Genomic DNA, 72,089 nt, shown 5'->3' on the forward strand with positions numbered 1-72,089 from the left:
TACCAGCCTCTGCCATTTTAAGTCAGACTGGGGTGCAGGACAAGAAAATAAATCTACTGTGGCCTCCCGTGGCCCCCCAACTAGACCCCCTAGACTACTGTCACCTTCCAGAGTTCAGCACACACACAGATAATATTGCCTATGAACTTCTCATGCTGAAACATGTCTATTCACCAGCTCCACCTTTAATCTACTTTCCTTCTTCCTTTCCCAGCAAATATTACCCTCTTTGTATTATTTCTATACCTAGTACATAAGTATCAATCCCTATTCCATTTGTTCAGTTGTTAATTTGTTTTTACCTCGTTGTTCTTGAACCAGGACAAGATATTCCCTAGCTGTCAGGATCACACCTCTTGGTTCCCTCAAAATCCTGATATCCTGATATAGTAAATTACATATGGAATATATAGAAGTACAGACAACTCCTAAAACAAGCATATCAATTTAAGGATCGCAGACATAGGTTTAGGGAATTTTACCTTTTTGAATATTTATCTTCTTAACCCTATCTGGCTTAAAATAAAATTCCTAAGTGTTTTGTATCACAGCAATTTACTATGAAGTTAGATGGCTTAGAAGTGTTATTAAGGAGTTTCAACATGCTAGTTTTGATTTTAAATTATTCCTTGAGTGACTCTCTTATTCTCCCACCTATCCTAGCCCCCTTTGCATACTGTAGTATAAAATAGTTGACCAGTCTTCCCTTCCATGGAAGATATTCTATGTCAAGTCACCCAATCACCATCCTAACCTCTTTATAGCTTGGCTTCTTGTACTATTAAATGTGGAGAACTAAATATATATGTGTGTGTGTATATATATATATATATATATAAGAGCTAGAAATGGCTATGTAGTGTATAAGGCTAATTCTTTGTCTCTCCTGGAGATCTAGTCATTTATCTAATGATCTTTAATATATTCCTTTTTGCTAAATTGAGTCAATTTTAAAGTGTCTACAAGTAAAACCCTAAATTATATAGCTTAAACTTCCTACCCCAACCACAGTCACTATATCTACTTGAAAATATATTAGGTTAATGATGTGGGGCACAGAAGACTTCCTTGCACTCATTTAAAAAAGCTGTTTTGGCATTCAGTCTACAGAGTTCCTGGTCTTGAGTACATCCGGTCAGGTCTTTCCCACAGGTATGAAATAGGTGAAAGACAAATACATATCTTATTTAGAAAGAGAAGGTGGTGGACAGAGATTATTTGGGTTACAGTATAAAGTACTGAACCAAAGTTGAGAGATTAGATTCTAGTCTTAGATTTTCTACTTCCTAGCTATGAGAACATGCACAAGTCCCTTACCCACTCTGGGCCTTAGTTTCCTTCACTGAAAAAAAAAAATGAAATGAGTGATTTTTATGATTTTTGGGGCCATGGACTCTCAAAACGCTTATAAAATCTATGGGGCCTTTTCCAAATAAAATACACTCTCTCTCTCTCTCTCTCTCTCTCTCTCTCTCTCTCTCTCGCGCGCGCGCGCGCGCGCGCGCGCACACACACACACACACACACACACACACACATGCACACTAAAAATTTTTCATACAATTTCAGAGATTCTTTAGACTGAAGTACCTAAGCTTTATTCAATATTTCCTTTCCCTTTGCCACCTCTCCCCTTCTGTTATTACTCAGAGATGAGAATACCAGCTTAACCCATAAGTTTACATACCTAGTATACTGAGCACCTTTTTTTCCACCCACAGTGACTCTTACAAAGGAAATATTAAGGGGAACAGAGGTTGGGAGATATTATTTTTCATTAAACCCAGAATAATTTCCACTGAGATCATCCTGATTATACTGTATTGGACAAGATTTGTAAATATCTTGGCTTCAGTTTCCTCACCTGTAAAATGAGGAAGTTGGGCAGATCAGTGGTTTGTAACCATTTGGGGGGTTACTATCTGAAAACCTTCAATCAGTAGGCTCTTCCTGCCAGCTTGCACTTCCTGAGAGCAAATGGTCTGAGGTAGCCTCTGTCCCCTTCAAAAATCAGGTTAAAATAATGGACTTTCTTCCCCAAAGTGCACATGTGATTGCATGAAAAAACATTATAAATGTTTTCAGAGATTCTAGGACTTAAGTCCGTGCATGACTCACTAGTAGAAATTGATGTAAAGAAAGATGTTTAAGAATTATTTTGTTTCCAATATTTTGTGAGTCTCATGTGATTAGCATGTTTGGCCCAGGCAAAATTATGCGGTGGATACTTCTCTACAGCCTTCCCATTCCTCTTCAGCATTCCTTTCCGGTTGATTGTCTTGAAACTGCCATGGTCTCTACTGAGAGTAGATTTACTTGATAAACTTACACTAAGGAAGGGATTTGAGGCTATACATGTTACTCTACTCAACAGAGTTTGTTTTTACAAAAAGGACACAGAAGGGGAAGAAGAAAAACAAACAAAGAAAACACTTTGGAAATGCTGACTTTTCGAACCTGGTGGCAAGTATGTAAGTGAAATTTAGGGGGCTATAACATTTGTGCTGTGTATAATATTGTGTTAGATAATTGACTTTCTAATCTGTTTATGGATAAGGGTGTTTGTTTCTCCCTCTAGTGAATTGTCCAAATGTGTATATCTGAAGCTGTAAAAAGTGACATTTGTGGGATTAAGCTGAATACCCTATTACCAAAGGTCTAGTAAAATAGATAACCTCCTTATTTATGCTAATTATAAGGGCACAATAAGTAAAAATATAGTTACTCTTGCCTTGGATTCTGGTCTGGGCATGTAGAATCTTGGCTCTATTCACTTGAGGGCTATTTTTGATAGGGAAATCCAATGCTCATTTGCACTTACATGATGACTTTTAGTATAATGTTCTTAGACATTTTCGAAAAAACAAAATGGGCTCCCTTCAAGCCCCAAACATGCCCTAATTCATAATAACCATTATTTATTATCTTAACACTGTGTTCTGGGCCATTTATCTATATTTTCTAGATAAATAATAAAAATTCAATAAACAAATTAAACTTTACTATGTTGGTTGTGTAAATGAGTATGGTATTGAGTAAACTGTCTCTTTGTCCACTGGACTATTTTTTTCTGGAATAGAAACAACCTTCCTCTAATTCCTGTCTACTTTCTTCCTGGGTTCAGTAACTTCTTGTAAAGTGAATTATGTTTTCTCACCTTCTTTCATGATCAAGTCAGAGATTCTGCCCCAAGGAAAAATAAAGATACAGCTATAAGATATAAGTGAAAACTGTCAAAGAAAGGAGTTAAGTAGGTAGTCTACCTTGGGACTGCTTGAAAGGTTGGCATTGAGAGATATATCGAATTCCATTTAGGGCTATGTGGCTGTTCCTTAAATATGGAAATTTTCCTGTGCCTTAACCCCATAAACCCAAAACTATTAGAATTTCTCTTTTGGCCCTGAGCATTTCCTGAATATCCATTTATAAGTTCTTCTTTTACAGTCTGTATATTTACAATGATCAATAGATTTAGTTAAATAGTATATTTTACCAATAGGTACCACTATATCCTGAGAATCAATAATGATGTTCTCCACCTTGAAAAATTTTAATTTCTAAACTCCAAATCAATCCTCAGTATTTCTCGACCACTATCAAAGCTTGTAAATTGGGTAAAGTTACTTAACATCTCTGAGCCAGTCTTCTTCAGTTGTAAAGTGGGGACAAATAGTACCCAAAACATAGGGTTGTTTTGATGACTAAATATACTATGAATGTAAAATAAGTAGCACAATACCTGGAGGATTGCCAACTCTCAGGTCATGAAATACCCTCCCCTTGCACACCAAAAAGTGCTTTACTTAAACTAGGAGTGAGTATAATTAGTACTTTTGACAGGGATGGAGTAAGATAGTTACATAGATAGTTGTAGAGGTCCCAGTAAGGGACCATAGATAGAGAGAGAATCCTAGGGAATTTGGGGAGACCACTGTAAGTTAAGAATCACTCAAGAAAACCATTAGAACAAGGCAGGCTTGATTGCCTAGTGGAGGTGCTGCATGAGATAAGCCTTAGGTCATTGGATGGCGAATAGGCTGAGGCCCACATTCAGGTTCAGACCAAGGGCAAGATTTTAAGGACCACTCTTCTGCTGATTTGCATAAGCACTATGATAGTCCTAGTTTGAACATATAGGGTCAAATGCTCTCTTACTGGATATGAAGGAGGAGATATAACTTGAAAAAAGAAGAAGTGGTCTTTTCCCACCCCCACTCCACTTGGATTATAAAACTGTATCCCAACTGATTTTAGGGGCAGAGCCTCCTTGCCTGTCACTTGCCTCTTTCACAAGGGTCTTATCTTAATAAATCTATTTCTTGCCTATCGCTGCATCTTTCACTGAATTCCTTCTGTGGTGAGGTACAAAGAATCTGAAGCTCAGTTAGTCCAGACACTGGGTGAGTGATTCTAATTTAAAAACCATGGGTTAAAATCCCAATCTGGGTTTAGGCTGGTTTCGAGTCCCAGTATGTGGTTTCAAGTCCCAGTCTGGGTTCTGGCTCTATTCAAGTCATAAGTGCTCTCAGTCTCACTTTAGCTGGTAAATCCCTAAAGAAATCAATATAGGCAAGCAATGCAATGTATTTAAATCTGTTAATTGCAGCACTCTGATATTTTTAAAATGATGATGTGTTAATTCTATACAATTACATAAAAATGCACAAAGCATTTTGGAGATTATAGAATGCTAAGCAAATGCTAGTCATGATTAAATCACAACCAAAAAGAGTTAGGGCTATATCAAATTTTTGGAAAGGCAGAATCCCTTGTATTTAAAATTGCAAGCCTGATGTTATAAACATGTTTAGAAAAGTTATAATAATGATAATCTATATTATACCATGTAATATTTTATGTACAACACAACAAATAAGTTGAAACCTAGTAATTTTGGAATCTTGAGGCAAATCTTAGATGATAAAACATTTATTAAAATGAAAATTATCTCCTCAAATTAATAAGAGCTCAAACATTTCCTTAATTTCTACTTTAATATATTTTATATTTAAGAATTAAACTTTAGAGAAAAGATTAAGACTAATATTGATCTGTAGATCTGTATCCTTAAATTGAATGGGATTGACCTTTTTTTTAAGTAGATCTGAATTAAGTCAAATGCTAACAGCCATAAAGGGAGAAATAGAGAGTAACACCATAACAGTGGGGGACTTTTAACACCCCACTTACATCAATGGACAGATCATACAGATAGAAAAATGCAGACCTTAAATTACACCCTGGACCAGATAGATTTAATTGATATTTATAGAAAATTCTATCCCAAAGAAGCTGAATATACATTCTTTTCTAGTGCTCTTGGAACATTCTCCAGGATAGATAACATCTTGGATCACAGATCAAGCCTTAGTAAACTTCAAAAAGTTGAAATTATATGAAGCATTTTTTTTCTGACCATAAAACTTTGAAGCTAGAAATCAATTACAAGGAAAAAAAAAAAAGCAGAAAACAACAACTCCTGGAAACTAAACAGTATGCTACTAAACAACTAATGGATCACTGAAAAAATCAAAGGAGAAATCAAAAATTAGAGACAAATGACAATGAAGATAAGATAATCTAAATACCTATAGGATTCCTTTTTCTCCGCACCCTATCCAGCACTTATTGTTTGTAGACTTTTTGATGATGGCTGTTCTGGCTGGTGTAAGGTGCTACCTCATAGTGGTTTTGATTTGCATTTCTCTAATAATGAGTGATGTTGAACATCTTTTCATGTGTTTTTGGCCATCCATATGTCTTCTCTGGAGAACTGTCTGTTTAGATCTTCTGCCCATTTGTTGATGGGTTTTTTTTTTTTTTTTTTGGTATTGAGTGGTAGGAAGTATTTAGCAATTTTGGAGATTAATCCCTTGTCAGTCTCTTCATTTGCAAAGATTTTCTCCCATTCTGTGGGTTTTCTTTTCGTTTTGTTTAGGGTTTCCTTTGATGTGCAGAAACTTTTAAGTTTAATTAGGTCCCATTCGTTTATTTTTGTTTTTACTGTCATTACTCTAAGAGGTGGATCTGAGAAGATGTTGCTGTTGTTTATGTCAGAGAGTGTTTGGCCTATGTTTTCCTCTAAGTGTTTCATAGTATCTGGTCTTATATCTAGGTCTTTAATCCATTTGGAGTTTATTTTTGTGTATGGTATTAGGGAGTGTTCTAATTTCTTTCTTTTCCATGTGGCTGTCCAATTTTCCCAGCACCACTTATTGAACAGGCTGTCTTTTCTCCATTGTATATTCTTGCCTCCTTTATCATAGATGAGTTGGCTGTAGATGCAAGGGGTTAATTCTGGGCTTTCTATCCTGTTCCACTGATCTATATTTCTGCCTTTGTGCCAGTACCACATGGTTTTGATGACTGTTGCTTTGTCATACAGTCTGAAGTCGGGGAGCCTGATTCCTCCAGCTCCATTTTTCTTTCTCAGGATGTCTTTGGCTATCCTGGGACTTTTGTGTTTCCAAACAAACTTTAACATATTTTGTTCGTGTTCTGGGGAAAATGTCCTTGGTACCTTGATAGGGATTGCATTGAATGTGTAGATTGCCTTGGGTAGTATAGTCATTTTGATAATATTGACTCTTCCGATCCATGAGCATGGTATGCCTTTCCATCTGTTTGTGTCTTCTTTGATTTTTTTCATCAGTGTCTTATAGTTTTCAGAGTAGAGTTCTTTTGTCTCTCTAGGTAGGTGTACTCCTAGGTATTTTATTCTTTTGGATGCAGTGATAAATGGGATTGCTTCCCTAATTTCTCTTTCTGATCTTTCATTACTAGTGTGTAGAAATGCCATCGATTTCTGTGTATTAATTTTGTATCCTGTGACTTTGCCAAATTCATGGATGAGCTCTAACAGTTTTCTGGTAGAGTCTTTAGGATTCTCTAGGTGTAGTATGATGTCATCTGCAAATAGTGATAGTTTTACTTCTTCCTTTCCAATTTGGATTCCTTTTATTTCTTTCACTTCTCTGCTTGCTGTGGCTAGGACTTCCAGAAATATGTTGAATAATAATGGTAAGAGCAGACATCCTTGTCTTGTTCCTGATCTCAGTGGGAACTCTTTCAGTTTTTCACCATTGAGAATGATGTTCGCTGTGGGTTTGTCAGATATGGCCTTTATGGTGTTGAGGTAGGTTCCCTCTATGCCCACTTTTTGAAGGGTTTTTAATCAGAAATGGATGTTGGATTTTGTCAAAGGCTTTTTCTGCATCTATTGAGAGGATCATATGGTTTTTATTCTTCAGTTTATTAATGTGGTGTATCACACTGATGGATTTGTGGAATTTGAAGAATCCTTGCATCCCTGGGATAAATCCCACTTGATCAATATGTACAATCCTTTTAAGGTATTGTTGGATTTGGCTTGCTAGTATTTTGGTGAGGATTTTTGCATCAATGTTCGTCAGTGAAATTGGCCTGTAATTTTCTTTTTTTACTGTTGGTGGGATTGTAAATTGGTGCAGCCACTGTGGAAAACAGTATGGAGTGTCCTCAGAAAACTAAAATTAGAACTACTATTTGATCTAGCAATCCCACTCCTGGGTATCTATCCAGAGAAAACCATGACTCAAAAAGACACATGTACTCCAATGTTCATTGCAGCACTATTTTTAATAGCCAAGACACGGAAACAACCTAAATTCCCATCAATGAGGAGTGTATCAAGAAGATGTGGTACATATACACAATGGAATATGACTCAGCCATTAAAAGGAATGAAATACCAACATTTTTAGCAACATTTATGGACCTAGAAATTATCATGCTAAGTGAAGTCAGTCAGACAACAAGACACCAACATCAAATGTTATCACTGACATGTGGAATCTGAAAAAATGGGCACAATGAACTTTGCAGAACAGATACTGACTCACAGACTTTGAAAAATTTATGGTTTCCAAACAAGACAGTTTTGGAGTGGGGGTATGTGCTTGGGTTTGGGATGGAAATCCTATAAAATTGGATTGTGATGATCATTGTACAACTAGAAATGTAATAAATTCATTGAGTAATAAAAAAACCTATAGGATGCAGCAAAAGGAGTTCAGAGAGGGAAGTTTATAGCAATAAAAACTTACCTCAGGAAACAAGATGAAGTGCAAATAAACAACATACCTTACACCTAAAGCAACTAGAGAAAGAACAAAGCCCAAAGTTAGTAGAAGGAAGAAATCATAAAGATTAGAGCAGAAATCAATGAAAGAGAGACAAAGAAAACAATAGAGAATATCAATGAAACCAAAAGTTGTTTCTTTGAAAAGATCAACAAAATGGATAAACCTCTAGCCAGACCCATCAAGAAAAAAATTGGGAGAGGAACCAAATCAATAAAATTAGAAATGAAAAAGAGAAAGTTATAACTGACACCACAGAAATATAAAGGATCAAAAGAGACTACTAAAAATAATTATATGCCAGTAAAATGAATAACCCAGAAGAAATGGACATAATCTTACAAAGGTAGCAACTACAATGACTGAACCAGGAAAAAATAGAAAATATTAATAGACCAATCACAAGTACAGAAATTGAAAATGTCATTAAAAAAACTTCAAAATAACAAAAGTCCAGGACATGATGACTTCACAGGGGAATTATACCCACTATTCAGAGAAGAGTTAACATTTATTCTTCTGAAACTCCTCCAAAAACAAACAACCCAATCAAACAAAAAAAGGAGGAGAAGATATAAATAGATATTTCTCCAAAGAAGCCAGATGGCCAAAAAACACATGAAAAGATGCTCAACATCTACAATTATTAGAGAAATGCAAATCAAAACTACAATGAAGTATCAACTCATACCAGTGTAGAGAAAAAGGAACCCTCCTACACTGTTGGTGGAAATATAAATTGGTGCAGCCACTATGGAGGACAGTATGGACATTCCTTAAAAAAAAACTAAATATAGAAATTCCCTATGATCCAGCAATTCCACTCCTAAGCATCTATCTGGAGAAAAAACATAATATGAAAAGATACATGCACCCCCCATGTTCATTGCAGCACTATTTACTTTTTTTTTTCTTTGCTTTTTAGAGCCACAACTGCAGCATATGGAAGTTCCCAGGCTAGGGGTCTAATCAGAGCTACAGCTGCCAGCCTGCACCACAGCCACACTGGATCAGAGCTGCCTCTGCAACCTACAACACAGCTCACAGCAACACTGGATCCTTAACCCACTGAGTGAGACCAGGGATCGAACCCACAACCTCATGATTCCTAGTCGGATTTGTTTCTGCTGTGCCATGATGGGAACACTATTGCAGCACTATTTACAATAGCCAAGACATGGACTCAACCTAAGTGTCCTTCAACAGAGGAATGGATAAAGAAGGTGTGGTATACATATATACCACACACACACACACACACACACACACACACACTATTACTCAGCCATATAAAGGAATGAAATGTCATTTGCAGCAACATAGATAGACTTTGATATTTTCACACTGAGTGAAGTCAGAGAAAGACACATATATGATATTACTTACACATGGAATCTAATAAATAAGATACAAAAGAATTTTTTTTTAAATAGAAACAAATTCACAGGTTCAAAACCAATATTATGGTTCCCATAAGTTGAAACTGTTGGTGGGAGGAAAGAATTGGGAAGGTGGGAATAACATATACACACTACTGTATAAAATAGGTGATTAACGAGAACCCATTGTATAGCACAGGAAAATCTACTCAATAGTTTGCAATAACCTATATGGGAAAAATAGTGGATATTTTTATATGTATGACAGATTCACTTTGTTGTATACCTGAAACTTATACAAGTTTTTCAATCAACTACACTTCAATAAAATTAATTAAATAATAAAAATAAAGTAGATCTGGGTCAAATATTCACCCCTTTTATATATAAAAACAGAGTCATAAAACTAATTTTTTACTCTATTTCATATTTGACCTTTCTTCTGTAATTAAATAAAACTAAGTCTTGCCACAGATGACATAACTGCAGATATATCAACCATTTCACAGATGACACTAGACATTTCATAGATAGAAATGACTTGGTTAGTACATTATCTTAAAATTCAAATAACCCAGGCTTAGGCTCCAGCTTTATCATTAATTCACTGTGAGACATGGATTGAGTTTCTTCTTTCTTACTATCCTCATATTTAAAATGAGAGCTCAGACTAAAGTATCACTCATTTCTCTTTTAGCTCTGATATCTTATTATTGTTCGACCAATTTGGGGTGGAATTTAATAATGTTCCTATAGGGAGTATTCTTTTGATTCTAATCAGCTTTAAGTTCCTTGACCTAAATAGTAAAAGTGCAGTCTAGCTCAGGAAATCTCAGCACAAGTTGTTTTATTTCAAAATGAAGATTAGCTGCTATGAATTCTGAGGCATCAGGCTGAAAACTCAAGGTGACCAATATGTCTGCACCTAGAGCTTATTTGGTTGAAGTAGACAGGAGGAAAATAACGATACTGAAAGGTGAGCCTGTAGAGCACAGCAAAATGTATGGGTTTTTAGAAATCCAAATAATATCTTTCTTATTGAAATCCTTCCACTCTTAACAGGCCCAGCCCAAACTCTCCTTATCCTGGAATACATGCCTGACTTCCACCCTGAAATTCCAGACCTCCAGAATCCCTGACTTCTGCTATGAAATCTTATAACACCAGATATGACATTCTTAAGCCCTTATCACATATGTATTGCTTTATATTTGAGGCAATTGCATAGTGTCTTATCTGGTTAACTAGATTGTAAAAATATGCTGGGAGGTAGCACCTTTCCCTTTACTATCTGTCCCCTCCCACACTTTCACCCTCATTCTCTCCTCCTCAGCTCTATTTGATCCACTGGTCTTCATTTAGCTGTTATTTAATAGATGCTCGCTGAATGGAGTATGAAGGGAGAGACCATAATGTAAACTCTAGTGAAACCAAAGCAAGTAGGAAATTTTTCTTTAAATAAACTAAGCATTATTCCCATATTTTGCCAGACCTTGGAGAACAGAATAAGAAAACAAAGCAGGGGTGATGCATTTTGATCTGCTGCCAATGTACCCAATAATGCAATTTAGATTACTTTACTCTTTGCCCCCTTATATTTTCCCCAGCTTGCACAGGATTATTCTCACCATAGCTATCCTAGTACAAAATCATTAAAGATTGCTTTTGGCAGCTCGGTTTTCCCACGCTGGGTTCTTTTTAGTTTTCCTTTATGACCAGCTCTCACCATCTACTCCCATCTTTCCAATTCTAATCAACTCATTCACACCAAGTTTGCAAGTAAGTGTATTTTTAGGGGAGCGTCAGGATTTAAAAATCAAGACTTCAGGAAGAATGGAATGCTTACCGCCAAAGGAACTGGAGTTTTAGGCATTAGTAAAGGAAGCATTTTGTAGCAGAAAGCCCTACAGGTGCTCTCTATAATACATCATTCAGGTATTTCCTGGTGTGAAGTTGTACCTGCATACTTCTTTTTCCCAGGGCCTATGTGAAAAATTCCCTCACTCTGATGTAAAGATACTATTCAAGTCTTGGGAATTGCCTTCATCAGCCTCTTATTCATCTTCCAGTGGTGCTGATGGTGATAGTGGTAGTAGTAGTGGGGTGTTGAGTGTAATGCTGGGCTCTGGGACCTCAAGACATCTTGGAACACCATCTTCAGTAGGCTGTGGCTGAGTCTGGGCTATAGAAAACCAGCCTCTTTTCACCCAATCCTCCCTAAATACTGAAAGGAAATGGGTGCTTACCTCCATTTCCTGGTCACAAGGACTCTGAAGGGAATGTGGAGTGGGTGGACAGGATATGGTGGGTTAAGTATTTCCAAATTCCCCTTAAGGAGTAGGGTATTTATTTCAATGCAAGGAGTTGGGGAGTTTAAGCTGAAAGAAATATCCTAGGCAGAAGTTATCCCCACCTTGACCTCCCCTATTGGCAGCCATCTAAGGAATCCTTCCATAGGGTGTGCCCACTTTGGTACACAATAACTAAGCTCTGTGAGAAAGGATAACAGCGAAGATTGCATTGACACACTATCTATGGATGGGACTAGAGAGCACCTAATTTCAGCAAAGGGCTCTATAAACAAATAGGCTGTGTATTACCACAAACTCAAAGCTGGGTGCAACCACAGGATTGAAGACAATTCACTGTTGCCCTATAAATAGAAAAGAGAATTTCTTTGATAAGTGTGAAGATTTGCAGGCTGTATGTACAGCTCAAAGAAGCAAAGCGGTAGCCCTGCATCATTAATCAGAGAGAGAGAGAGAGCAAGAGAGAGAGCAAGAGCAAGATCAAGCTGCCCCCTAGAAAACGGAAATGTTCAGTGTTCACAGAGCGGCTGGCATATTTAACTCTGACATTACACTACCATGTTTTCCAACATGGTAGTAGTTAGGTAATGCTGAAAATTTTATTTTTTTATTTTTCTGCTTCCTTAATTTTTTTTTTGTTTTCTTTTTACTCTTTCCTCCAAACCTCTTTCCCTCCTTGCTTCTTTCTGTCTTTCTTCCTTTCTTTCTTTTTTGCTTTCTTTCCTTCTTTCCTTTTTTTCAGGTGGGTAGTGAAGGGGGACTGGATATGTTGTTCTCAGAACAGGGAGCTGGAATTGATGCATAGATCAGTAGTGTCCTTGTTGGAGTGCATGTTGTGTAAATACTTTGGAGCTCTCTGGAGAAAACCTAAAAGGATTGAAACGGTAAGCACCAGTTTTTAAATGCATATTAGCTATTATCTATGCCTTTCACTTCTGATATCTTGAATTGATCTCTTCACAACAGATTCTGGGTAACCTGTCAAATCTAAGGGTGGTGTTGTGGATATAACAAACCTGGATCATCTTCATATGTCACTTCCTTGGTATTTGCACAAACAAAAATAATTATATGGCTGGCTGCCTGAGGTGGGAGGGGGAAGTCACTTTTGAACTTGGAGAAATGTTAAGTTTGACATGGAGAGGTTTTTCATAATATGTTTCCATCAATTGATAGTGAATAAAATAGCTTTTTGAGTATTCATGATTTAAGCAACTCTGTATTAAGTAGAGTTATTTACATGAATGTGTAGAACACTTTTTATTTACTTTTTTTCTATAACCTCTTTAGATATGATATTTTTATCTGCCAAAAGATTAAAATGGTTGATTTTTTGGTTATTTTCAGAATGGAACTATAATAAAATATATGAGGGTTATGTCTCAGGACCCTTACAAATGTGAATGTGTGCTCCTATTGGACTTTGTTATATATTTTCACTTTAAAATGAATAATAATTAATGTTAGCTATAGAGAGTCTGCTTTCAAAGAAGGCACTATAGAAAGGAAAAAAAAACATGTTTTTAATGAGACAGGAAATAAGAAAGATAATATACACAGTTGTTCATAGATAAGCTGCATCTATCAGAATAATCAGTACATTTTTAAAAAATCAATAATGGATAAAATAACTTTGAATTAAATTCACATTTTTAGATATTCATAACTGACAACTTATTTTGACAAAATGCAAGTGAAATTGTTTTATGGTTTGCATGTTGTTTTCATTCGTGTTCAAAGAGGAAAAATGTTAAGGAAGCGGCCTTCTAACTTTAACCGATGAGGCTATCAATAGCATATAACTACTAAGAACTCTATTCAAAGATTAAAAGAAAGGAAATGATGGATTTCCATGGTGCAACATGACCCAAGATTAAATCTCAAATAACTTTCCCACTCCTTTCTCTACTGTCAACAGTGGTGTGCATGGATTTCACATTATGCTATCATAATCTTTCCAGGCCAAAAAAAGTTATAATTTCATTCAACTAGCAGAGCCACATTTGTTAAAGAGCTTTGTGTCATTCAGCAAAGAGTATATCTGTCTGAATATTTTAGCTGCTTTAAATCTCAGATATGGTGACAAAGAACTAACCTTATATATGGGATTCAAATTTTTCAGCCCAGGGAAAGACTCCACCAGCCACACTAGCAAATATTTGGAATACTTAAATGCATTCCTCCAAGAAGTCTGTGCCAGGGAGTTTTTTTTTTAATTAAAAATTTTCTTTGCACTTGTGAACACATGTGCTACTCTACCTTGCTAATGTTTACAGTAATATTTCTGTGAGACAGGATCCATCTATTGCATCTAGTCTATTGAGGCCTCCATAATATAGTACAGAATATTGTAAAGGTGAATAAATACAAGTGGGACATTGACTTTGCAGGAAAGCTTACTGAATTTTTACCTAGGGATCCCCCTTTTTCTTGGGTAACTGAATGAAAATGAGAAAGAAGCATCCTTTCTGTTATCCTCTGATAGACACTTTTGGCACCAATCACATGCCCAGAACAAAAAAGGGAATTTAACTCCTTTATCTGAAACTCACCTAATCCTGAGAGGGGCCACAGATAGTCCTGTGCCCCTTGCCCATAAAAGTGACCTCCCCAAAGCCTATCTCTTGTGCCGTAAGTCACAAGAATCAGTCACCAGAACCCTTGTCAGAGAACAAGAAATTATGAGAGACAGCTTTGAATCTTGTCATTCACAGGAGCAATGGTGAACATCTGAGACCCTTTTATGCTTTGGGAAGTGATACAGATTATCAGTTTGCATTTTACAATGGGAAAACACACCGAGGCCCAGAGAGTTGAAGTGAATGAGTTAAGCACTTCTGTGAATTTGTGACATAATAAAGGCTAGAATCTAGTGACTCTGTCCAATGCCCATTTCACTTTACTGCTTAACAAGTCTTGTATTGTTGTTGTTGTTAATATTTTTTTCCCCTTCATCCTAATATTTTTTTTAACTCTGAAAGTACAGCAGACTTCTCTCTTTTCTGAGGATGCTAGCTGTAAAACTAGGTGGTAGTGATTTTTAATACTTCACAAAATTAATTAAGTGTAATAAAGGAAAAATTCAGTCATTTGACTTAGCATTAATCTCTCTGAGGAAGAGCTATTGATGATAGAAATATCTGGTTATCAAAATTAGGCAAAGTCCCTGAGAAGACATCTAGCACAGCAATGTCTTTCCCTATGGAAGTCTAAGACCTCCATATTTTATCAGGACTAAAAATAAGTGATTTGTATTAATTTCACTTCAATGGATATAATAAATTCACCTTAGTGATGATCTACCCAGCTGAAGCACAATATGAATATGACAGATGATGAAGTTTCCTGTATAGATAATCAATATAAGTTAATTGGGGAAAGTAGGTTTGAGGTCTGAGTCATCCAGAATGAGTGATCATCCATTGGATTTTGGGCTTCTCAGCTTTGCTCTGGCCACTTGCTGAAAGGTCGTTTGGGTCACAAAAGATAGAGTAAATTTTATTTAATTTTGGACCATGAAATTTGATTAAGCAAAGCTCTGTAAAGATATTTTTTGATCTGCAGAGACAACAATGCTGTTTTTTCCAATTCACTGAGTATGACCTGGATCATATTTGGCATAAAATTACTTGTTAATAACCATCTTGATTCAAAGTTACAGTTGTAATAATTGAAATTTGAGAAATGTCATCTGTGTGTCTGTTTGAGTCTTTTCTAGGGGGAAAAAAATCACTCAGGAAATTTAAAGCTGCCGACCTCTGGGAGTTAGTAAATTTGAAAATCCCTGTGACATCAGTTCAATAGGGAAGAGATATTAAGGTTGATTACCCTAGGTTTTAAGTTGCTCACTGCTGGGACTTAGGCTAAACAAATATAACCAGAATAAAAACCTAGGCTAAACTGGTATCTGGAAAATATTGACGTGATGGGTAATCATGCTGGCTTCTACCCAAACACTGTGGGTTCTCCAATATGCAAGATGCTTTAATATACTGGATAGATATACAGTCTTTTACCCAGGCTTTTCACTTAGTGACACATTTGGAAACTTGTAGGAAATATTTTGGATACTGTAAAATGAAAATTGATGGTGAACCACCCTAATATACCCCCCCACATCCAATACTGTATGTTGCTTTGGAAATTTTAAGTCCAATCTAGTAATGCATTCACACATTAACCCCCTTGTCAAATGGGCCCAACAAATATGAAATATTTTTAAGTAGCAATGATCAATTCATCATCTTTTCCCATAAAATTTTAGCAAATTTATTAAAAAGATGGAATTAATTTTTATGTCTAAAATATGTTTTAAAAATAAAGTTTTAGTTTGCCATACCCTTTTGTGGGTATGGAATTATTTTAGGTTTGAAAAAATCATTTTGGAATATAAATTACTTTTGAATATTTCAGTGTCAATCCTAATCATGTTGGCTTAATTTTCCTATGGAGAATTCTGAGTCCTTGGCCTTGTTCTGTCTCACAACTTTGGGTAACCAGTCCAGTTTTTATAGGGAAGGGAAAATAATCAGAATGTGATTTACAGGTTTAGATCTACATTTAGTGGTTCCATAATCCTCCTCTAAGCTCAATATGTGAACTTCAAGGCAGGGCCAAAATCCTCACCATGGACTAAAGGTCAGCATATATTCAAGCCATCACTGAGCTGTTTTCTCCCCAAAGAACTGATGCCCTAGTAGAAATCAAGATTATTCCTAGTAATGACTCCAGAAAAAGCTATTAAATATCTAAGAACCTACCTTTTAGTCTAGGATTTACCAAGTTTCAGAGCTTATCTACTATAAGCGCTAACTTTGGTTTTGGATTCTCTACTATAAAAAATAATCATGATTATTAATTATTGTGTACTTAATGATGTACTAAGCATTGGTCAAGATCTCCTGCTTCTTGACGATAGCTCTATTATTTTCCATGTTTTATAGGTGAAGAAAAATGTTAAAGAATTTCGATAACTGTTCTAAAATTTTACAACTGTCTTGTCTGAGTTTCAAACCCAATTCTGTTGGCTGCCATAACCTTTTCCATTATGTTATCCTATCTCTATATGATAAAATCACATCTTATTTTTTGGCCCCGTGTGTGTGTGTGTGTGTGTGTGTGTGTGTGCGTGCCAGTGTGTTTTATTTTGGTTTGGGTTTTCTGGCTGTGCCTACAGCATGCAGAAATTCCTGGGCTAGGGATTGAACTGCACCACAGAAGTGACCTGAACCAGATCAGTGACAGTGCCTGATTTTAACCCATTGGGCCACCAGGGAACTCAATACTTTTCACCTTTCTATTTGAAAATCAAGGGAGTTTATAATAGAGGGAATCAACATATTATACCAATTTCAAAATAGGTTGTTCTTTTATTAGGTTTGGGCTGGGTGAAAGAAATAGGGGGATTAAAACACATAAAATGAGGAATAAAATTGGGGATCATAAAATATAGATGAAGTATTTTAATTATCTGTAATGAATCTTTATGGTCTGATTACTATTTTTCCAATGTAATATGGGTAATAATAGGATTCATATAAGATAAAGTCTCTACCCTCATGGAGCTTATATATTTGAGTAAGATAAAGTAAAACTGACTTAGAAGAAGATATTTGGCTCCATATAAATTTTACCAAAAACAGATAATCACCATCCCCATTCACATTTAAGCTCATGTGACACAAAAAGGAAATAATATTAAAGATTTAACAAAAGATTTGCTTTTCTGTCCCTCACCTAATCTGTCATGCTAAGGTCAGAGCAAAGGTTCTGAAATCCAGGGATAAGGCCATATCAGAGAATAGGACAGAATATGCAAGTTAAAGTGAAAGCAAGGAAAGGGCTCAAACAAAAATTTACATAGAGACTCTCCTAAACAGGCCTGGGGAATAAATTTACTTATGTGTATAATTGTTTCCTAACTTCCTATTACAGTTCCTATTGCCTATGGGACATCAGTATTGAAGGGAAAAATATGAGATCACTCATTTTAAAAATTGAAATTATATGCCCACTAACAGAAGAGAAAGTAGGGCTATATTTATATTTGTGTATTTTTTTATTTCCTTGAGACCAAGGTCTTGGATGCCTGTCCCAGTTTCAGAGCACAATCTATGTCTATATTACAGAAAGAATTAACTGGTATCTAACTCACAGACTTAAGTTTAGGAGTTCAGTGTTTTAAACATCTGACTCACCTAGTTATAGAAGTCTGGGTGAAAAACCAAACAAACAGGAGTTCCCATTGTGGCTCAGTGGGTTAAGAACCCAACTGGCATCCATGAGGATGCAAGCTGGATCCCTTGCCTCACTCAGAGGGTTAAGGATCTGTCATTGAAGCAAGCTGTAGTATAGGTCACAGATGCAACTCACACCTGGCATTGCCGTGGCCATGGCATAGGCCAGCAGCTACTGTTCTGATTTGATCTCTAGCCCATTTGATCTATTAAAAACTATTGTGGGTCTGTACTCTAAATGTACTCATAACTTCCATATGAGCCTGGGAACTTCCATATGCCGCAGGTGCAGCCCTAAACAGGTAAAAAAAATAAAATGAAAAGAAAAACTAAACAAACACAAGAACATGAAGTTCCTTGGTGGCCTAGTGAATAAAGGATCTTCCATTGTCACTGCTCTGGCTGGGGTCTCTGCTGTGGGATAGGTTTGGTCCCTGGCCTGGGAAATTCCACATGCTTTAGGCATGGTCCAAAACAAGCAAACAAAACACACACACATGTACACACACAGGAACAGGTTTTAAGACAGTCCATTTCCTGATAAAATTGGCTATTCTCCCATGTTTTCCTGCTCTCTGCAATGTCCCCACCACCACCACCCCATTCACATCTGTGCTTCTTATCCAAGAGGAGACAGAGGAATAAACTTGGGATATCCATCCCAAGTAAGTATGATATAGAAAAGAGTTCAAAATACTTTCAGCAGGCACCAAGTACAGGCTTGAGTTTCAAGTCGTGTTCCTTTGAGACTGGCTTTGGGTATAAACATAAGCAAGGCAGCATCTTTTCTCATTTTTCAGTTTCTCTATTTGTGAAAACAGTGTAATTGAGGGCACCTCTTTCTAAATCTCATGGATCATCATGCTAATGTGTAATAGGTACTTTGCATTTCTTTAGTCAGAGTTCCCCTGTACAATTTGGAAAATGCCACGTGTAGTTGGATTAAAATCACACTGGGAAAATTAAGTTGCACCTGTCTTTCACCTGCCAGATTTCCTTCAGCACATGGGATCATTATGCTTGGTCAGGCTTGCAACTTGAAATGCTTATAAGGAGGGTAATAGTTATAATGCTTGCAGCAGGATAAATGTGAAAGAGAAGTATGAGTTTTATGGATCAGTGAAATCGCTGCTTTTAGAAATGCTTTATGGAATGCCCTAACCACATTAAAAACTATTGTGCGTTTGTACTCTGAATATATGGCAGATTTCTACAGAGCTCGGCATTTGAATTTATCAATTTAGCAGTTAACTTAATCATTTCTCTCTTGTTTTGTCTATTGTGTCACTGCTACCAGTCTACAATTTTTCCAGGAGAGAAGTAATGCCTCCTTTATTTTTATCTATTGTGACATGTAGCATGGTGAGTTGATTTACAACACAGTATTGCTCATCATTTCATCCCTTTGTCCTAGACTGATAATTTACTAAATTGTAGCTGTAGGAAAAAGTACATTTGTCTCATTTTCATTAATTTATTCCCGTCTTATATGCCGGCAGAAATAGATGTCTGAATGTCTGTATTTCTGTTTGGGAGTGGGATTGGGAGGGAGATGTGGAAGAGCTAAGAATAGATATTGATTTTTTTTCACACATAGTATAGAACACTGATTTCCATGCCACTGCAGACAGAAAAAAGGGGCAATTTTTTATGGTGACCTATACACTCATGGTGATTTAGAAAGTTGACAGCCTTAATAAGATAAATATTTCATCCACGTGATTTGACTATGTAAGGGAAGATAAATACATGTGGGTACACAGATATTAGAGGATTTATAGTTGGGAGGAAACGTAATGTAGATAAAGGAACACAAGTCTTTTGAATAAAAATTTAGGTTCTAGTCCTGGCTCTGATGTTAACTTGCTATGTAACTCAGGATGAATCCCTTACTTTCTCTAGCCCTCAGTTACTTTGTTTGTAAAAACTAAAGCATATCTAGGGATTAATTGATTGTTAATAGAGATTTAATAAATATTAATATTCTAATCTTTATTTTAAATCCTCAATCACTTCTGCCAGAAATTGGAAAATTATAATAATGCTCATTGAATCATAATGATATAGTATTTGGACTTATCAATGAAAACAGCAGGCTACCCCAAGTGCTCAATAAGTATTTTCTGTCTGAACTTGAATTACTTACTCCATGTGTAGGCTGCTTAGCAGGCTTCCATGTATGATATGATTAAAACCTCTCCCCTACTCCCTCCTGTTGTACTATGCTTTTCTGTGTTTTCTTTGCTTGGGTCTGCAATAGTTCCCATAATTTATTAAAAATAGGCTGCTGGGAAATTGTTGGCATGCTTTTTATGAAGGACCCAGATGATATCTTCTAGCTCTCTGTCATTAACACATTACCTTAAATTTACTTAATCTTTAGCTTAAAAGTAGAGATACCCTAAAAGTGTTTTGATGAGTAGTAGTCAAGGACAGGAACAAGTCTGTGCAAATTATGAAAGTTTGCCTGAGATTATGGTCTTGAATTGGATATGGAGTCCAGATAGTTAGGGTTTTGATGTGAGAACTCTTGGTCAGACTGAGGGAATGAAGTACTGGAAAGGAAGGACACAGAATTTCTTCATATTTTTTCCAATTTTTATCTAGATTGGGTCTATTTGCCAAATCAAACATTCTACTAGAACCCTAGGGTTAATTTAATTCCTTCAATTTACAGATGAAAGACTGAGTCCCAGAGATGGAAGGAACTTTCCCGAGGTTATACCTCTAATTAGTGATATATCCAAAACTAGAAGCCAGGTTTCCTGTGTCTGACTAGTACCCTTTCTCCTACATCCAACTCTTCTCTCAGCTTAAATGGCCTATTTTAAGAGTTGAAAGCCAGCAAGTAAAACAGAATAATCTTAGGGCTTATGGCTATTCTAGAAGAAATTAATAAGTGACTCCTAAACCAAAAGCCATTTATTAATACATTGCCTGACTCCTGTCCATGAAATACAATAAGTTACATGACTTAAAAAATGTTTCTGAGAATAATCACCATTTTAATAGAATCTGCTTCCAGCCAGCTGGATTTGTCTCATGGAGTTTATGATTTTATCTGTGACCCTGCTCAGACACCGAATTCTATCTCTATGGTTTATCACCATAGTTTGTCCTCAAATATCTGCCTCACTTAAGTGGTACTTGCATATTTCTAGCTCTACTGTCACACACAACAAACTACCAGTAGAGATCATATCTGTAACTTCCTGTCTGGGCTTAATTTCATAGCACCCATGACAGGCTTCTGTGGATTCTGAGATATCTGGGAATGCACTTGTGTTACTCATTCTCTTCTAAGGATTATTTCTTCCACATTGTTACCTTCCTTTAAAGACAAAGCACTTTAGAAAGAACTTTAGTCTATTTTATCCTCAATGCTAATTTTATTCATCTGATCCCTTTGAAACATACATTGAGAGGTTCCTGTGTGCTTAGCACACTGTATACCATGTCTTAAGAGGTAAGAAGAAAATGACAACATATATTGACCATCTATTATGTGCCAAGCATGGTCTTAGTGATTTTACCTGAAAAACCTCATGTAATCTCAACAATACACCTCAGGAGTAGGCTCTGTTTATTGTACAAATTTTACAAGAGGGAGAAACAAAGAGGAAGTGGTTCAAGATTCCGTAAATGAACCTGGCACTTGAATTATAGGCTCTTTGAGAAAATTCCCTTCCCCAAGGAGCTTGCAGTCTAGATAAGAAAAGATTGTTAAAAGGACTAGCTTGAAGCAAACTTATTTAGGTAGTAGCTGCTGTTAGTTGCCTGCTTTCTGTCATTCCTGCCCTCTCCTCCCCTTTGTTGAATTCTCTACCAATACTTATGATATGATCAGGCTTCTCAGGTACTCCTACCATATTGCAACACAAAGGCTATCTGCCTCTATGTCCCTTTACTTCCCTTCATCTACCAAGTAAAACATATGTCTGTTTGAATTTATCTCATTCACTTTTTAATGGGAAGACCAGCTTATCTGATTTATTACAGTTAATGGGTTAATGTGAAAATCCTCCTTTTAGTATTTTCAACTTAATAGGAAATTCTTGAAGACAAAGTGCCTTAAAGATTGAGTCTATAGTGATATATTTCAGGCAAGGTTGCATGACAACAGAGAGGAGCAGCTGTGGAGTGTGTTTTATTGATGCCCACAAATCACCCGACATAGGAAGACATCTATTAGGAATTGCAAGTGGCCAACTGTGTCTCCTTCCATGTGTATTCACTAATCAATTAAGTAGTTGTGGTCCTGAGAACACAGAAAAAGTCCTAACTGAGAAAAAGTCAGTTTCTACATTCCAACTGTATTATGAGTTTGACAAGAAGCTGTGGGGTTTTTCTAGGCTAGCTCATCATAACAAAAATCTCCTTGTAATTCTGGAGCCTGCTACTGATATCTCTACCCACTCTTGCCCTTTCCAAAACCTGATAAGTCAAAGAGAGTTGTCAGATGGTAGTAAATGGATTCTCACTCACATTATTTTGGTACCACTAAGGCCTAGGTGTAACGCTTTCCATGCTGTCCTTCGACCATGACAATCCATTTCCGGGGTCTCAGCATCCACTTGCCAAAATTTCTCAGCCCTCTGTGAGCACGTTTTTCATGCCACACTGATTAATGTCTTTCTATGTTATTTTAGGCATGAATGAACTAAACCATGAAGATTCCTCATGGCTTATTCAGGAGACTCTATGGCTCTGATTAAAGAATTTCACAGCACTGGAGCAAACAGCAGGTACTCAAATGATCTTGACTTATCTTTTGACATCATCCCTAAAAGAGTGCTCTTTCACTCTGTGGGCCCTGGGAAAGCCCTGAGAGCCCTCACTAGTCACCTGTCCCATATTTCCTGGTCCACTTGATAAATTACCAAGTAATGGCCAGGTTCTTAGTCAATAAATGTGATTCTGTAGAACACGAAAGAATGTGGTTTATGGGGAGTTCCCGTCATGGCTCAGTGGTTAACGAATACGACTAGGAACCATGAGGTTGTGGATTTGATCCTTGCCCTTGCTTAATGGGTTAAGGATATAGCATTTCTGTGACCTGTGGCGTAGGTTGCAGACACCCCTTGGACCCTGAGTTGCTGTGGCTCTGGCATAGGCTGGAGGCTACAGCTCTGATTAGACCCCTAGCCTGGGAACCTTCATATGCCACAGGTGCGGCCCTAGAAAAAGACAAAAAAAATGTGGTTTATGGAGTATTTCGTAGAATATGATTTTTATTAATATTGCCTTATTAAGTCATATTGAAGCCTGAGACAAAGTGAAAATCATTTTAAATTATACATATTTAAGTTATATATATATATATATATATATATATATATATATATATATATCACTCAGTACATACTGGCCACCCTGGTAGTACAATAGAGGATAATATATAATATGAGTGTGTTGAAGGTTGAGGAAGGTGAAGATTACAGTAGTTGTAGGTAACTCACATGAACATTAGGCAAGTGTCTATTCACCGACTGCTAAGCTTAAAAGTCAATGAGTCTTAGGTTAAGAACACATTTGAGAGATGGAAAATGTTTGCTTTGCTTGCTTTTGGCTCCTTTGTCTTGATGCCTATTCTTAGAAGAAGGGTATTGCTGAAACACCAGCCTAGACATCTAACAATCAAAAGCGACGTCTAATAATTAAGCTCAGTTTAAAAAGTCATAAGTATAAACCAAATTGACAAACCTTCAGCTAGACTAATCAAGAAAAGAGAGGACTCAAACAAAACAAATGAAAGAGAAATTACAACCGATAGCACAGAAAAACAAATGATAAGAGACTACTCTGAACAATTATATGCCAAAAGTTGGACAACTGAGAATAATAAATTCCTAGAAATGTATAAACCTATAATCGTCCAAGACTGAACTATGAAGAAATAGAAAATCTGAATAGCCTTATTACAGGTAAGGATATTGAAACAATAATAAAAAAAAAAAATCCCAACAAACAAAAGTCCAGGATTAGATGCCTTCACTCATGAATTCTAAAAAGCATGCAAAAAAAATTAACACCTATCCTTCTCAAAATTTTCCAACAAATTGAAGAGGAGAAAATACTTCCAAACACATTTTATGAAACCAACATTACCATGATATCAAAACCGGACAAGGATACAGCAACAAAAAAAATGAAAATTATGGGACAATATTATTGATAAATATAGATGCAAAAGTCCTGAACAAAACTTTAGCAAACCAACACCAACATTATACCAAAAATGTTTATATACCACAGTAAAGTATATAATCAAATAGTATTTATTCCAGAGATATAGGGATGGGTCAACACAGACAAATCAATCAATGTGATATACCACATTAACAAAATGATGGATAAAAATCATATGATATGCTCAATAGATGCATAAAATTATTTGAAAAAATCCAAATCCATTTATGATAAAAAAAAACTCCTCCAAAAATAGGTATAGAAGGAAACTACCTCAATGCAATAAAGACCATATATAAATAACCCACATATAACATACTCAACACTGAAAAACTTTCCTCTAAGTTTAGGAATCCTCTAAGATGAGGATTTCACTCTCCAGTTTTATCCAACCTAGTATTAGAATCCCCAGCCACACAAATTAGGCAATAAAAAGAAATAACAAGCAAACAAAGGAGCAAAAGTCAAATTGTCACTATTTTCAAAAGAAATAATATGAACAGAAAACACTAAAAACTGCACCCCAAAACTGTTAGAAATAAGTGAATTCACAAAACTCACAAGCTACAAAATCAATAATATAGGAATCTGAGGAGTTTCTATACATTATTAGTGTACTATTAGAGGAATTAAGAAGGAGTTCCCGTCGTGGCACAGTGGTTAATGAATCCGACTAGGAACCATGAGGTTGCGGGTTCGGTCCCTGCCCTTGCTCAGTGGGTTAACGATCCGGCGTTGCTGTGAGCTGTGGTGTGGGTTGCAGACGCGGCTCGGATCCCTTATTGCTGTGGCTCTGGTGTAGGCCAGTGGCTACAGCTCCGATTGGACCCCCAGCCCGGGAACCTCCACATGCCACGGGAGTGGCCCAAAGAAATAGCAAAAAGACAAAAAAAAAAAAAAAGAAAAAATTCACATTTACTATTGCATCAAAAATAATAAAATACATGTGAAAAAAATTAACCAGGGAGGCGAAAGACCTATACACTGAAAAGTGTAAGACATCGATGAAAGAAATGGAAGACAAAATTAAATGTAAATATATTCCATGTTTATAGATTGGAAAAATTAATATTGTTTAAATGTCCATACTATCCAAAGCAATAGTATAGTCCATACTATAGTATGGTTCATACTATAGACTGAATGAAAGACCTATCAAAATTCCAGTGGTGTATTTCACAGAACTAGAACATGTAATTATAAATTTGGATAGAACCACAAAAGATCCCGAATAATCAAAACAATCTTTAGGAAGAAGAACAAAACTGGGGTTTCATGCTCCCTGAGTTCAAATTGAACTACAAAGCTATAGTAATCAAAACAGTATGGTACTGGTACAAAAACAGATATAAAGATCAATGAAATAGAACTGAAAGCTCAGAAACAATCTCACACATAAGGACAATTAATTTAAAGAAAATGGACAAAGAGCATGCAATAGCAAAATGACAGTCTTTTCAATAAATGGTGTTGGGGAAACTGGATATCCACATGCAAAAGAATAACAGTAGACCACTATCTTACACAATATAAAAATTTAACTTTAAATGAAATAAAAACTTGAATGTAAGATCTAAAATTATAAAATTCTATGTTTATATATATACATTCTTTTTTCTCATACTATCTTCCATCATGTTATATATATCCCAAGAGATTTTGTACAGTTCCCTGTGCTGTACTGTATGACTATGTCACTATGGTATACTGCAGAAATTGACACAACACTATAAATCAACATTACACTAATAAAAAAATAAAATTTAAAAAAATTATAAAATTTCTAAAAGAAAACATAGGTGGTCACCTCACTGCCATCAGTCTTAGAGTGATGTTGTGGTTCTGATTCAAAGGCAAGGGAAACAAAAGCAAAAGGTAAACAAATGAACATTAAACTAACAACCTTCTGCACAGTGAAGGAAACCATCTTAAAAATTAAAAGGCAATGTACTAAATGGGAGAAGATATTTGGAATCAATACATACAAAGAATTTACATACAAGAAAACAAACAATCTGATTAAAAACTTGGTAAGGATCTGAATAGATATTTTTCCAAAGAAGACATACAGATGGCCAAAAGGGATAGGAAAAGATGTTCAACATCATTAATCATTAGGGAAATGCAATCCAAAACCACAATAAGATACCATCTTATACTTGTAAGAATGGTTATTACTGAAAAGACAAGAACTAACAACTGTTGGAGATGATGTGGAGGAAAAATAGCACTTTTACACTGTTGGTGAGATTGAAAATTGGTATTATCACTATGAAAATCTGTATGGAGATTCCTCAAACATTAAGAATGGAACTACCATAAAACCCAGCTATTCCAATTCTGGGTACTTATCTGAAGAATATAAAAATATTAATTAAAAAAATACATGGATTCTCATTGCAGCATTATTTGACATAGACAAAATATGAAAACAACCTAAGTGTCAATCAATGGATGAATGGATAAAGAAGATATAAAACTTCATTCTTTTTCATGGCTAACTTTAAATGGAGTATAATCTATAAAAATATTGAATCTCTATGTTGTATACCTTAAACTAATACAATATTGTAAATAAACTATACTTCAATTAAAAAAGATTATATATACATACACACACATATATACACGTATACACACACAATAGAATACTACTCAGCCATATAAAAGAATGAAGTCCTACCATTTCTTACAACATGGATGAAACTTGATGGTATTATGCTAAGTGAAATAAATCAGATGGAAAAAGACAAATACCTTATGATTTCACTCATATGTGGAATCTAAAAACAAAACAAATAAAGAAACAAAATAAAATGAAAACAAAGTCATAGATACAGCAAACAGATTAGTAGTTACCAGAAGGGAGAAAGTTGGGGGAGCATATGAGATGGATGAAAAACGCTAGGTAAGGTAGCCTTATTGTGATGCAAGGTAACTAGACTTGTAGTGGTGATCATTTTGTAGTGTATACAAATGTTTGATTATAATGCCGTACAACTGAAACTTTTATATTAAAAAAAGTGAGTGAAATAACTGGCACAGATCACTTAAAAATGGAGAAAAAAGGCCTTAAATATGATCACTTTCAATTATATTCCTAATAATGAAGTTTTAATAAATAATAAAACACCTTATAGTGAACATATGTTTTGTATGTGAATGTGTGCATATATAACAAGTATTCAATATATTGGTTTATGGATACGTGGATGCCAAACTGGAGCCACTCCATGTTTTCTTTTTGCACTTTCTCATAAAAGGGGGAAGAGGCTCTTCTAAAGACCACTTGAGAATTTTCTCCCTATTATCAGGTTGGGTATAGTTGGAGAGCTCAGTGAGACAATGATAAAAACATTTAGACATCTGCCCAAAACATATAATATTTTTAACATATGTAAGTTAGTGATAATGATAAGTAGAGTAGGCTACACAGCTAATTATATATTTCTATTCTGTAAAATAAATATCTGTTGGCTCAATTTAAGTGCTATACTTCTGTTGGAAATATTAATAAATGAAAGTTCTGGTTGAGCCTGAATTCCAGTTGTGATATAAAATTCAAATTAACTGGGAGAAATTTGAATGTACTTTCATTTATTAATAGCCATGAAAGTTCATAGTCAAGATACAACCACAAGCCTAAGAGAGAGAAAGAGAAATACTCAACTCGTACAGTTAGCAAACAAACAAAATAGGCTAAACAAAACAAACAACAATGAAACCTTTATATTAATAGGTATGACATTTCTAATTTCAATTTATATTAATAGGTATGTAATTTATAATCTATGTAATTTGTTTATGTGACTGCTTCCTAATGATAACTTGCCAGAATTCAGACTTTGGCCACAACATTTATGTATACATATAATTATTTTATACAGTTTGAAATTCTAAGAATTTGTTCATTTTAATTAATACATTTATATAGCACTTGCTATAGACTCTTAAAAATATTATCTCATTAAATACCCACTTATGGGTGAGTACAGAGGAAGGTACTGTTATCCTCACATTTTACAAAGGAGGCAACTGAGACATAGAAATGTTTATGTAATTTGCCCAAAGCCACACAGTTAATCAGTCACAGACCTCAGTTCGAATATAGGAAAACTGGTTTCAGAGTCCATTTTCTTACCAGCTACAAATGGTGCCTCATCATTTATAAATATTTGTATATATTCATATACATAAAAACATATATATGACATGGAATGTGAGGGCTATTTAAAACCCAGAAGTAAAATGACAAAATTTTAGAGCTAGCAGTGCTATTAAAAGTGATTAGGTTGCTTCCAAGCAACCTAAATGTCCATCAACGATAGATCAGATAAAGAAGATGTGGTACATGGAGTTCCCGTCATGGTGCAGTGGTTAACGAATCTGACTAGGAACCATGAGGTTGCGGGTTCGATCCCTGCCCTTGCTCAGTGGGTTAACGATCTGGCGTTGCCGTGAGCTATGGTGTAAGTCGCAGACGTGGCTCGGATCCTGCGTTGCTGTGGCTCTGGCGTAGGCTGGCAGCTACAGCTCCGATTCGACCCCTAGCCTGGGAACCTCCATATGCTGTGGGAGCGGCCCAAGAAATGGCAAAAAAATAAAAAATAAAAGAAGATGTGGTACATATATACAATAGAATATTACTCAGCTGTAAAAAGAACAAGATAATGCCAGTTCCAAAAACATGGATGGACCTAGAAATTATCATACTAATTTAACTAATTCAGATAGAGAAAGACAAAAGTAATAGGAGATCACTATTATGTGGAATTTAGTTTAAAGTGATAAAAAGAACTTAATAAACAGAAACAAACTCAAAGATTTAGAAACCAAACGTATGGCTAACAAAGCAGAAACATGGTGGGGAAAGATAAATTTGGAGGTTGAGATTAACATAATACACACCACTATATATAAAATAGATAAGAAAAGACTTACTGTATAGCACAGGGAAATCTACTCAATATCCTATAATAACCTATATGGGAAAAGAATCTGGAAAAGAATGGATATATGTATGTAACTGATTCACTTTTCTGTACACCTGAAACTAACATAAAATTTAAGTCAACTATATTCCATTTTTTTAAAGTTATTTGGTTTAACCCACACATTTCAAAGAAATGGAGTCCCAGAAAAATTGACTTACTAAAGGTCACACAGATATTCAATGGCAAAGATGACAAAAGAGCTAAAGCCTTTTCACTTTCAATTAGATATTATATTCATTACACTGTCACATTTGCTATGACTAATCTAAATAAATACATACAGTTTTGAATAAATGGTCAAATGGTCATTTTGCAAAGCTATATGCTTATTCTAGTGATGCTGTTTCACCAAATATGTGCATAAGTAGTTCTTTAAAATTATCTCTGAGACTGATTTGAGCTAATTAAAAAAATGAGTCTTAACACACTGTGGTCATAACTTATCACACATTGCTTTTGGCCAAAATGGCATTTTTAACTTGATCTCTAATTTCATTGTTCAGACTTAGTGACAAATGGCTTTGGCTATTTCCAAAATTCAGTTCCCCTTAAAAGACAAATATTTATTACTACAGGGAATATTCTAAAGTATGTTAGGCAGACTCTGAGTACAATTCTAAAGGAGAGTGGCAAAATTTTTCTGATCATAGGAATATAACTGAAATAAGCATACAGCCTTTCAAAGTGACAGCTTAGGAAAGAAACCCATTTGGATACTTGTTTCCTAATTAGTTTATTTATTTATTTATTTATTTGACATCCATTTTTCCATTTTAAGCCTGTAAATCTCTCAGCAACATTTTATAAACACCAGTGTACTTTTTTTGACATCATTTGCCAGATATCTTTCTAAATATTTTATATTTTATGGTACAACAAATGTTATTTTTCTTATTTTTTTATATAATGATTTATATTTTTTCCATTATAACTGGTTTACAGTGTTCTATCAATTTTCTACTGTATAGCGTGGTGACCCAGTTACACATACATGTACACATTCTATCTTCTCACATTAGCATGCTCCATCATAAGTGACTAGACATAGTTCCCAGTGCTACACAGCAGGATCTCATTGCTAATCCATTCCAAAGGCAAGAGTCTGCATCTATTAACCCCAAGCTCCCCACCCATCCCACTCCCTCCCCCTTCACAAGTCTATTCTCCAAGTCTATGATTTTCTTTTTTGTGGAAAGGTTCATTTGTGCCATATATTAGATTCCAGATATAAGTAATATCATATGGTATTTGTCTTTCTCTTTCTGACTTACTTCACTCAGGATGAGAGTCTCTAGTTCCATCCATGTTGCTTCAAATGGCATTATGTCATTCTTTTTTAAGGCTGAGTAGTATTCCATTGTGTACATATGCCACATCTTCCTAATCCAATCATCTGTCAATGGATATTTGGGTTGCTTCCATGTCTTGAATATTGTAAATAGTGCTGCAATGAACATGTGGGTGCATGTGTCTTTTTCAAGGGAAGTTTTGTCCAAATATATGCCCAAGAGTGGAGTTGTTGGGTCATGTGGTAGTTCTATGTATAGATTTCTAAGGTACCTCCATAGTGCTCCCCATAGTGGCTGTACCAGATTACATTCCCACCAACAATGCAGGAGGGTTCCCTTTTCTCCACACCCCCTCCAGCACTTGTTATTTGTGGATTTATTAATGATGGCCATTCTGACTGGTGTGAGGTGGTATCTCATGGTAGCTTTGTTTTGCATTTCTCTAATAATCAGTGATGTTGAGCATTTTTTCATGTGCTTGTTGGCCATCTCTATATCTTCCTTGGAAAAATATCTGTTCAGGTCTTTTGCCATTTTTTCCATCAGGTTGTTGGCTTTTTTCATTGAGTTGTATAAGTTGTTTGTATATTTTTTCTAATTTTCAATGTACAGTTATTCATTATGAGTACATCAATATGCAATGAATATTCCTTTATTGACATTTTATCCAGAAATATTGCAGTATTCAATTATTAGTTCTGGTAGTTCTCTTTTTTAAGATTCTATTGGATTTTTTAATAAAAAGCCATGTCATTTAGAAATAAAAAAATACTTTTGATTCTTCCTTTCTAATCTGTATGCCTCATTTTGTTTTTCTAGCCTGGTGGCACTAGCAAATTGTACATGTTGCATAGAGGGAAAGAGAGCAGATTTTATTTACTTGTTCTTGATTTTAGAAGGAAAGAATTCAGTCTTTCACATTAAATATGGTTTTACCTCTAGGATTTCCTAGATGTCTTTTATTTATTTTTATTTAAGTATAGTTGGTTTACAATGTTGTGTTAGTTTCTGGGGTACAGCAAAGTGGTTATGTATATATATACAATGTATATGTAATTTTTCAGATTATTTTCCATTATAGTTTAGCAAAAGATATTGAATATAGTCCCCTGTGCTATACTGTAAGAACTTGTTGTTTCTGATAACGTTATTTTTTAAAAAAATATTATCACTGTAGAGAATCCAATATCTTAAATGTTTCAACTCATCGGTGGAGTCTAGAAGTTTAGTGTGTGTGCATGTGTGTGTGTGTGTGTGTGTGTGTGTGTGTGTGTGTGTGTGTATGCACATGCACATTTGCATGCTGATTGTATTTCTTGGATGACTTTTCCCAGATAAAGAAATTCAGATAGGGAATAGGATTCATCCTCCCAGGCAAAACAAATTTATTGGAGATGAATCCCTTGGTGTGATATGTAGGGCATGTGGACAGCGTACTTAAAGAGGGTGTGCAAATAAGGAAGTCAGATAGATAACTAGAACTAAGGGGAAGACAAAGTAGATGAGAACAGTGTTACAGAGAAAGTCAGATGAATGAAATGGCAGTATAAATGGGGGGCATAGAAGAGAAGCAGGGCAGAGGGAGAGAGGGGATTAAAGAAAACTTAAAGCTGAAACTTTGAGTTATTAGTTATATCAGTGATGTGCCCAATATTTGGAAGGACAGGGAAAGAGAAAGGTCTCAGTTTTAGATAATTTACTTCTTATGATTGTTACCCATTTGTTTTAATCTTTCTCTTATCCCATCTGCGAAGTCTTGTCAAAATAACCAATGGGCAGTTAGATAGGTGGATAAGAAGCCAATCACAGAACAAATGATGGAAGCACATTACCATTTGTTGGTCATCTTAAAATAAAAAAAAACTTTACTTCTCATATATGCAATTAAATTGTCACTGATGTCACTCACTGAAACAGTTGGCCCTCCACACTGTCAAAGAGTTGTTTCTCCAATCTCTTTACATCTGACATATACTTAAGTTGGTAAGTATGGGATGGGAAGAGGGCATCTGAACTCAAGTTCTTTTTTGACCTCTCTTAGAGCTAAATGTCATTGTTCTAACACTTTTCAAAATGCTACAAAGAAAACAGGAAGAAATGCAATGAACTCAATCTAAATGAATCTCAGGAAGTGACTAGTCACTTAGTTTTCAGACAAGTGATATAATGTCATCAAAAACCAACCAAATACTGCAAGTAATGCCATTCATTTAAAAAATATTTGTCTTTACTGTCACCAGTTTTGGTTTAGAAGTATCTTCTCTCTTTATCTTTTCACAAGATAAATTTAAAGAAATTATAAATAAATAAATAGCAAGCTTATGCCTAAATTACTTCTAAGCTTTCCCTAAACCTATAAGTATCCAGAAGTTCAGATTTACTCTCTGAGTAGATAAACACAGAAAGGTAAGCAATTGTCCTATGTCAGAAATAAAAGTGAGCAAACCAGCAGGTGAATTTAATAAGAAAAAAATACAATCTTTTCTTAACTGCAGGTTTTGGAAAACAGTGCCTTTTCAACACACTTTCCATGTTTGGTGAGTCCCATGGCTGTGGTTGGGGAGGGACCTGTCATTTCCTGCCCTAAGAAGGCAGCAGATGGTTGTTAAAAAAAAAAAAAGTAAAAATAGCTCCACATTACCACAAATAAGTGTGCTGTACTCCATTTTGCTGTGTGTGTGTGTGTGTGTGTGTGTGTGTGTGTGTGTGTGTGTCTATGTGTGTGGTGGGAGAGTAATACTTTTTAAGCCTGGCTGGCTTTTATTTGCATGTACCTTGATTGTAATAAAACTTAGCTATTTAAATATAAGTTAAAAGCAGATATTTTTTAAAAGGTAGTAAGTGTGTTTTATGTCAAGTACTCTGTCTTAGTTCAGATTTTACAGATAAAGATGGTAAAATTGTAATTGAATGATTTTTTTCAAATGTTAAATTGGCATGGAGCTTGTAGGGGCCACTGTCGATGTGTAGGAAGTGTTTTCTTTTTGACTCCAAAATTTCTTCAATTTTATTCCCAAACACTCATGTGCATACATACTGATTGTTTGGAGGAAACCATGGAGGAAATTATAATCCGTTCAATGGGATGGCATTCAGAGCACTTATTTTATCCATTAGCAGATGACCAATAAGGAAGAGTTAATTTTCCTGTTATAAAAAAGATAATTTTATACAGAAGAAATCAGATGTAATTATCAGTAACTAAAAAAGAAAATTCATTTAAAAGAGGCTTTTGTAATCTCAAAGTGCTTTGTGGTAACCAATATAATGAGTAAAATAATAGCTAGAAATTACTAAATATGTTTTTATATTTTATCACTTGAAGAGCCTTTAAGTGACATATTTCAAAAATTATACAGTATTGGATAATTGAAAAAAAGATTCTACAAACTCTTGTAGGGACATTTGTGTTAAAATTTTAACAGTTCTGCCAAGGAATATTTAGTACAGTCCTGTTCTGAGTGTTGTAAGATATACACAGATGATTAGGACAGAATTCCTACTCTCAAAAAGCTTACAATGTAGTGGTTATATGGACAGTTAATGATACCATCAGACAGGATGAAACACATCATACTGTAATAGATGCACCAGCATTATGCTGTTGGAAATCAAAGGAAGGAATTAGCTTTCCTTCCTAATTCCAATTTGAATGACTCAAAAGAATTTTGGAGGAAGAAATGAGATTATCAAATTTCTCCTTTCTATCAATAACTATTTTTTTTTAACCAAAGTGGGAAAGTGGATATAGAGGACTGGAACTTAAAGACATTCAGACTAAATTAAAAGAAAGAGACATGAAAATGTGCACAATGCATTCAAGTTCAGCCTGGCATGGTGGAAACCTAGGGCATTGGAAGAGTATAAGAGATCAGAGTCATGGAGAAAATAGAGCTTTGAATGACAGATTTTTAGGCTATCACAGGTGAATACTTGAAGGATTTTGCACAAGGGCTTGATATGCTTCAATCTGTATCTGATGAAAGCATCTATAGAAAGATGTTAGTCTAAAATAAGGAAGTTGTTCTATTTAACATAAGGAAATAGGGCTATTGCACATGTCAAAATATTGTAAACAGAGATAAAATATGAATGTTTGTCCCTCTTTCTGAAATATTGTTGAGTGTTACTGACTGTGCTGGGAAGGTGCAAAACATTTTCAATTGCTGGTAAGTATTCCTTATTTGCTTACCTATTCATTTTAGGTAGAAGATGACACTCTATCCTTTGAGTCAAGACAAAATAGAAACTCATAGTCTTTGTAAGAACATCTGCAAAAGACTTTAGAATAAGGGGTTTTCTGGGGTTCTTAGCTATTTTTCAACTCATAATACAGACTGTAAGAACAAGATAATAAAGGGCAACATTGGCTTGTCTTTCATTACATGTCAATCTCTTGAAATATACTTTTCACTCCAGTGAAATAGGAGTCATCAGAAATGAGCCAAATATTATAAACAATGCCAGGCACTGAAAAAGTACTTTATTTACTAGCAGAGCATTATGCAGTGAACACAATATACAAAATTCCAGTCAAATATTGTCCAAGCATCAAGCTTCAGGGGCTGACATAATTCCAGACTTGACTTCAGATGGGGTCTTTGTTCTTTTAGGACACTTCATGCCTGTCCTAGAGAAGAGTAAAATTTTCGATTCTTTGTGAATCTACTGCCTAAAAGACTGGTGTGGGTTGAAGACAGTGTCATATGAAATGATACCATAGGACCTAATTTTCACCACCTCTTTTCAATCAATATATATGATGCCATATCATATAAATGTGACAACAGTTCTGATGAGGACCTACAATATAATTTGATGTTTGATGTTTCATTCCTGGAGCATCCTTGTTCCAGAATTGGTGTAGAGTCAACATCCAAGTGAACATGTTATCACCTGGTTTTTGGATCATGGGTAGAGTAGATTTGGCACAAGTGTCGACTCTTCCATCTTCATCCCTGTAACCTTCCTTTTGGAGACAGATTCAGGGAAACTGATATTTTGTCCCTCTAATACTTTACTGTCATAACACTTTTCTCAAATATGGTGACTTAGAAAGGAAGAAGAGTCTGGGTAGGAGATGCATTAGCAGTGACATGCAACTCTCTTTGCTTCTACCTAAGCCAAGGTGTACCTGCCACACAGTTTCCATAACTGCTTAAAAATTAGTCAAGGAATCCAGTCAGCTTATTTTTTTTTTTTATTTTACCACTGTACAGCAAGGGGGTCAGGTTATCCTTACATGTATACATTACAATTACAGTTTTTCCCCCACCCTTTGTTCTGTTGCAACATGAGTATCTAGACATAGTTCTCAATGCTATTCAGCAGGATCTCCTTGTAAATCTATTCTAAGTTGTGTCTGATAAGCCCAAGCTCCCGATCCCTCCCACTCCCTCCCCCTCCCATCAGGCAACCACAAGTCTCTTCTCCAAGTCCATGATTTTCTTTTCTGAGGAGATGTTCATTTGTGCTGGATATTAGATTCCAGTTATAAGTGATATCATATGGTATTTGTCTTTGTCTTTCTGGCTCCTTTCACTCAGTATGAGATTCTCTAGTTCCATCCATGTTGCTACAAATGGCATTATGTCATCCTTTTTTATGGCTGAGTAGTATTCCATTGTGTATGTATACCACCTCTTCCGAATCCAATCATCTGTCGATGGACATTTGGATTGTTTCCATGTCCTGGCTATTGTGAATAGGGCTGCAATGAACATGCGGGTGCATGTGTCTCTTTTAGGTAGAGTTTTGTCCATATAGATGCCCAAGAGTGGGACTGCAGTGTCATATGGAAGTTCTATGGATAGATTTCTAAGGTATCTCCAAACTGTTCTCCATAGTGGCTGTACCAGTTTACATTCCCACCAGCAGTGCAGGAGGGTTCCCTTTTCTCCACAGCCCCTCCAGCACTTGTTATTTGTGGATTTATTAATGATGGCCATTCTGACTGGTGTGAGGTGGTATCTCATGGTAGTTTTGATTTGCATTTCTCTTATAATCAGCGATGTTGAGCATTTTTTCATGTGTTTGTTGGCCATCTGTATATCTTCTTTGGAGAAATGTCTATTCAGGTCTTTTGCCCATTTTTCCATTGATTGATTGGTTTTTTTTGCTGTTGAGTTGTATAAGTTGCTTATATATTCTAGAGATTTTATTTTTTGATGACACTTCAGGGTCAATAGCTAGAAAGATACCTCTAAGAGCCAAGAGTTTCCAGAAGACTCAGTTTGCTTCTACTAACCAGAAGGTCTATGCTGCTAGAAGAATTATAGGAATACAGTAATTGTTCCTGGAATGTGGTCACTCTTTGGACAGTGACTCAAAGATTTTGAGTTGTTTTTGAAGTGAGGGATAAAGTAAACTCCTTTAGAATCTTGCTTAATTTATAGGATCCATTTTCTAAGCATAGAAAACATGGTAGAAGATTGAAAAGTATCCAACCAAAATCCTGTTCAGAGAAGATGTGCTACCAAAAGCCAGAAAATAAGATAGGTTGAACAAAGACAAAACTGCCACTAGAAGAGGCTTATATTTAATCATCTGGGAGAGCAGTGTCTAGTGTCTTGCACCCTTTTGCCCCCCCCCCAAAGCCTGATTGAAGCACAGTGCATATTAACTGCCACTTAAAATCCAAGATTAAGGTCCCCATTTATTAGATTAATTGCTGTGTTCTTGGGATATCAAATTTTCTTTGGGAGTTGTTCAGAGTAATTGCTGAAGGATCTATGAGTAGTTTTAAAGGTAATTCCTAAGGGTTAAACAGTTCCTTTTTACCACTCATATTTTAGTATTTAAATATAATTTTAAATAAATTTCTTTTTTAAAAAATTATGGCTGCATCTGTGGCATATGGAAGTTCCTGGGCTAGGGATTGAATTGGAGCTGCAGCTGAAGCCTATGCATCAGGCAAGTTAACACCAGATCTGAGCTGTATCTGTGACATACGCTGAAGCTTGCAGCAATGCCAGATCCTTAACCCATTGACCAAGGCCAGGGATTGAACCTGCATCCTCACAGAGAAAGTACTGTGTCCTTAAACTTCTGAGCCACAATAGGGACTCCACATTTTAAATAATTTTAAGTAATTTTCATTATGCAGTTTCTGAAGACCCTAGTGTCTGTTGAGAGGTTTCCATATTGTGGTTTTATTTTTAAAAACAAAATGCTATTGCTTTGTATACTATACTGTGGAGAAAAATGACCCCAAATTACAAGTAAAACACAAATAACTATGGGGTAGTGGGAAAACTACTAAGCACCAGGAGTAGAAAGAGCAGATACATTGAGCTGAAAGGCAAAGGATGCAAAAGCTCTGATGTCTATTACATATATTTCAGAAATTATGAGTTTGTGTGAGGTACTGACATTCCAGAAGTAAAATTACCTGGTTTAAATTACTGGACTCCATCTTTAAAGGTGGGAGTCTAAAATTCCAAGCCTAAACTTTCTCTATAAGACAAAAGGCTTATCCTTAAGAAAAAGAAGTTTGGGCCCCAGCCAAAAAGAGGGAAATGATTTTTTTTCCTTTCTTTTTTCTTAAAGAAGGGCTTTTGGCAATCCATGAAATTACACCACTTTAGGTAGCCACCTACACCCCCAATCAAGGCTAACCCTGGTGTGAGGCCCTTGAGACAGGTTTAATTTTCCACTTCACTCTTGTTCTTTCTACCAGAACCCATAAGGTTGGTTTATTCCTCCACTTTCACAGACTATTAATCCTGTGAAGCAGTGGATAGGGCACACTCTCAAAGAGAAAATTGTAAGAAATAGAACAGCAAAAAAGTTAAAAGGGCCAGAAGGACCTGATTATCTTGGACCTTAGTTTATTTTATGTGAGCATGGAAGGTTATAAATTTCCTTTTCTTAAAAAAAAATCCCCCTTCTTGTCCAAATGCTCATGTCTGTCTGAGACACAAGGCAAACATTCACAAAGAGCTGAGGAAAATCCCCACAGCTGTGTCAGCACTGAGAACAGGAAATACATACAGTTTTCCCACTGTAACATAACTTCTGATCTTCTCGTCACTTCTTCAAGTGAAAATATTTTAAATGGAACTTTTAAAATGGAACTTTGTAAAATTGTGACTAATGTTTTAAACAGAAAATTAATGTATATACCACATGTTAGCCCTGGCATCACATTTTGAGAAGCCCTGATTGACACCTATAAATCATATGTATAAGAGAAAAAACCTGAGAGGTAGGAGATATATAAGAATGAACTAACATTTTTTAATGGATTAGGGGATCAAGAAAGTGAATAGCAGCTAAAGTAATTGCTAATTATCAGTACAGCTTTCAACAGCTTCTGCAGTCACCCAATCCCAATATCAATTGGTGTGCCCTGGTCTCTAGGATATGAAATAATTGCAAACTAAGATATTTGAGGAAAGGCAACATGACTGGGTCTTATTCACTGGTGATGTGAGATTGAGTGATGGCCTTCCTTCTTTCTGTAAGTAATTAAAAGTGTACCACTCAGAGTAGAGGGAGAAGGCATACAAACTACTGAGGAGGAAATGGGCCTCAGACCCCAGCAGAGACAATAAGACTCAGCTAAGTGAAACTTACTGGCAAAATAATAACCAAATAACTGCTTTGTCCACACGCAGGTATTTCTTCCCCTCACGAAGCTGTCTTATCAGGGAATGGTAGATGTCAAATATAAGATGTCAAATATAAGTTGGCAGCCTAACTGGATGTGGCATCTATGCAGAACACCAATCTTTAAAATAAAAATTCTAATGGAACATTTTTCCTAGGAGAATTAATAAGGCAAAATCTTTCTAAAGTATTTGCTTATTCAACTGTAGTCAGCTCTTTACTTAGATACAGTTGTTGGACAGCTTTCCTGGAAAGACTGTAAGCTATTTGACTTTAAAGATTTCAAATGGAAAAAGAAGCCCTGAGATTTGCTGTGTGCTGATCAGAATCGGAACAAATTTCTTCTGCCCTCTTCTATTCAATATTTGTGACTCCTCATGTATCATAAGGGTATTATTGCCTCCCATATAAAGGTACACTCCTTATTCTGCCCCACATTATTTTCAGTCACCTGCAGCTATGTCTGATTTTTCTTGGCTTACTAAAGTGTGTACCTAACCAGAATTCTAAAATAAATTTGGCTTTTGAGCAAGTGGTTGTCTTTGACTGCTCTGGGCAAAGCTCCACATCCCAAAATATAGTCTCTGCTTGCCACTAATAAATCTCAAAGACCATCATTATAAATTAAATCTTTTAAGAATCTAGTATTTTAAATAATTCACTTTCCTTTATTAATATACAGAAATGCATTTTGATGTGGGAAAGTCTAACATCTCCATAGACAATAGCAACTTATTCAAAAGAAGCTCAGTAAAATAACACAGAAAACTATCCCCAATATTCATTTGAAATAGTTTTTCCCTGAAATAAACAACTAAAGACAAAATATTGGTTGAAAACACTCTTGAACCATATCATGGGTACAATTTCGTGAAGCTTCAAGTTCAGATAAACTGATAATACTCATAAATCAAAATATAACTTCCAAGAAGAACTACACATGAAATAGTTTCTGGCCTGGAGATTGTTGGGAATAAGGCCGAATTCAGGCCATCAGTTTTGTTTTTTTCTCTTATTTTTTTCCAGTTCTCAAAGAGAAAGGTCAAGTAAGAATAAGCTCTTTAAGCAAGAAAAAAACTTTCCTGAAAGAATCTGACATGATCCTACAAAGAAATATATCATTTTAAACTTGGAGTCTTCCAACATCTACTATAATGGATTCTTTCCTGAGAAAGAGAAATCTGGAAAAAAAAATAATATGGTCTGAAAAAAAATGCCTCCTTCATCTTTTGTCTCCATTTCTCTTAGATAATAGAGTGTTTATGTTAATTATAGCACAGTTAACTAGGGTTTTTCTTTCCATGTTTAAAAGCCTTTTTAATCGTCTTAAGCAAATTTTCCTAGTAGAAAATAGTGTTATCTAAACAAAGGGAAACTATTATTTAAGTTCTCTCAGGAGGAAGCCAGAAAAAAAATCTTAAAGGAGATGCTCTATTCAGGAGCATTTCAAGGTCACAATTTAGGATATACAGATAAAATGCATTAAAATGTGGCCAATGAGGAAGTGATCAAAAGGAAAAATACAGACTTCAGGAGGGTAGTCTTTACTTTAAGTTCATGTCACTTTTGCAAACATATTCCTAATATTTAGTTGGTTCCCCTCTTCTGCTTAAAAAATACACTGTACATTGCCTATAATTACATTTTTCATATTGTACAGCAATTATCATTGTCCCTCACTAGATGATAAGATCTAAGAAGACAGAGATCATGTGCCTTTTCTCACTGACTATATCTTCAGTAGAAAGCATGATGCCTGGCAAATGAACAACTCTGAATAAATATTTGTTGAATAAACATTAGATGAGGCCAACACATTCCAAACATGGCTCTAGGAGTTCCAGGGTATATAGAAGTATATAAGACTCAGCCTCTGACTTCAAGGCCTTCTGGCCTAGTTGTGGTGAGGTGGGGGTAAAAAGGGAAGTAGAGACATAAATAAGACACAGACAGAAGTTACTAACCAAAAAGTAGAAGTAAATGCTTTAAAATAGGTATAATGTAATTTTAAAAAGGGGCTTGGATAACAGTGTTGTGTTAACCACAAAAGTTTTCATGAGCAACAGGAAATTGAGAAAGTCTTCACAACTAAGTAGGACTAATATGCAAAAAAGATATTCCAAGCTAAGGTCGCAAAATGAGCAAGTGCTATTTGTGGGGGAAGAAAAAGTCAGTTTGAATGATATGGCACTCTTTTGGCTGGAGTTCTGGACATGTTAGGAGAGCAGTGGAAGACAAAGCCCTAAAGGTAGATGTCACTGTATTCAAGCAAGCCACTGGTTGCCAAACTATGCATTTTGTGATTTCTTGGGCAATAGAAAGCTATTAATGATTTTTAAAGAGCATATATTAAGGAAAAAATCTGACAGCATTATATAGAATGGAACAGGAAAAAATAAGAGACAGGGAGATTAAGTAATAAGGTCCTGAACTAGAAGAGAAACAATACATAATACGGTTATGAGAAATAATGCAGTAGCATAAAATAGTATTAATAATATTAGTTATAATACCTAATGTTTGTGAGCACTTATTATATACCATACACTCTACTAAATGAATCACATACAGCAGCTCAATTAATCCTCACACTGACTCTCTAAGTTAGGTACTCTGATTATTCTCATTGAGAAATGAGAAATTCAAGAATTTCTCAATGAGAAATTCAGGAATCAGAGAGGTTTAGTGAAATACTGGAAGTCACAGAGCTATTAATTAAAAGAGCAAGAATTTAAACCCAGGTAATTCTGACTCCTAAGCATACATTATTTCCCTCTCTAGTATGCTATCTTCCCCTTAGGAACTTATTTGAAAGTTGGAAATAAATAACCAAGAGTCAATGTCTCCAAGACTTTGAGAAAACCTGGGAAAACATTGGTGAACTTAATAGCAATGACAAAGTCAGGAGCAGAAACTTGTTTGAAGTTTTGAAAGATTATTTTTGTATGAGATATGTTGATATTTATGGTCAAATGATTTTTATTTACTGAAATTATTTCATTCAACAAATACTAAACACTTTGTGTCTTCTACAGTCCTTAGTTCTGTTATACAGTGAGGAAACAAAACACACAAGAATCCTTGTCATTATGGACTTTACATTTTTGTAGGGAAAATATATAAAAACAAAATAAGTAAGTAAAAATCAAAGAGTATAGTCGTTAAAACTGACAATGGATAGAATAAATACTGAAAAGAAATGTGGAGTGTTCGAGGAGACCTGCAGTTTTAAGTAGGAAAATCAGGAAACACCTCATAAAAGGCGCCAATGGAATAAAGATCTGAAGGCGATGAGGGAGTAAAACAAATAAATAACTAGACTAAATCATTTCAGGCACAGGAAACTGCCAACTCAAATGCTTGAATATTCTTGGTCTATTCACATGACAGAAAGAAGCAAAGTTGCTGGAGCAGAGTACAAGGGGGAGAATCTTAAGAGGTAAAGTCAGGAGAGTAACCAGGAGCTAGATCATGTAGGATGATCTGTAAAGACTTTGGATTTTTCCACTGAGTGAAATGAAAAGGTATTAGAATTTTTTTTATCAGTGAGACAACATGATCTGACAAGATATGACATATTTTAAATAAATAGAAAAGATAATTTTAGATTCATATATTAAAATTTTGAAGTGATGATGAATTAGCTCAGAGAAAAGGTTAGATAGACATAGATATAGATATAGATAGATATAGATATAGATATAGATATAGATAGAAAGAACCCTTCAGCTCAAGATGGACATATGTATTTAAGAGTCATTGGCTGCAATCGGAGAGGTGAATGTTCACTAAAGGTTGATTGGATATATATTTGTAAACATGATTTCCAATCAGTGACATTAGCAAGTGATGACTTTTATTTAAATAGTTAAAGGAAGCTTAAAACCCAGGGCTTTTGACTTTTTGGTCTGCCACCTAATTTTGCCTGTTACCTAATCAAAATAATTTCCTGTAGGACTATTTCAAAGATTTATTTCAGTTTGGGAGCTGAACAACCTCTAATTTTAACCACTCTTTCACTGGTTTATGTTCTTTACAGTTGTGTCTCTTTGTATTTTAAAACACCATCTCTCTGCTTCCTTATCTGAGAAATTCCAAGTATTTAACCTCTTCTATATGAAAGCATAGTTTACATAATTTATCAGGATGTTATTAAAGTGTACACCGTATCTTTGAACAAAATGTGCTACTTTACTTACCAGGCAATTGAGGCCAAATAATAACAATGACAATTTCTTCAGGGGCTGAATCAAGCCCAGTTCAAACCAAACAGATCTGTTAATCCTCATGGATTTGATAATCCAAAGCAGGTGATTTTATAATTCCTAGTTCTTTTTGTTTTTTTCTCACATATCTTTCATCAGTTAAGTCCTCCTGGATTTCAACAACCTTGGGACAACTATCCAGGTCCTTAAGTTAAAATTTGTTTTAGAACAAAGGTCATAGACCTAGCTGAGTCAGCTTTCTGGGGATTTTGATTCTCTGTACTAGTGCCATGGTCTGTTGTCTTGGATAATTGAGAGGGGACTAAATGACCCATGTTAATGGGAGTATTTAGAGAAGCTGATTACTTACTTATTTTCAGACATCTGGGAAAGATTTGAACCAAATAGGTGGCTCCTATCTGATGGCTTAAGGACAAATATTAGGTTGGCTATATCTGAATCATATGGGGAGCTTTTTAAAAATAAAAATTTCAGACCCTACAAACTCAATCAGAATCTCTAAAGGAGCTATCAGAAAATCTATGGAAAGCTATATTTTTAAAAATTTCCCCAGATGAGTCTGATAATTAGTGATGTTTATAAAACAATGGTCTATATCAAAGCCTCTCAAATGTTAATATGCATAAGAATCGCTTGTGGTTCTTCTTAAACTGCAGATTGTGATGCAGCAGGTCCCAGATGGGACCTGAGATTCTCCTTTTCTAATAAGCTCTGAAATAATGCTGGTTCATGGATCACATTTTGAGTACTAAGAGGCTAGATTACCTCTCAGGTTCTCTCTAGTTATACTCTCTTGTGATTCTAAAGTGCCTTATGGAAATTGTGACTCATAACTCTCACTCATATCAAAACTTTCCATTAAAGATAATAGATTTTTCTACACATAGGATTTTTTTTTCAAGAAGTGCTAGATAATAATTGGCTTAATATTTTTCACTTGCAGCTCTGCCTTTGTTTCTCAAATTTTAATTTTCGACACATAACTGAAAAAAAATCTCAGAAAGCTGACCCATCCAAGTTAATCACCTCTGAAGAGTTGTGGACCCACTGAGTGCTAAAGCAAACCTTTCTTATATGTGAGCCAAAAAAAAAAAAAAAAAAAGAAAAAGAAAAACAGCCTGCCAACCACTGGTAAAGAGATGGCTATCATCATATGGGAATTTGAAGAGCTTCTATATGGCACATTCATGATTGAAATGGGAGAGGATCAACTGTCATGATGTCCCCAAAGACCATTTAACTGAGTAAACAAGAAAGGAAAATTATAAAGACTTGTCAGCTATGTTTGCACATGAGACTTCCATAAAGTTACTATAGACAAATCTAAAATAAATATGCTGATAATTCTTTGAAAACCCCCCAAATCATGGAAAGAGTCTCAGACCAATGCAGTAAAAAAGAGGTTATTCTATACTCAATCTCTCCAACCCATCAATGACTAGTCTTTTAGAAAGAGCAGCTGTAGATTATAAATCAGAACCAACATTTGGTAAAGATAGTTTCTCTGGAAAGAAACATGTCTGCTAATGATACATGTCCTGGGACAGATGGAGCAAATACAGATTTTCGATACTTTATCTATGCAGTGACATACACTGTCATTCTTGTGCCAGGTCTCATAGGAAACATATTAGCCTTGTGGGTATTTTATGGCTATATGAAAGAAACCAAAAGGGCTGTGATATTCATGATAAATCTAGCCATTGCTGACTTACTACAGGTCCTCTCCCTGCCATTGAGGATCTTTTACTATTTGAATCATGACTGGCCCTTTGGGTCTGGCCTTTGCATGTTTTGTTTCTACCTTAAATATGTCAACATGTATGCAAGCATCTATTTCTTGGTCTGTATAAGTGTGCGAAGATTTTGGTTTCTCCTATACCCCTTTCGCTTCCATGACTGTAAACAGAAATATGACCTATATATCAGCATTGTTGGCTGGCTGATAATCTGCCTTGCCTGTTTGCTGTTTCCCCTCCTCAGAAGCAGTGATGACACTCCTGGCAACAAAACCAAATGCTTTGTGGATCTTCCTACGAGGAATGTCAATTTGGCCCAGTCTGTTGTCATGATGACCATTGGAGAGTTGATTGGGTTTGTTACCCCTCTTCTGATAGTCCTATATTGTACCTGGAAGACAGTTTTATCACTGCAAGATAAATATCCTGTAGCCCAAGACCTTGGAGAGAAAAAGAAAGCCTTGAAGATGATTCTAACCTGTGCAGGTGTTTTCCTAATTTGCTTTGCACCTTATCACTTCAGTTTTCCTTTAGATTTCTTGGTCAAGTCCAATGAAATCAAAAGCTGCCTAGCCAGAAGGGTGATTATAATATTTCATTCTGTTGCCTTATGTCTTGCTAGTCTGAATTCTTGCCTTGACCCAGTCATATACTACTTCACCACTAATGAGTTCAGAAGACGACTTTCAAGACAAGATTTGCATGATAATATAAAACTCCATGCAAAATCATTTGTGAGCAACCATATCACTTCTACTCTGAGAAATGAAGTATGTTAGATGGAAAAAAATCTGAATGTGGGCTGAAATGTAAGAATATCAGAACAGATTTGCATACCCCAAGCCACTGGGCAGTAATCACTGGAAGAACTCACAGCTTTTTAGGTATGCTATATCTTACCTATATGACAAATTCACATCTTCATAATACAGCCTATGTAGATGTGGAGATATCCATGTAGTAATTTGTCCTCAAGTCTTTAGGACTATAAAATTCCAGTGACATCCTATGCACATGCTCTCAACTATGGTCAGCAGTTTTATCTTTGAACCTAGGACACAGAGATACTATTAGCTTGGAGTCATTTTAAGCACTTAGTTTTGTTACAATGGTCACTGTGTTTCTTTGTATTTAGAGGCAATGTAGTTGTCTCTTTATACTAGTAATCACAGTTTATATCAAAATATCATATTTTAGTTGCCTTTGAGTAGGATGGACAGTATATCATTCTGTGAAGATAAATGTTATAAACATTGGACTCTTTTTTATCTCCCATATGTGATTACACTCCAGGGTTTGAAGACTAGAATAGCTATTTCCTTCATTTCAGAGTCAGTATGAAAAATCATTTGTCACATCTATTATTAGAATGGAAAATATGAACTCAGGCCTCTGGTATGTTTAAAGTAAGAACAAGAAACAAATTCGCATACTCTCTATGACTGTATAAAATGCCGTATTTAATCTACCCATGGAAGGTGGTTCAACAAATGTGGCTCAAATTGTCTCTAAGGGTCCAGGAGAAAGCAGATAGGTGATAATCATAGTTTTGGTTCTCTTAAATGATATCCAAAGAACACCTCTGGAGATATATGGATCTGCCTAGTAGGAGAAATGTCCACCATGCTTCTAGAGTGACGCTGAGGTACCTCTGACATGTTATTGCAATTTTTGAGCCTATGGAAAAAGTAATGCACTAGGTTTAGTCCATAGCAAAAAAAATGAAATTATTTCTTAACTTTAATTTAGGTGGCAACTGTCAAGCTACATTCACAAGCCAGATTAAGGTTTGGAGGCAGCTAGGCATGTGGACCCTAGAGTCTTTAGTAATATTTATGGTCCAGGTTTGCCCTAGTCATATGATTCTAAGGCCGACACATCCTTCCTCCCAGCATCTGGGGAAGTCAATTCTTTCCCCTTTTGAGAAAAGTATAGACAATTAATTTTGGCCACAATGGACACCCGTTACAATGCCTTACCTGCTACAATTTAGTACTAATATGCAGGAAACAGGATTGAGTAGTAACTAAACCTGGGGCCTTAAATATTAGAATACCTTGAAACATGTTTTAGCAAAAATCTTTAACTTTTAAACCATGCTCTAATTAAAATCTGTGTGCTATATAATGAAGAAACATTCTATTTTTTATCCGGAACAAATGTGAAAATCAAAAAAGAGCTCCATAATGTTTATAGGAAGGGAATTGATTTAGGCACACTGTTGTGATACCAATATGTTTAGGGAAAAACTGGTGAAATCAAAATGAATTCTAGTATCTAAGATGAGTGGAAATTTTTATAATGTTTTCTCTTGATAAGTGGTGATTTTGTTTGTACTTTGTTATTAAAAAATACCCTATTAGAAGACTGACTTTGTGCTGCTAGCAGTAGTGTATGTATTTATCTTCTAATTATTCATTGTAAGGTATGTATTTTGATGTGTTAAGTGAGTTCTAAGTGAGTGTTAATTTTTTTCTTAAATGGGTAACTGTAACTATGCCTGGTCTGTTTGCTTTAATTTGTGTTTGAATAAAATTTGGTATTTTAACAGGATGGGAAGTAATAATTTTGTGGGTAATTGTAATGAAAGAGACTTATCTATACTGTATGTTTTTACTACTTTTTAGATTAACATGAATTATACTTCTTAGGATCATTTTGGAGACCAATGTTTTAATTTCAGAAACATAATAATTTCTCTTTAAAAACATCTTTTTTTTTGAGGGGAGGGAAATATTTCCAGGAGATTACTGAATGTCTTAGAGAAGATGTTGAGGTTCTAGCCTAACATTTCAGATAGCCCTTGAAAATAATTTATAGCATTTGAGGAAAGGACAGAGAGCACAAGTGTCCAGTATTCTTATACTGCTTAGCTAGGACCTCCCCTTCTCTTTAGGCCTGCCCATCTAAGTTTGTATTCAGTGCTGTGATTTACTTTATCAGCCCCATGTCCCCACAATATGTTTTGTATTCTGTCCTATTCTCATGTTCTAGTCAGTAATCTGATAAATTTATTCACACTAAATACTAGTGATTAACGTTAGCTTAATATTTATTTGCCCAGGAATATCTGAATTCTAGGCCTTAAGGATAAACTTTAACTCAAAATATAAACCCCTCACTTTTAATGGAGGGATGAAAGACACTGAAGCAGACTGGAAAGGAAGATATTTTGAAGAAAGTGGATTTTACAGCCGTGTCTTTCAGATTACATGTAGTAAGAGATCATCTACTTTGCTTACCATAATGGGGATGCTAAATTCTAAGAAATATATCTTACAAGACAGCTATTAGTTTCTCAGATCTCTGCTGGTTTTATTTTTTCTTTTTGACTTTTTCTCCTTCCAACTCTGGACCTGATTTCTAGGGAAGAGTATAAACTAGAAGAGAAGTACTGTTGCAGCTGCCATCTGGACAACAGCTTCCTGAGTGTGCCTTTCCTTGGAGAATCTTCCATTTGTCACTCTGTGGTTTTAATGAAAAAAGTAAAACCCTCAAAAAGTGTAACACTCTTAACTGCAGTAATATGCAATTCAAGATAAATAAACATATTTCCTATGCGAAGTTATTTGAGTTCTGATTGCAAAATATACGCAAAATTATTCCAACAGATATTTTAATAGGGGGTGATTTCCATGTTATTATTATTGTTATTACTGTTGTTGTTTTCATATTTAAATGGTTTGTTTTCATTGTCACTTGCTTAAGTAGATACTTCTATTAACCTATAATTCCATGAAAAAGCCATCTGCCCTAGGAACAACAGATCAAACTACCTTGGTCAGGGAGTTCCTGTTGTGGCTCAGTGGAAACGAATCCGACTAGTATCCATGAGGATGTGAGTTCGGTCCCTGGCCTCACTCAGTGGGTCAGGGATCCCGCATTGCTGTGGCTATGGTGTAGGCGAGCAGTGGTTTGACCCCTAGCTTGTGAAATTCTATATGCCCATATGCCCTGGGTGTGGCCCTAAGAAGCAAAACAAAACAAAACAAAGCACCTTGGTTTGAAAGGATGCTTAGGTAGAACTCTTATGCAACTTTTTTTTTTATGTCATCTTTTGGTTTTTATGTCATCTTTTGGTTTTTATTCCAAATACACTGTGAAAATGTTGCACTTGTATTTATGTCTGTAATTTATAATATGCATTTTAATAATAAAGATGGTGTCTGTAATTACATAGAAATTTTTGCTTCCAGAATTCAATGTATATATATGGTCTCTTTTTCAGCAAACTGATATAATTGAGGATTTTTGTCAGTGTTCTCACATACATGCACTAAAGTCCCACGAGGCTTTACTCTCCCTTTCTCTCTGAAGTGGTACATTCTATTCTCAGATGGAAAGATAAACCACGTCCCAATCCTACCTTACCCTGCAATCCACTTTTCCCATAGACTCTTTACTATCCACACTCCTTATTAAAATTATTCTCCATCCTCATTTGCTGACTAAGGTTATCTGAATGACTTAAATACCTTTACTTGCTAGAATATAGTCTGTGGGTAGAAAAAGAGATGACAGAGGGAATGTTTTCTCTTTAGTCTTAAGGGTTTTTAAGATCCAGCAGTCCAATTTTTCTTATAGACTAAATAGGAGTAAACTCATCCTTCACTGTCCTCCTCTGCTTTTCCCCAAATAAATCTATACAAACAAAACAAAACAAAAAGTGAAAGTCAGGGCAATTGTCTTTGGCTCCCCTCTCATCCTAGATATCTTTGTTCTTTCCATTTTAGCAGCTCCCTCCTCATCTCATCTATATTCCTAGTGCTTTCAGGAGGCCCACGTATCTATTTTCTGCAATAACCAAGTTGCTATGAATTATACATTTTGGCTGTTCCAAAAAGATTCTACTAGGAAGTGGTAAAGGATTTCCCAAGGAGAAATTTCTGATGTTTTGGTAGACCTGAAGAAAATTATGTGATTTGCCCCCACACATCAAATAATATACATCCCTCCTTTGTGCCTTCCTGAAGCCACCTCAGATGTAATTTGACTGCCTTCACTATAACATATTTTTAGGGGGATGAAGTGAGAGATAAAATCTCAAGTTAATGTGGCTCTTTCAACTTACTTATTCCTCAGTAATTAAAGGATATGATGTGTATTTGGGGGCAGACAGTGAGTTATAACTCCCTTGATCTTCACAGACCATTTCTTCAGCAAAAGTTCTTCAGCCTTAATTACTTAAAATTTTCCCAAGATCATATTTCTTCTATTGTTTGCTAAGTACTTACTTCTCTTCATCTAACTCCTTACTGAATGTACGCTGATTCATTTATTGGCATAGCCTTTATTTAAGTCCTTATATTTGCCTTCTTGGTTCTCTTCAAGGAATAATAGAGTAATTGCTTCTTGGTGGGGGGTGATGGGTGGGATGTCATTAAGTCTATAACCCTAACCTCAGTATCCTCTTTTTTGCAGGAGCTTCAGAAACAGAGCTGAGAGGCAGATCTAGAATCTTTGTTCTTCAATTTTAACTCTAGCCCAGAATAAATATTTTTCAACCTTTTCTAAATAACATTGAATATGCACAACTTGAACAAAGACCAGTATCACTTATACCTTTTAAAATGCCAATCTAATAATAATAATAAAAAAACAGCTTGAAACAATAATGAACCACTTTTGGAGCTCAGAGAAGGAAAAGGTCTTACTATAAACTCCCTGTATCATGCCTGCATAAAGTAAACTTTGTAATACTAGGTTTAAAATATTGCAAAGTCACATTACTACCTTATGTCAATAAATAAGTTTAACTTTTTAACTTAGATGCATATAAAGATTATATATGTATGTATTTGACTATGAAAATTCAAGTATATTTAAAAGAAGGAAAGGAGATAAATTAGTATAATAAACCCTTATATGCCCATTAGTCAAATTCAGCCAACAGCAACACATGGCTAATCTTTCCTCTATGCCTGTACACATCTCTCTTTACCCCAGATTATATAAAAGTGCATTTCAGACATTATATAATTCAATATTTCAGTATTTTAACAAGTTATTTTACCATCAAGTGAACTACCCAATATATGATATAAAGGGGTAAGGAATAATTACTGGGTTTATATTTTTTTCCTTAATGATATCAAACAGTAAATTGCAAGTATAAAAATTTACTTTTTATAAATCTGTGCAAGTTCCAATTCAGATAAAATCATCCATTAACCTGATCTTGTATTCTTTAGCTAAACCTTCCTTCTACAGCAAAAATGTGGTGCAAAATAATTTTGAATTCAGTTCATGTATTCCTCAGTCCACATTTATTATGACTCCCATGGGAAGGAGTCCAGCACATTCAACTCCACTAAATGTAAAAACACCACCACCAACAGCTTAAATTTCTACATTTTCATCAAAAGCATTCACTAAACAATACTTCTAGAGCAGTATTAGAATGCATTTATGTAAATGTATACTCTGAAACTTTTCTGAGACCTAGGTCATAGTTATGTAAACTCTATGAATACTGCTCATATTTAGATAGCTAGATTTCTCTAAAATTTCCCTCTGATATTTCAAATTTTCTTCCTTTGAATTCTATTTTTATAATCTGTACTGTTTGGGCTATGGTTTTAGCTGGGATTAATAGAGCTGTGGTTTGAACTAGATAGAAATGTATTTCTCTTTCATGTAAACGTCTTAGACAGTTGGTGGCTTCTTTGCAAGATATTTTGATATACAGCCTCCTGTCTTATAACTCCAACATTTTTGTGGTGTTTTCTTAATCTGAATGATTCAAGTTTTCCTATCTCATTCATATAATACCTAGTAGGATTGGGGAACTGGGGAAAGGGAAACTTGCTTTTCCTTTTAATGGGATGACTGGAAATTGTGAAAATTCTTTCTTTTTGCAACTCACTGTCTAGAAATCAGCTACGTGACCCTGCCAAGCTGCACTGGAGACTAGAATACATAGTCATTATTCCAAGTTGACATATATTAAGCTAAAAATTATTTTATAATAAAAAAGAAAACCAATATAATGTAACATTGTGAATCTCTGTCATTCCATGAATATCAGAAGTACTAGGGATATCATTTGGCCCTAAGGATTCCATACAAATGATAAAACCCAGCAGTCTCTTGCATCCTAATTCCATTTTATAAAACCATCATTTCCCTCAAATGGAGTGGCAAATTCCCTTTCCTATTTGGGTTATTTAATTCATCCAATAGCACCTAAACCTACAGCAAAAGGAGTGAAAACCTCTAAAAAAATTATAGTGGTGGTGATCTTGGAGTATATGGACAATACATAAAATCTGAAACATGCGGAATCAAACAGAAGGATGTGGGAAATGACTACATTGGTCAGTGTCCCACCTATACATTCTTTACCTTGTTCCCAGAGAAGAAACAACACTTCCTTGTACTGACCTCCCATCACTGAGTCAACTCAAGTGCAGAGCATAGACTTTCCCTCAAACCTGTTTAGTCCAAGGAATTAAAATTCCTTAAAAAGTGTCTTGCACTACCTGTTCCTTCTGCCAAAATGTTCTTCCAACAGTTTTCATGTCCCTTTCTTCAGTTAATGTTATTCAGTTCTCAAAGTTGAGCACCCTAACTTCCCATCCCTGTAGGTACAAGTTCATTTCTAATAAGTTATCTTGATTTTTCTTCATGACTTCTTATAATTTGTACTTAGTTTATTTGTTTATTGTATGCCTGCCCTACTCAAATATAGGATTTTTTTCACTTTTGTGTCTGCAATGCCTACTTTATTACTTAACATTGCATGCAATCAAAAAATATATGTTGGGAGAGTGACATAAACAACATGACAGCATAAGACATTCCTCCTTTTTATATCACTTTTAAATCAACAAATTAGATATCCATACACCAACAGGACCTCCTTTATGTGAGCTTCTGGACTTTATAATTTGTTCTAAAGGACCTAAAAGGAATCTTATACACCAGTGTAGATAGTGGGATATAGACAAACCACCATATGGGCTGCAGAACTAGCATAACCAGTATGACTGTCTGGTTTGGCACACACTCCCAATAAAGAATTTGCAGAACCCCAACTTCCCAATGGGAGAATCTAAAACAACTTTGGATAAAACAAGAAGAAAATATGAGTTTTGTCACAGTGTAGATGCCAAAAGAAACTTTCTCAGTGCTTCCCCACCCCCCAAAGGCACTAATTTGTAGCTGATTTAGCTGGTGGAGGTGACCTCTCCTGTGGGGAAAGAGAGAGCTTCTTCTTACCTCAGCTAAGTGGTGTGCTGGTGGAGAAATAAATTTCTCTCCACCAGCACACAGAATACAAAGATATAGGGGTAGGGAGCATATGGAGAAACAGGTAGATTATTCAAATGGCTTAGATGGGATTGGGCTCAGCAGAAAGTTCATCCACATGTCTCTGGATGTGTCAACCCTGGAGATTTATCTACTGAGTCCTTAGGGACACAATATACATGACACCAAGTGATAGACCCAGACCTCTCTCCACTCTACTCCTGGCTCCTTGTTTGTGCTCCCAAGTATATCATGAAGAGTAAGCTCAGGGCACAGAGAGTTTGCTTAGAAAATAAGCATCTGTTTCTTAAGGGAGAAATCATGAATGAGCTATAGTACTATGCTCTGGAATAGAAAAGAGAGTTTTATAATAGCCAGACTGGTTAATTATAAGAGCCAAAGAATACATAAAAGCTTAATTAAGGACACATCTTCTACTTCAAATGTGAAAAAATAAACACATAGCAACAGATAATGGCAAAATTCAAGGAAATATGACATCACAAAAATTGATATTTCTCCAGCAACCAGAGAATTAAAAATAGCTATTATACAAATATTTAGTGAGCTACAAGAAAACTCAAAATTCAATAAGTAGCAACAAAAAACATAAGGAATTATCTACCAAGGAAATTAAATTATTTAAAAAATAGAGACAAATTCTAGAGCTGAACAAATCAATAAATGTATGGATAAAAAAACACCCAGAAAAGCCAAAACAATCTTACAAAGATAAGCAGATTGGAAGTAATATTTACCCTGACATAAGACTATACCACAAAACTACAATAATCAAAAGAGTATGGTAGGGGGGGTTCTCACTGTGGCTCAGTGGTAATAAACCCAGCTAGTATCTATGAAGATGCAACTTTGATCCATGGCCTTGCTCAGTGGGTTAAGGACCTGGTGTTGCTGTGAGCTGAGGTGTAGTTCACAGATGTGACTCAGATCTGGCATTGCTGTGGCTGTGTTGTAGGCCTGCAGTTGTGGCTCCAATGGGGCCACTAGCCTGGGAAAATTCCATATTCTGTGAGTGTGGCCCTAAAAAAAAGTATGTTAATGGCACAAGAAATATAGATCAATGTAACAGTATACAATTCCAGAGATAAATGTACTCATCTATGGTCAACTAGTCTATGACAAAGGAAGCATGAATATACAATGGAGAAAAGCCTTTCTCTTCAGTAAGTGCTGCTGGAAAACTGGACTGCTACATGTAAAAGAATGAAATTAGAACATTTTCTAATACCATACACAAAAGTAAACTCAAAATGAATTAAAGACCTAAAAGTAAGACCAAATACCTTAAAACTATTAGAGGAAAACAGGCAGAACATGTTGCAACATAAATTAGAGCAATATCTTTTTTTGATTAACCTCCTAGAGTAATGACAATAAAAACAAAAATAAACATTTTGGACCTAATTAAACTTAAAAGCTTTTACACAGCAATGGGAACCATAAACAAAATGAAAAGACAACCTATACAATGGAAGAAAATATTTGCAAATGATGTAACTGACAAGAGATTTATCCCCAAAATATGCCAACATCTCAATATCAGAAAAACAAATAACCCAACGTGAAATGGGCAGAAGACCTAAATACACATTTCTCAAAGAAGACAGACAGATGGCCAAAAAACACATGAAAAGATACTCAACATTACTAATTATTAGAGAAATTCAAATTAAAACTATAATTTGTCACCTCACACCAGTCAGAATGGCCATCATTAAACAGTTTACAAACAATAAATGCTTGAGAGGGTGTGGAGAAAATGGAACCCCTCTTACACTGTTGGTGGGAATGTATATTGGTAAAGCTACTGGGGAGAATGGTATGAAATGTTCTTAAAAAACTAAATATAAAACTACTGTATGATCCAGCATTCCCACATATCTGGAGAAACCCTGTAATTTGAAAAGATACATGCACCCTAATATTCATTACAGCACTATTTACAAAACTGAGACATAAAAACAACCGGGGTGTCCACTGACAGAAGAATGAATCAAGAAGAGGTAGTGCATATATATACCATGGAATATTACTAAGCCATAATAATGAACAAAATAATGCCATTTGCAGCACTATGGGTTGATCTAGAGATTGTCACACTAAGTGAAAGAGGTCAGAGAGAGACACAAATATGTGATATCACATATATGGAACCTAATAAAACATGACACTTATAAACCTATTTACAGAACAGATCTCCAAGTCAAACTTAACTGTTGCTATGGGAGAAATGTGAGGGGAAGGGATAAATTGGGAGTTTGGATTTGATATATACATTTTACTCTATATAGAATAAATAACTAGCAAGAACACACTGTAAAGCATGGGGGACTCTGCTCAATATTCTGTAATAATTTGGATGGGTAAAGACTCTGAAGGAGTGGATATGTATATATGTATGGCTGATTCACTATTCTCTATACCTGAAACTAACACAACATTGTAAATCAATAATTTTTTGGTCTTTTTAGGGCTGCACCCTCAGCATATGTTGGTTCAAAGGCTAGGAGTTGAATCAGAGTTTCAGCTACTGGCCATAGCCACAACAATGCAGGATCCTAGCCATGTCTGCCACCTATACCACAGCTCATGACAATGCCGGATCATTAACCTACTGAGTGAGGCCAGGTATTGAACCTTCATCCTCATGGTTACTAGTCAGATTCGTTTCCACTGAGCCATGATGGGAACTTCAATATATATATATATATATATATATATATATATATATATATATATATATATATATATATTTTAAAGTCTGATATTGGTCTGAAAACAGACATATAGGCAAAGAAACAGAATAGAGGGGCCAGAAGTAAAGCCATCAGTATATGGTCTACTGATTTTTGGCAAGGGTGCCAAGAATACACAATGGAAAAAAATCATCTTTTTAATAAATAGTGCTGAATAAACTGGATATTCTCATGCAATTTAATAAAATTTGATCCCTATCTTGTACCATACAGAAAAAAAATCAACTCAAAATGGAGTAAAACCTTAATTGTAAAACCTGGGATAATAATACTCTTAGGAGAAAATGTAGAGAAGCTTCTAGACACTGAACTGGGCAAAGATTTCTTAGATATGACAACAAAAGCACATCCAATAAAAGCAAAAATTAACAAGTGGGACTACATCAAACTAAAAAGCTTCTGCACATGAGATAAAACAAAACAACGAAAAATATAATGGAAACAGAGAAAATATTGAGAAATAATATATCTGGTAAGGGTTAATGTCCAAAATATATAGTGACATCTATACACCGAGTGAGAAAAAATAACCCAATTTCAAAATGGACATAGGACCTCAATAGTCATTTCTCCAAAGAAGATGTACAGAAGACCAGCAGATACATAAAAAGGTACTCCAGTTCAGTAGTCACCAGGGACATGCAAATCAAAACCACAATGAAATATTAGTTTACACCTCTTAAAACGGCTATTATCAAAAAAGACCAAAAATAAGTGTTGGTGAGGACGCAGAGAAAACATTTATACATTGTTGATGGGAATGTAAATTTGTATAGCTAATATGGAAAACAGTATGGAGGATCTTCAGATACTTAAAAATAGAACCATATGTTATAGCAATCACATTTTTGGGTATAATAAAAAGAATTAAAATCATTACCCTGAAATGTACTCCCATGCTCACTTCCATTGGAACAACATGAATGAAAATGGGAGGCATCACTCTAAGTCAAATAAGTTAGAGAAAAACAAATTCTTATTTATGCGCAATATAAAAAAAAGTCAAACTCATAGAAACAGAGAGTAGAAAAGTGGTTGATGGGGCTTGGGTTGGGGGAAATTAAGAGAATTTAGTAAAAAATTACAAACATTCAGTTATAAGATTAATAAAGTCTGGGGATGTAGTATTGATGGCTGTAGTTGATAAAACTGTACATGTTGAAATTTGCTAAGAAAGTAGAACTTAAATGTTGTCACTAAAAAATATGAGGTGAACATCTTCATCTTAAAGTAATACTTTGAAAATGTATACATACATTGAATCATAGTATTGTATATCTAAATATCTTACAGTTTCATTTGTTAATTATATCTCAATAAAACTGAAAAATCCATAAAACAAAGCATTATACCAGCAATTCTAAGCAGGGTAATTAAGCATGCAAAAAATAAGTTATCTATATTGGAGAATAATAAGTAAAACTCTATTTCTCAGGGGATGACATAAACTTGTACATAAAAATCCCAAGTAATAAAAAAATAACCTTTAAGGTAATTAAATATTCAGCCAAGTTATGAAATACAAGATATATGTGCAAAATTTAATTTTCTTTCTATGTCATAGCAATGAAAAATCTGAGTACAAATTTAGGAAATAGTCATAGATCATCAAGAAGAAAAGTTTATATATATATATGTATATATATATATATACTTTAAAGTTTATATACATACACACACATATATGTATATAGAGAGAAAGCATGCAAAAGAATTGCAAGATTTGTACACTAAAAACTAAAAAAAATCATTGAAAGAAATTAAAGAATGCCTAAATAAATGGAAATATATTACATGATCTTGAAATGGAAAATTTGAAACTGTTAAGGATAGTAATACTTTCAAAATTAACCTACAAATTCAACATAATTCTTATCAAAAATCACAGTTTGCTTTTTAAAAAAAAATAAATTTTGACAAGCTTAGCCCAAAATGAATTTAAAATAAATCAGGTACCCAAAATATCTAAAACAATCATGAAAAAGCATAACATGGTGAAAGTCTTATATTTTATGATTTCAAAACTTAATATATACCTATAAAGGTAAAGAATTGTGGTATAGATATATAGATTAATGAGTTGTTATTGAGAATAGAAATAATCTTATACATTTGTGGTCAATTTCAAATTTGTGAAATTTCAAAATCGTGACAAGACAATTCAACAGAGGACAAAATAATCTTTTCAAAATAACGGTACTGGGACAATTGAATATCCACATTCAATAGAACGCAGTTGAACCTATAACAAATACAAATTTTAAAATATCTTATTAGAGTATAAATACAGCATTGTGTCAACTTCTGTTGTACAGCATAGTGACCCGGTCATATCATACCTAAGAGATTGGAGAGAATTCCCCTGTTATATAGTAAGAACTCATTGCCTATCCATTCTAAATGTAATAGGTTGCATCTACCTACCCCAAACTCCACATCCATAACACTTTATCCCCTCTTCACCCTGGCAAACACAAGTCTGTTCTCCCTGTCCATGATCTGTTTCTCTTATGTAGCTAGGATCATTTGTGCTACACTTTAGATTCCATACATAAGTGATATCACATAGTATTTGTCTTTTTCTCTTTTTTTTGGTATTTCTCTTTCTGACTTACTGTACTGAAAATGAGACTCTCTAGGTGCATCCATGATGGTGAAAATGGCATTATTTTGTCATTTTTATGGCTTAGTAATATTCCATTCTGTATATGAATCACTTGTTCTGTATTCATTCATCTTTTATAGACATTTGAGTTTTATCCATGTCTTGGATATTGTGAATGATACTATAATGAACATAGGGGTCCATATATATTTTTCAATGAAAGTTTTGTCCAGATATATGCCCAGGAGTGTAATTTCTGAGTCATATGGCAGTTCTATATCTAGTTTTCTGAAGACCCTCCATACTGTTTTCATTAGTGGTTGTACTAATTTATGTTCCTAACAACAGTGAAGGAGGGTTCCCTTCTCTCCACATACTCTCCAGCATTTGTTGTTTGTTGACTTATTAAAGATAGCCACTCTAACTGGTGTGAGGTGGTACCTCATGGTAGTTTTGACTTGCATTTCTATAATAATTAGTAATGTTGAGTATTTTTTCAGGTGTCTGCTGGCCATCTTTATGTCTACTTTGGAGAAATGTCTATTAGGTGTTCTGCCCTTTTTTCAAGTGGGCTGTTTATTTATTGTTGAGTTGTATGAACTGTTTGTATATTTTGGAGATTAGGCACATGTCAGTTGCATATTTTACAAAGATTTTTTCCCATTGTGTGGGCTGTCTTTTTATTTTTATAATTATTTACTTTGCTGTGAAAAAGCTTTTGTGTTTAATAATGTCTCATTGGTTTATTGTTATTTTTAATTGTCATTATTCTAAGAGGTGGATCAAAGAAGATGTTGCTGTGATTTATGTCAAAGTGAATTCTGCCTATGTTTTCCTCTAGAATTTTTATAGTATCTGGCCTTACACTTAGGTCTTTAATACATTTTGACTTTGTGTGTGGTGTTAGAGTGTTCTAAATTTATTATTATATATGTAGATGTCCAGTAATCGTAGCACCACTTATTGAAGAGACTATCCTTTTTCTGCTGTTATGTTCTTGCATCTTTTGTCATAGATTAATTGACCTTAGGTGTGTGGATTTATTTCTGGGCTTTCTATCATGTTCCATTGTCTTTCTATCTATTTTTTTGTGCTGGTATCATACTGTTTTGATAACTGACTATAGCTTTGTAGCATAGTCCAAAGTAAGGGAGCCTGATTCTCCAGATATGTTTTTTGTTTGTTTTGTTTTTTTGTTTTGTTTTGTTTTCAATATTGCTTTGGCTATTTGGGGTCTTTGGGTTTTCATACAAATTTTAAAATATTTTGCTCTAATTCTGTGAAGAATTTCCTTGGTAATTTAATAGGGATTGCACTGAATCCGTAGATTTGTGTTAGGCAGTATAGTCATTTTGACAATATTGATTCTTTCAAAAACTTTCCTCTGTTTGAGGTGTCATTGATTTCTTTCATTAGCATTCTCAGAGTACAGGTCTTTTGTCTCTTAAGGTGGGTTTAATTCTAAGTATTTTATTATTTTTGATGTGATGGTAAATGGGAAGGTTTCTTTAATTTTCCTCTCTGATGTTTAATTGTCAGTATATAGAAATTCAAATAACTTCTGCCTACTGATTTTGTGTCCTGCAACTTTAACAAATTCATTGATGAGCTCTAATGATTTTCTTTCTTTTTTTTTTTATTGTCCCACTGTAGAGAAAGGGGGTCAGGTTATCCTTACATGTATACATTGCAATTACAGTTTTTCCCCCACCCTTTCTTCTGTTGCAACATGAGTATCTAGACATAGTTCTCAATGCTATTCAGCAGGATCTCCTTGTAAATCTATTCTAGGTTGTGTCTGATAAGCCCAAGCTCCTGATCCCTCCCACTCCCTCCCCCTCCCATCAGGCAACCACAAGTCTCTTCTCCAAGTCCATGATTTTCTTTTCTGAGGAGATGTTCATTTGTGCTGGATATTAGATTCCAGTTATAAGTGATATCATATGGTATTTGTCTTTGTCTTTCTGGCTCCTTTCACTCAGGATGAGATTCTCTAGTTCCATCCATGTTGCTACAAATGGCATTATGTCATCCTTTTTTATGGCTGAGTAGTATTCCATTGTGTATGTATACCACCTCTTCCGAATCCAATCATCTGTTGATGGACATTTGGGTTGTTTCCATGTCCTGGCTATTGTGAATAGGGCTGCAATGAACATGCGGGTGCATGTGTCTCTTTTAGGTAGAGTTTTGTCCAGATAGATGCCCAAGAGTGGGATTGCAGGGTCATATGGAAGTTCTATGGATAGATGTCTAAGGTATCTCCAAACTGTTCTCCATAGTGGCTGTACCAGTTTACATTCCCACCAACAGTGCAGGAGGGTTCCCTTTTCTCCACAGCCCCTCCAGCACTTGTTATTTGTGGATTTATTAGTGATGGCCATTCTGACTGGTGTGAGGTGGTATCTCATGGTAGCTTTGTTTTGCATTTCTCTTATAATCAGCGATGTTGAGCATTTTTTCATGTGTTTGTTGGCCATCTGTATATCTTCTTTGGAGAAATGTCTATTCAGGTCTTTTGCCCATTTTTCCATTGATTGATTGGTTTTTTTGCTGTTGGGTTGTATAAGTTGTTTATATATTCTAGAGATTAAGCCCTTGTCCGTTGCATCATTTGAAAGTATTTTCTCCCATTCTGTAAGTTGTCTTTTTGTTTTCTTTTTGGTTTCCTTTGCTGTGCAAAAGCTTTTCAGTTTGATTAGGTTCCATGGGTTTATTTTTGGTCTAATTTCTATTGCTTTGGGAGACTTACCTGAGAAAATATTCATGAGGTTGATGTCAGAGAGTGTTTTGCCTATGTTCTCTTCTAGGAGTTTGATGGTATCCTGTCGTATATTTAAGTCTTTCAGCCATTTTGAGTGTATTTTTGTGCCTGGTGTGAGGGTGTGTTCTAGTTTCATTGCTTTGCATGCAGCTGTCTAACGATTTTCTGGTAGTGTTTTTAGGATTTTTCAGGTATAGTATCATGTCATCTGCAAACAGTGATAGTTTTACATCTTCATTTTAAATTTGGATTCCTTTTATTTCCTTTCCTTCTTTGATTGGCATTGCTAGGACTTCCAACACTATCTTGAATAACAGTGGTGAAAGTGAACATCCTTGTCTTGTTCTTGAACTTAGCAGAAATGCTTTGAGTATTTCACCATTGACAATTATGTTATCTGTGGGTTTGTCATATATGGCCTTTATTATGTTGATATTGGCTCTTTCTATGCACACTTTCTTGAGACTTTTTAATCAGAAATCAGTGTTGAACTTTGTCAAAAGCTTACTGCATTGTATTGAAATGATCTATTGAGATCATCTCTATCTATTGAGATGACCATAGTTTTATTATTTTTCAGTTTGTTTATGTGGTGTGTCACACCAACCGATATGCAGATATTGAAGCATATTTTCATCCCTGGAGTAAATCACATTTGATCATGGTTCATGATATTTTAATATATATTTACACTTGTTTTGTTAGTATTTTGTTGTAGATTTTTCATCAGTGACATTAGCCTGTAATTTTCAATTTTTGTGGCATCCTTGTCTGGCTTTGATATCAGGGTGATGGTGCCATCATAGAACTAGGGAGTGTTCTTTCTCTGCAAATTTTGGGAAGAATTTCAGAAGAACAGGTGTTAACTTTTCTCATAATGTTTGGTAGAATTCACCTGTGTAGCCATCAGGTCCTGGACCTTTTTTTTTAGGGGGGGGTTAAATCATACTTTCAATTTCATCACTTGTGATTGGTCCACTAATATTTTCTCTTTATTCCTGGTTCATTCTTGATAAGTTGTACCTTTGGAAGAATCTTTCCATTTTATCTATGTTGTCCTTTTTAATTGGCATATATTTGCTCACAGTAGTCTCTTATGATCCTTGTATTTCTGTGGTGTCAGTTGTAATTTACCCTTTTTCATTTATAATTTTATTGATTTGAACAAATTCCCTTTTTTTCTTTATAACTTTGACTAAATATTTATCCATTTTTTTATCTTTTCAAATAACCAGCTTTTGGTTTAATTAATCCTCTCTACAGATTTTTTGTCTCCATTAATTTCTGCTCTAATCTTTATGATTTCTTTCCTTCTACTAACTTTGGGTTTGTCTTTTCTTCCTTCTGTAGATGTTTTAGATATACGTTTTGGTTGTTTATCTGAGCTTTTTTTTTGTTTCCTAAGATAAGATTATTTTGCTGTAACTTCCCTCTCAGAAATGTTTTTTCTATATCCCATAGGTTTTGGATTGTCATATCTTCGTTGTCATTTGTCTCTAAGTATCTTTTGATTTCCTCTTTACTTTCCTCAATGACCCATTGGTTGTTCAGCTTCCAGGAGTTTGTTTTCTGTGTTTTTTTTCCTTGTAGTTGATTTCTAGTCTCATAGAATTGTGGTCAGAGAAAATATTTGAATTAATTTCAGGTTTCTTAAATTTACCAAGGTGGGATTTGTGGCTTATGATGTGATACATCCTGGAGAATGCTCCATGTGTAATTGAGAAGAATGCATACACTGCTGCTTTGGGATGGAATGTTCTATAAATATCAGTTAAGTCTATCTGGTCTAGAGTGTCACACCTGTGTTTCATTGTTGATTTTCTGTATGGATGAACAGTCCATTAATGTAAGTGAGGTGTTAAAGTATTCCACTATTATTGTTTGCTGTCTATTTCTCCTTCTATTGCCATTGGCAGTTGCCTTATATATTCTGGTGGCCCTATGTTGGTTGCATTTGTATTTACAATTGTTATATCTTCTTGGATTGTTCTTTCGATCATTATATGGTGTCCTTCTTTGTCTTTTGTGAACTTTATTTCAAAGTTTATTTTTGTCTAATATTATTATTGCTACTCCCACTTTCCTATGATTTCCTTTTGCAGGTAATATCTCATTCCATTCCTTCAATTTAAGTCTGTATGTCTTCATAGAGCTGAAGTGGGTCTCTTGTAAATGGCATAAATTTGAATCTTGTTTTTGTATCCATTCATCCAGTCTGTGTCTTTCAGTTGGAGTATTATTCCATTTACAGTCAATGTAATTATGGATAAGTATGTACTTGTTGCAATTTTGTTGTTTTGGACTGTTATTTTAGGTCTTTTTCCTTCCCTTCTTCTTTTGATTTCTTCTCTTGTGATTTGCTGACTATCTTTAGTGTTATGTTTGGATTGCTTTTTTGTAGTTTTTTGGTTTGTGGTTCCCATTAGGTCTTTTTTTTTAATGGCCAAACTTGTGACATATGGAAGTTCCCAGGCTAGGGGTCAAATTGGAGCTGCAGCACTCAGCCTGTGCCTCAGCCACAACAATGCCAGATCCAAGCTGCATCTGCCACCTTCAGCAGATGCAGCAATGCCAGGTCCTCAACCTTCCAAATGAGGCCAGGTATCAAATCCACATCCTAATGGATACTATTTGGTTTCTTAATCTGCTAAGCAACAACAGGAACTCTTTCCATTAGATTTTCATATAATTATCTGTATATGTACAGGATTGTTTAGGGTTTCTTTTTTTGTTGTTTGTCTTTTTCCCTTTTCTAGGGCCACACCCATGGCACATGGAGGTTCCCAGGCTAGGGATCTAATTAGAGCTGTAGCTGCCAGCCTATGCCAGAGCCACAGCAATGCAGGATCTGAGCTGCATCTGCACCCTACACCACAGCTCACAGCAATGCTGGATCCTTAACCCACTGAGCAAGGGCAGGGATCAAACCCACAACATCATGGTTCCTAGTCAGATTCATTAACTACTGAGCCACAATGGGAACTTCTCCTGTTTAGGGTTTCTATTCACTTATTTTCAAATTCATTTTCAATGTTCTGCATTTGTTTTCTCTTCTCATACTTGCTATTTTTGCTATCATATTTGTCAATGGGTGACTTCCTACTTTTATATTATCTTTCAATTTCCATTGAGCTTTTTCATTTGTAACTATCTTGTATCTAACTGTGACTTTTTTCATTTCTGCCAAGAGAAGTTCCTTTAATAGTTGTTGTAGAGCTGGTTTGAAGATGCTGAATTCTCTCAGCTCTTGCTTAATGAAAAGCTTTGCTTCTCTCCATCAAATCTCAATGAGAGCCTTGCTGTGTAGAGCATTCTTGGTTCTAATCTCCTCCCCTTCATCACCATAACTATATCTTGCCACTTCATTCTAGCTTGCAGAGTTTCTGCCAAAAAATCATCTTTTATCTTTATGGGGTCTTGCTTGTATGATTTTCATGGCTTTTCACTTTTGCCTTTTAATATTTTTTTCTTTATATTTAATTTTTGTCAGTTTGATTAGTATGTGTCTTTCTGTGTTTCTCCTTGGGTTTATTCTGTATAGCATTCTCTGTGCTTCCTCAACTTAAGTGAGTGTTTCCTTTCACATATTAGTGAAGTTTTCAGCTGTAATCTCTTCAACTATTTTCTCGGGTCCGTTTTCTCTCCTTATGGAATCCCTATGATGTAAATGTTGGTATTTACATTTAATGTTGTTCTAGAGATCTCTTAGACTCTCCTCAGCTCTTTTCATTTATTTTTCATTAGTCTTTTCTGTGTAATTGATTTACACCTGTTTCAACCTCAATTATTCATTCTTCTGCCTCTGTTATCCTGTCATTGATTTCTTCTAGTGTATTTTATCATTTCAGAAATTGTGAAATGTATATAGTGTATAATATCATTTCATATTGGTTTGCTTGCCCTTTAAATATTCTAGCTCTTTGTTAAACATTTCTTGTAATTTCTTTTTTTTTGTCTTTTTGCCTTTTCTAGGGCCACTCCCATGGCATATGGAGATTCCCAGGCCTAATCAGAGCTGTAGCTGCCAATCTATACCAGAGCCACAGAAATACAGGATCCAAGTCACATCTGTGACCTACACCACAGCTCCTGGCAATGCCAGATCCTTAACCCACTGAGCAAGGTCAGGGATCAAACCCACAACTTCATGGTTCCTAGTCAAATTAATTAAGCACTGAACCACGACAGGAACTCCTCTTGCAACTTCTTGATCTGTATCTCCATTCTTTTCCCAATATCTTGAATCATCCTTACTATAATCAATCTGAATTCTTTTTCAGGTAGATTTCTTATGCCCTCATCATTTGGCTGTTCTTGTGTTTTTCTTTGATCCTTTGCCTGAAAGCTATTTCTATGTCATCTCATATCACCTACCCTTATGTTCTTATCTTTCCCTTGACATCATGTAGGTAGATGCAACAGCATGCACCAAGTCCTGGAGTTCTCAAGGGAAGTATTGGCTCATGTGTGTCCAGAGCAAGTTATGGGAGCAGCAGTATAACACTACTTCCCCTCGAGCTGTGTGGCTGCTAGGAATGTATTCTGTGAGATAGGTGGCAGTGATTCACAATTCATGGGATTGCTTTTTTAGTGGGTGGTGGCAGCAGTGGCTCCTGAAACCACTCTTGCTACCAGGTAGATCTCAGGACAATTTCTTATAGCTAGCAATGTCAGCACCTGCTCCTGGTGAGCCTCCCTTTGCCAGGGAAGCTCTAGCTTCAGGGGCATGTGCCTTTCAACAGTTACTCTCAATTTTGGCCCCTCTAAGGAAGATTCTCTGCAGCCCTAAGGGCAGTGCTACTCCCTAACTGTTGCTAAAAGGCTCTCTCTATATTTGAAGGACCTACTTTTCCAGTTGTCTCTCCCCCTGATGGCCTGATGGCAAAGTTCCCCTTCTGGAGAACATGTGCTTGTTGGCCATTTGCATCTCCTTTGGCCTTCCATGCAATGTACACCCCTTCTGTGATCCCCTGCCTGGCCACTGGTAGAGGTCACAAAACTTGTGCTGTTGCTGAGTCAGTCTTACCTCCTACCTGACTGTTCATGGCTCCTAGGACCATTTGCACTATTTTCACAATCATTTCGCCCAGCTTCCTGGCCACTCTCAGCTTCTGTGATTAGCTGCAGGATGTACACCCCTTCCACTTCCCCTGCCCTACTAGCAGGAGTTGTAGGGCTTGTGTTATCCCAAGGGTCTCTCCACCTTCTTCATGTTCTCTGTAGCCCTAAGGATGGGGTCCTGCTCCCAAGCTGTTACAAGGCAGTAGCTGCTCCAGGGTGATTCCCGGAGCTGGATTAGCTGCTGTCTTGCAGCCTAAGAGTGTGCATAGGGGAAAGGCTATGGAGCCCCTTCCCTACAGCACCCCCCAAACAATGGCACTTAGCCTCCATGCAACCAGGTTTCCTCAGCTCACACCGTCAAATGTGGTCGCCCTAGACTCCAGTCCCTCCAGGCTGTCTCCATGTGGACAATCCCAGTTTTTTTCCCATGTATCCAGGTCCAGCTCTCTCTCTGAGTCTGAGTCTGGTCCTCAAAGCTGGAGTTTCAATTCCCAACCCCTTCCCACATAAGTATATGGTTGGAAAGTGCAGGCTGGTAGCACTGACCATTTTTCTCCATTTTAACTGCTTCCATTTTAACTGCTTCACACCAATTGCTGTGTTCTTCTCCAATACTCTAAAGTTCCTCCTCTGTCCAGGATGATCTCTTCACTGCTGAGGGAAGTTTCCAGGATTCAGGAGCTTTTCCTTTTTCCACTTCCTCCAAAGGGTGCAAGTCTTATTCCACTTCCTTTCTCATTTTCTCTCTATTTTTCTTTTTTCTTTTGTCCTACCCAGATTTATGAAATGTTTATTGCTCTATTAGAATCCTGGGGTCTTTCGTCAGTGTTCATCAAATATTCTATGTGACTAGTTCCACACCATAGATGGATTTTCAATGTATTTGTGGGAGTAGTTGTGCCTCACATCTTACTCCTCTGGCATCTTCATTCTGCTCCTCAAATACAAAAATTTAAAAAGGATTAAACACTTACATGTTAGACCTCAATGTATGAAACTCTTATAATAAAACATAGAAGTAAATCTTTTTTTGCCTTGTATTAGGTAATAGTTTCATGTGAGTGTTGTTTTTTGTGTCTTTGTTTTATTATAAAATGCCATATAAGTTTCAGGTAGGCAACATAGTGATCCACAAATTTTAAAATTATATTCAATTTATACTTACTATAACATACTGACTATATGGCCTGTGCTGTACAATATATCCTTGCAGCTTATTAATTTGTACCTATTAATCCCCTATCCATACCTTGCCCCTTGCCCCTTCCCTCTTCCCACTAGTAACAACAGGTTTGTTTTCTATATCTGTGTTTCTTTTCCTTTTTTATATATTCACTAGTTTGTTTTATTTATTAGACCTGGCATATAAGTGACCTCATATAGTAGTTATCTTTCTTCTGATTTATTTTACTAAGCATAATACTCTCCAAATCCATCCATATTGTTGTATATGGGAAAGTGTCATTCCTTTTTAAGTTGAGTAGTATTCCATTTTATGTGTAAAACACATCTTTATCCACTCATCTTTTTTTTTTTTTTTTTTGGTCTTTTTGCTATTTCTTTGGGCCGCTCCTATGGCACATGGAGGTTCCCAGGCTAGAGGTCCAATCAGAGCTGTAGCCACCGGCCTACGCCAGAGACACAGCAATGCGGGATCTGAGCCGCGTCTGCAACCTATGCCACAGCTCACAGCAACGCCGGATCATTAACCCACTGAGCAAGGGCAGGGATCAAACCCACAACCTCATGGTTCCTAGTCAGATTTGTTAACCACTGTGCCACGACGGGAACTCCCATCCACTCATCTTTTGATGGACAGTTAGGTAGCTTACATATCTTGACAATTGTAAAAAATGCTGTTGTGGACATTGTGGTGCACGCATATTTTCAAATTAGTAGTCCTGACTTTTCTGATGTATACTCAGGGCTGGAATGAATTGCCGGGTCAAGTGGTAATTCTATTTTTAGTTTGTTGAGAAACATCTACACTGTTTAGACTGTGACTTCCCCAATTTAAATCCTTACCAATATTGTACAAAGGTTCTTGATTTTCTACATCCCCACCAAAATTTGTTATTTGTGTTCTTTTTGATGATAACTGTTCTGAGGACCTCAAGGCCTCTTCAGGAAGATAGAATTTAAAGCCTCTGGCCAAGACAAGAATCTCCAGACCCTTATTATTGCCCCACCTGTCTCATTGTAAAGCTCCCCCACCTTGAGCAACCTGGCCTATTCCTTCCTGCCCCTACCAACCAGCAAGTGTATGATAAGACCCCTCTTTCCCCAGCCAATCAGCAGGTCAGCAGCTATATTGCAAGACCTCTCCTCTTTCACTGGGATATGAAAACAGGCATGACCTTGCACTCAGCTTTGGCTCTCCCTGATCATTGAGAAGTCTTCCCACTGTGTTTGCAGTGTCTCTTATCTCAATAAACTTTTCTTACTCTTCTTCACCCTGCCACAATGGAAATACTTCTGCTGACCTGCATGGACAGACCACAATATCTCACTGTGATTTTAATTTACATTTGTCTGATGATTAGCAAGTAGGGCATTTTTTCATGTTGCCTTTGGCCATCTCTATGTCTTTCTTGGAAAATGTCTATTTAGGTTTTCTATCCTTTTTTTTTTTTTTTTTTTTTGGCTTCTTGCTATTTCTTGGGCCACTCCCACGGCATATGGAGGTTCCCAGGCTAGGGGTCGAATTGGAGCTGCAACCACCAGCCTACGCCAGAGCCACAGCAATGCTGGATCCGAGCCGTGTCTGCAACCTACACCACAGCCCACGGCAATGCTGGATCCTTAACCCACTGAGCAAGAGCAGGGATCGAACCCGCAACCTCATGGTTCCTAGTCGGATTCGTTAACCACTGCGCCACGACAGGAACTCCTCTATCCATTTTTAAGTGGATTCTATGTGGGGTTTTTTGTGGTTTTTTTTTTTTTGATGTTGAGTTGTATGAATGATCTCTCTCTATATATATATACACATATATGAACATTGCATATAGATGTATATCACATATATGAACATTGCATATAGATGTATATCACATATATGAACATTGCATATAGATGTATATCACATATATGAACATTGCATATAGATGATATGAATTCCTTATCAATCATATAATATAGAAATATATTCTGCAATTCAGTAGGTTGTATTTTCATTTTTTTTCATGGTTTCCTCCTCTGTGCAAAATGTTTAAGTTTAATTATGACATTTTTGTTCATTCTTGCTTTTATTTCCTTTGCCTTGTGGAAAATTATCAAAAAAATTAAGCTACAATTTATGTAGAAGAGTGCTCTGCCTATGTTTTCTTCTAGGAAGTTTTATGGTTTCCAGTATTACATTAAGTCTTTAACCCATTTTGAATTTAGTTTTGTTTATGTTAGAGAAGGTTCTAATTTCATTCTTTAATGTTTAGTTGTCCAGTTTTCTCAGCACAAAATACTGAAGTGACTGTCTTTTCTCTATTTTACATTCTTCCCTCCTTTGTCATAGATGAGTTAACCATAAGTGGATGGGTTTATTTCTAGGCCCTCTATTCTGTTCCATTGACTTTTGTGTCTATTTTTGTGCCAGTACCATAATCTATTGATTACTGTGGCTTTGCAGTATAGTCTGAAGACAGAAAGTATGATTCCTCCGGCTCTGTTCTTCTTTCCAAAGATCATTTTGCCTATTTGGGGTCTTTTTTGTTTCCATACACATTTTAAAATTATTTGTTCTAGATCTGTGAAAAATGCCCTTAGCATTTCAACAGGGATTCCATCAAATATGTAAATTGCATGGTAGTATAGTTATTTTAATATTATTAATTCTTCCAATCTATTTACATGGTGTATATTTCCATTTGTTTGTGTCATCTTCAATTTCTTTCATCAGTTTTCCAGTTTTCTCTAAGTTTCCTATAGTTTCTGTAAGTGTTCTATTTACCGCCTATTTAGATTTATTCCTAGTTAATATTTTTTCTTTTTGATGTGATGCTAAATGATATTGTTTCCTTAACTTTTTTTTCTGATAGTTTGCTGTTAGTGTAAAGAAATACAACAGACTTTTGAATATTAATTTTGTATCCTGCAACTTCACCAAATTCATTGATTAGTTCCAGTAGTGTTTTGGTGGCATTTTTAGGATTTTCTTTGTATAGTATTTTTTCATCTGCAAACAGTGACAGTTGTACATCTTTCCTTCCAGTTTGGATTCATTTTATTTCTTTTTCTTCTCTTATTGCTGTGGCTAGGACTTTCAATACTATTTTTAATACAAACATATTTGTCTTGTTTCTGAACTTTGAGGAAAAATTTTCAGCTTTTTAACATTGAGTATGATGTTAGCTGTAGGCTTGTATATATGGCCTTTATTATGTTCAGATATATTCCCTCTATACCCACACTTTCTGGAATGTGTTTGATTTCTTTGCATATATTGAACCATCCTTTCTTCACTGGGGTAAATCCCACCTGATAATGGTGTATAATCCTTTTAATTTATTATTAGATATAGTTTGCTCATATTTTGTTTAGAATTTTTACACTTATGTTCATCAGTGGTGTTGTCCTATAATTTCCTTTTTTTGTGCTATCTTTGTCTGGTCATATCAGGGTAATACTGGCCTAGTAGAATGAATTAAGAAACATTCATTCCTCTTTAATATTTTGTTTTATTTTGAGAAGAATATGTGTTAACTGTTTCCTAACATTTGGTAGAATTCAACTGTGAAGTCATCTTGTGCTTGATCTTTGTGTTTTGCAGTTTTATTTCTTGTAGTTGATTTCTAATCTCATATCATTATGGTTGGAAAATATTCTTGAAATGATATAAATTTTCTTAAGTTTAATGAAGTTTGTTTTGTAGCCTAGCATGTTATACATCCTGGAGCATGTTCCATGTGTACTTGTGTAGCCTAGCATGTTATACATCCTGGAGCATGTTCCATGTGTACTTGGAACAGAAAATACGTGCTCTCTCTCTCTCTCTCTGTAACGACAAACCAAAAAAAAAAACTATATATACACACACACACACATATATATATATATACACACACATATATATATACATATATATATCTCATATCTCATATATATAAATGCATATATACAAATATATTTATTTGTTTTTAGTTGCTGATCTCTTAATTTCAAATCATTTTTGATAATTCTGCATTTTTACTATTCTCCCCTCCAAATAACTGTTTTTTATTTCATATTTTACATCTAATTATTTTGTGTAATCATTTACTGCTTATCATAGATGTAAATGATTTTGCTCCTTTTATCATTTAATATTCCTACTAGCTATGTGTATGAATTATTTCCTACCTTTACTGAGTGTTTGACTTTACCATTGTGTGTTTTCCTCTCATAATTTTCATGTTTCTAGATGTGGCTGTTTCTTTTCACTTAGAGAATGTCTTTAATATTTCTTGTAAAGCTGATGTGGTGCTGAATGCTTTTATCTTATGCCTATCTGTAAGGCTTTTGATTTCTCCATCAAATATGAACAGAACCCTTGCTGGGTAGAGTATT

The 72,089-nt window shown here is 35.5% G+C and overlaps 1 protein-coding gene across 5 annotated transcripts; it reads left to right on the top strand.

Annotated features, from left to right (window-relative positions):
• Positions 1-12,352: 12,352 nt before the first annotated feature.
• Positions 12,353-47,644, top strand: GPR174 (G protein-coupled receptor 174). 5 transcript variants are annotated; one of them, XR_014835663.1, is made up of 5 exons: positions 12,353-12,392; positions 12,551-12,692; positions 22,694-22,789; positions 33,012-33,053; positions 44,296-47,644. XR_014835663.1 is itself a non-coding variant. In XM_021080858.2 (4 exons), exon 4 carries the CDS (start codon positions 44,869-44,871, stop codon positions 45,868-45,870), a length of 1,002 nt encoding a protein of 333 aa, XP_020936517.1. In that variant the 5' UTR covers positions 12,353-12,392; positions 12,588-12,692; positions 22,694-22,789; positions 44,296-44,868; the 3' UTR covers positions 45,871-47,644. The 5 variants fall into 5 exon arrangements, 3 of the variants coding, with proteins under 3 accessions (XP_020936517.1, XP_013841714.1, XP_020936518.1); XR_014835662.1 differs by having other exon boundaries at positions 12,588-12,692; XM_021080858.2 differs by lacking the exon at positions 33,012-33,053 and having other exon boundaries at positions 12,588-12,692.
• The last annotated feature ends 24,445 nt before the right edge of the window (positions 47,645-72,089 follow it).

Source organism: Sus scrofa, chromosome X, assembly GCF_054392235.1.
Source record: "Sus scrofa isolate SSC_HxYL_T2T_F1_AM1 chromosome X, Sscrofa_HxYL_maternal_Yorkshire_Landrace_v2.0, whole genome shotgun sequence".
In the NCBI taxonomy this organism is placed as follows: domain Eukaryota; kingdom Metazoa; phylum Chordata; class Mammalia; order Artiodactyla; family Suidae; genus Sus; species Sus scrofa.

Coding starts and splice junctions, on each gene's coding strand:
- GPR174 (XM_013986260.3), top strand. CDS start 44,869: ATGTCTGCTAATGATACATGTCCTGGGACAGATGGAGCAAATACAGAT.